This window comes from Oncorhynchus keta, chromosome 2 (assembly GCF_023373465.1).
Source record: "Oncorhynchus keta strain PuntledgeMale-10-30-2019 chromosome 2, Oket_V2, whole genome shotgun sequence".
Lineage (NCBI taxonomy): Eukaryota > Metazoa > Chordata > Actinopteri > Salmoniformes > Salmonidae > Oncorhynchus > Oncorhynchus keta.
This window is the reverse complement of record NC_068422.1, coordinates 11,965,780-12,027,206: the sequence shown is the minus strand read 5'-3', so window position 1 is coordinate 12,027,206 and position 61,427 is coordinate 11,965,780. Positions and strand designations below refer to the sequence as shown.

Genomic DNA, 61,427 nt, shown 5'->3' with positions numbered 1-61,427 from the left:
CAGGACCACAAATACAAATTCCGTCTAGACACCGTTGTCCGAGAGCACACAAAAAACGATACATACCTTGGCCTAAACAACAGGGCCGAATGGCGCAGCGGACTAAGGCACTTGCATCTCAGTGCAAGAGGCGTCACTACAGTCCCTGGTTCGAATCCAGGCTGTATCACATCCGGCTGTGATTGGTCCCATAGGGCGGCGTCGTCCGGGTTTGACCAAGGTTAAGTCGTCATTGTGAATAATAATTTGTTCTTAACTGACTTGCCTAGATAAAGGTTAAATAAAAATATATATAAAAGAAATAGCAGCGTGAACAGACCATGGCTCGGGTGGTTGATGTCCTTGATGATCTTTTTGGCCTTCCTCTGACATCGGGTGCTGTAGGTGTCCTGGAGGGCAGGCAGTGTGTCCCCGGTGATGCGTTGGGCAGAACACACTACCCTCTGGAGAATCCTGCGGTTTCAAGCGATGCAGTTGCCGTACCAGGCGAAGAAACAGCCCAACAGGATGCTCTCAATTGTGAATCTGTAAAAGTTTGTGAGGGTCTTGGGGGCCAAGCCAAATTTCTTCAGTCTCCTATCTGTGTGGGTGGACCATTTCAGTTTGTCTGTGATGTGTACACCAAGGAACTTGAAGTTTTCCCCCTTCTCCACTGCGGTCCTGTTGATGTGGATAGGGGCATGCTCCCTCTGCTGTTTCCTGAAGTTCACAATCAGCTCCTTCATTTTGTTGACATTTCTTGGCACTCTGCCAGGGCCCTCATCTCCTCCCTGTAGGCTGCCTAGTCATTGTTGGTGATTAGGCTTACTACAGTTGTGTCTTCTGCAAACTTGATGATTTGAGTTGAAGGTATGCATGGCCACACAATCATGGGTTAACAGGGAGTACAGGAGGGGGCTAAGCATGCACCCTTGTGGGGCGCCTATGTTGAGGATCAGCGAAGTGGAAGTGTTGTTTCCTACCTTCACCACTGGTGGCGGCCCATCAGGAAGTCCAGGACTCAGTTGCACAGGTCGGGGTTCAGACCCAGGGCCCAAAGCTTAATGGAGAGGTTGGAGGGTACAATGGTGTTGAAGGCTGAGCTATAGTCACTGAACAGTATTCTTACGTAGGGATTCCTCTTGTCCAGATGGGATAGGGCATTGCGATTGCATCGTCTGTGGATCTATTGGTGTGGTTAAGAAATTGAAGTGGGTCTAGGGTGTCAGGTAAGGTAGGGGTGATATAACTAGCCTCTCAACTAGCCTCTCAAAGCACTTTGATGACAGAAGTGAGTGTTACAAGCCGATAGTCATTTAGTTCAGTTCCCTTTGCTTTCTTGGGTACAGGAACAATGGTGGACATCTTGAAGCAAGTGGGGACAACAGACTGGGATAGGGAGAGATTGAATATGTCCATAAACACTCCAGCCAGCTGGTCTGCGCATGCTCTGAGGACACGGCTAGGGATGCCGTCTGGACCGGAAGCCTTGCGAAGGTTAATTAATACGCTTAAATGTCTCACTCACGTCAGCCACAGAGAACGAGAGACCACAGTCCTTGGGAGCGGGTGGTGTCGGTGGCACTGTGTCATCCTCAAAGGGGACAAATAAGATGTTTAGCTTGTTTGGGAGCAATACGTCGGTGTCCGACTTGGCTGGTTTTCCCTTTGTAATCCGTGATTGTCTGTAGACCCTGCCACGTAAGTATCGTGTCTGAGCAGTTGAATTGCAACTCCACTTTGTCTCTGTACTGATGTTTTGCCTGTTTGATTTCCTTACGGAGGGAATAACTACACTGTTTATATTCAACAATATTTCCAGTCCCCTTGCCATGGTTAAATGCTGTGGTTCGCTCTTTCAGTTTTGCGCAAATGCTGCCTTCTATCCACAGTTTCTGGTTTGGGTAGGTTTTAATATTCACAGTGGGAACATCCCCTATACACTTCCTGATGAACTCAATCACAACGTCCGTGTATACGTTAATGTTATTTTCAGAGACTACCCAGTCTGCGTGATCAAACAATCTTGAAGCATGGATTTAATGGGTCGTGATCTAATTTGCCGAAAGGAGGGCGGGGGAGCGCCTTGTAGGCATTTCGAAAGGGGAGGAGCAGTGGTTGAGTGTTTTGCCAGAGCGAATACTACAGTCAATGTGTTGATAGAACTTTGGGAGCGTTTTCTTCCGATTTGCTTTGTTAATATCTCCAGCTACAATAAATGCGGCCTCAGGATATGTGGTTTCCAGTTTGCATAAAGTTCAGTGTAGTTCCTTGAGGGCCGTCGTGGTATCAGCTTGAGGGTGAATATACACGGGAATCCTGGGATATTCTTTTGTATATTATTGCTGTGAGAGCGAGAGCTAGCATGCACTAATTGTAATGGTCACATTAGCTTCCTGCTTATTCACAGTTATTTCCATTCTAACAGACAAATTACCAATCTACAGCCATCAACATCCTGTTGTCCTGCACATCTAATGTGCTTCCTTGTGTCTATCGTCAGAATAAACACCAATCAACTGGGCTCACTGGCTGGGACAGTCCTTTCTTTAAAAACACAACCCAAGATTAACGAAGTACGATCACATCTGTTCCACTGGTGCCCAGAACAGTCTTCTTGTCTTCACTGGACAGCGGTTACACATGCCCATGACTGGCGGCAGACTCAACAACAGCGGTTGAATAGTTGTGAGAATCAGTTCATTGACAGAGAAATCAGATTGAAACCCGTGGCAGTGATTCTCGGCAGGGCGGGGGAATGTTGATACATTTCCAAGGAATGTGGAATGTGATGAGTCACTGAGTCAGCTGAGTTTAGGCCATCCACATCCACACCAGATCAAATCAGTGTCTTTTTACACTGACCACTGGGTCTCTTGTCACAACATTCAGGTAAACTGCTCATAGCTCAGACATGGGAAAAAGCATGCCCATCTACTCTCCAAGAACTACTGCAGTGAAGTGAATGTGTGTGCGTGCAGTTGAACACAGTGAAGTGAATGTGATATGCCTCCTTTCTCACAGAGGGAGGGAGAGGGTGAAGCGGTCAGATGAGGGAGTGGGACACAGAGCTGGAGGGAAAGGGAAATGTGGGGGACATCCTTCCTCACAATGACTGATTTAATATGATGACCATAGACCTGATTATAGAGCAAGGCTGCTGGTCAGGACACCTCCCATCCATCGCCATACAGGAACATTCATTCTACTGTACAATTTAATTCTGATCTGATTTGTATTTGAGATGTGTTGATACGTAGCACAGTGGAGATGTGTTGAGATGCGTAGCACAGTGGAGATGTGTTGATACGTAGCACAGTGGAGATGTGTTGATACGTAGCACAGTGGAGATGTGTTGATACGTAGCACTGTGGAGATGTGTTGAGATGCGTAGCACAGTGGAGATGTGTTGATGCGTAGCACAGTGGAGATGTGTTGATGCGTAGCACAGTGGAGATGTGTTGAGATGCGTAGCACAGTGGAGATGTGTTGATACGTAGCACTGTGGAGATGTGTTGATACGTAGCACAGTGGAGATGTGTTGATACGTAGCACTGTGGAGATGTGTTGAGATGCGTAGCACAGTGGAGATGTGTTGATACGTAGCACAGTGGAGATGTGTTGATACGTAGCACTGTGGAGATGTGTTGATACGTAGCACAGTGGAGATGTGTTGATACGTAGCACTGTGGAGATGTGTTGATACGTAGCACTGTGGAGATGTGTTGATGCGTAGCACAGTGGAGATGTGTTGAGATGCGTAGCACAGTGGAGATGTGTTGAGATGCGTAGCACAGTGGAGATGTGTTGAGATGCGTAGCACAGTGGAGATGTGTTGAGATGCATAGCACAGTGGAGATGTGTTGAGATGCGTAGCACAGTGGAGATGTGTTGATGCGTAGCACAGTGGAGATGTGTTGAGATGCGTAGCACAGTGGAGATGTGTTGATACGTAGCACAGTGGAGATGTGTTGATACGTAGCACAGTGGAGATGTGTTGAGATGCGTAGCACCGTGGAGATGTGTTGAGATGCGTAGCACAGTGGAGATGTGTTGAGATGCGTAGCACAGTGGAGATGTGTTATCGCGTAGCACAGTGGAGATGTGTTGATACGTAGCACAGTGGAGATGTGTTGATACGTAGCACAGTGGAGATGTGTTGAGCACAGTGGACGTAGCACTGTGGAGATGTGTTGATACGTAGCACAGTGGAGATGTGTTGATACGTAGCACTGTGGAGATGTGTTGATACGTAGCACAGTGGAGATGTGTTGATACGTAGCACAGTGGAGATGTGTTGAGATGCGTAGCACAGTGGAGATGTGTTGATACGTAGCACAGTGGAGATGTGTTGATACGTAGCACAGTGGAGATGTGTTGAGATGCGTAAGCACAGTGGAGATGTGTTGAGATGCGTAAGCACAGTGGAGATGTGTTGAGATGCGTAGCACAGTGGAGATGTGTTGATGCGTAGCACAGTGGAGATGTGTTGAGATGCGTAGCACAGTGGAGATGTGTTGAGATGCGTAGCACAGTGGAGATGTGTTGATACGTAGCACAGTGGAGATGTGTTGATACGTAGCACAGTGGAGATGTGTTGAGATGCGTAGCACAGTGGAGATGTGTTGAGATGCGTAGCACAGTGGAGATGTATTGATACGTAGCACAGTGGAGATGTGTTGAGATGCGTAGCACAGTGGAGATGTGTTGATACGTAGCACTGTGGAGATGTGTTGATACGTAGCACAGTGGAGATGTGTTGATACGTAGCACTGTGGAGATGTGTTGAGATGCGTAGCACAGTGGAGATGTGTTGATACGTAGCACAGTGGAGATGTGTTGATACGTAGCACTGTGGAGATGTGTTGATACGTAGCACAGTGGAGATGTGTTGATACGTAGCACTGTGGAGATGTGTTGATACGTAGCACTGTGGAGATGTGTTGATGCGTAGCACAGTGGAGATGTGTTGAGATGCGTAGCACAGTGGAGATGTGTTGAGATGCGTAGCACTGTGGAGATGTGTTGAGATGCGTAGCACAGTGGAGATGTGTTGATGCATAGCACAGTGGAGATGTATTGATACGTAGCACAGTGGAGATGTGTTGAGATGCGTAGCACAGTGGAGATGTGTTGATACGTAGCACTGTGGAGATGTGTTGATACGTAGCACAGTGGAGATGTGTTGATACGTAGCACTGTGGAGATGTGTTGAGATGCGTAGCACAGTGGAGATGTGTTGATACGTAGCACAGTGGAGATGTGTTGATACGTAGCACTGTGGAGATGTGTTGATACGTAGCACAGTGGAGATGTGTTGATACGTAGCACTGTGGAGATGTGTTGATACGTAGCACTGTGGAGATGTGTTGATGCGTAGCACAGTGGAGATGTGTTGAGATGCGTAGCACAGTGGAGATGTGTTGAGATGCGTAGCACTGTGGAGATGTGTTGAGATGCGTAGCACAGTGGAGATGTGTTGATACGTAGCACAGTGGAGAGATGTGTTGATACGTAGCACAGTGGAGATGTGTTGATACGTAGCACTGTGGAGATGTGTTGAGATGCGTAGCACAGTGGAGATGTGTTGATGCGTAGCACAGTGGAGATGTGTTGAGATGCGTAGCACAGTGGAGATGTGTTGATACGTAGCACTGTGGAGATGTGTTGATACGTAGCACAGTGGAGATGTGTTGATACATAGCACTGTGGAGATGTGTTGAGATGCGTAGCACAGTGGAGATGTGTTGATACGTAGCACAGTGGAGATGTGTTGATTCGTAGCACTGTGGAGATGTGTTGATACGTAGCACAGTGGAGATGTGTTGATACGTAGCACTGTGGAGATGTGTTGATATGTAGCACTGTGGAGATGTGTTGATGCGTAGCACAGTGGAGATGTGTTGAGATGCGTAGCACAGTGGAGATGTGTTGAGATGCGTAGCACAGTGGAGATGTGTTGAGATGCGTAGCACAGTGGAGATGTGTTGATACGTAGCACTGTGGAGATGTGTTGAGATGCGTAGCACAGTGGAGATGTGTTGATGCGTAGCACAGTGGAGATGTATTGATACGTAGCACAGTGGAGATGTGTTGAGATGCGTAGCACAGTGGAGATGTGTTGATACGTAGCACTGTGGAGATGTGTTGATACGTAGCACAGTGGAGATGTGTTGATACGTAGCACTGTGGAGATGTGTTGAGATGCGTAGCACAGTGGAGATGTGTTGATACGTAGCACAGTGGAGATGTGTTGATACGTAGCACTGTGGAGATGTGTTGATACGTAGCACAGTGGAGATGTGTTGATACGTAGCACTGTGGAGATGTGTTGATACGTAGCACTGTGGAGATGTGTTGATGCGTAGCACAGTGGAGATGTGTTGAGATGCGTAGCACAGTGGAGATGTGTTGAGATGCGTAGCACAGTGGAGATGTGTTGAGATGCGTAGCACAGTGGAGATGTGTTGAGATGCATAGCACAGTGGAGATGTGTTGAGATGCGTAGCACAGTGGAGATGTGTTGATGCGTAGCACAGTGGAGATGTGTTGATACGTAGCACAGTGGAGATGTGTTGAGATGCGTAGCACAGTGGAGATGTGTTGATACGTAGCACAGTGGAGATGTGTTGATACGTAGCACAGTGGAGATGTGTTGAGATGCGTAGCACCGTGGAGATGTGTTGAGATGCGTAGCACAGTGGAGATGTGTTGAGATGCGTAGCACAGTGGAGATGTGTTATCGCGTAGCACAGTGGAGATGTGTTGATACGTAGCACAGTGGAGATGTGTTGATACGTAGCACAGTGGAGATGTGTTGATACGTAGCACTGTGGAGATGTGTTGATACGTAGCACTGTGGAGATGTGTTGATACGTAGCACAGTGGAGATGTGTTGATACGTAGCACTGTGGAGATGTGTTGATACGTAGCACAGTGGAGATGTGTTGATACGTAGCACAGTGGAGATGTGTTGAGATGCGTAGCACAGTGGAGATGTGTTGATACGTAGCACAGTGGAGATGTGTTGATACGTAGCACTGTGGAGATGTGTTGATACGTAGCACAGTGGAGATGTGTTGATACGTAGCACAGTGGAGATGTGTTGAGATGCGTAGCACAGTGGAGATGTGTTGATACGTAGCACAGTGGAGATGTGTTGATACGTAGCACAGTGGAGATGTGTTGAGATGCGTAAGCACAGTGGAGATGTGTTGAGATGCGTAAGCACAGTGGAGATGTGTTGAGATGCGTAGCACAGTGGAGATGTGTTGATGCGTAGCACAGTGGAGATGTGTTGAGATGCGTAGCACAGTGGAGATGTGTTGAGATGCGTAGCACAGTGGAGATGTGTTGAGATGCGTAGCACAGTGGAGATGTGTTGATACGTAGCACAGTGGAGATGTGTTGATACGTAGCACAGTGGAGATGTGTTGAGATGCGTAGCACAGTGGAGATGTGTTGAGATGCGTAGCACAGTGGAGATGTATTGATACGTAGCACAGTGGAGATGTGTTGAGATGCGTAGCACAGTGGAGATGTGTTGATACGTAGCACTGTGGAGATGTGTTGATACGTAGCACAGTGGAGATGTGTTGATACGTAGCACTGTGGAGATGTGTTGAGATGCGTAGCACAGTGGAGATGTGTTGATACGTAGCACAGTGGAGATGTGTTGATACGTAGCACTGTGGAGATGTGTTGATACGTAGCACAGTGGAGATGTGTTGATACGTAGCACTGTGGAGATGTGTTGATACGTAGCACTGTGGAGATGTGTTGATGCGTAGCACAGTGGAGATGTGTTGAGATGCGTAGCACAGTGGAGATGTGTTGAGATGCGTAGCACTGTGGAGATGTGTTGAGATGCGTAGCACAGTGGAGATGTGTTGATGCATAGCACAGTGGAGATGTATTGATACGTAGCACAGTGGAGATGTGTTGAGATGCGTAGCACAGTGGAGATGTGTTGATACGTAGCACTGTGGAGATGTGTTGATACGTAGCACAGTGGAGATGTGTTGATACGTAGCACTGTGGAGATGTGTTGAGATGCGTAGCACAGTGGAGATGTGTTGATACGTAGCACAGTGGAGATGTGTTGATACGTAGCACTGTGGAGATGTGTTGATACGTAGCACAGTGGAGATGTGTTGATACGTAGCACTGTGGAGATGTGTTGATACGTAGCACTGTGGAGATGTGTTGATGCGTAGCACAGTGGAGATGTGTTGAGATGCGTAGCACAGTGGAGATGTGTTGAGATGCGTAGCACAGTGGAGATGTGTTGAGATGCGTAGCACAGTGGAGATGTGTTGATACGTAGCACTGTGGAGATGTGTTGAGATGCGTAGCACAGTGGAGATGTGTTGATGCGTAGCACAGTGGAGATGTATTGATACGTAGCACAGTGGAGATGTGTTGAGATGCGTAGCACAGTGGAGATGTGTTGATACGTAGCACTGTGGAGATGTGTTGATACGTAGCACAGTGGAGATGTGTTGATACGTAGCACTGTGGAGATGTGTTGAGATGCGTAGCACAGTGGAGATGTGTTGATACGTAGCACAGTGGAGATGTGTTGATACGTAGCACTGTGGAGATGTGTTGATACGTAGCACAGTGGAGATGTGTTGATACGTAGCACTGTGGAGATGTGTTGATACGTAGCACAGTGGAGATGTGTTGAGATGCGTAGCACAGTGGAGATGTGTTGAGATGCGTAGCACAGTGGAGATGTGTTGAGATGCGTAGCACAGTGGAGATGTGTTGAGATGCATAGCACAGTGGAGATGTGTTGAGATGCGTAGCACAGTGGAGATGTGTTGATGCGTAGCACAGTGGAGATGTGTTGATACGTAGCACAGTGGAGATGTGTTGAGATGCGTAGCACAGTGGAGATGTGTTGATACGTAGCACAGTGGAGATGTGTTGATACGTAGCACAGTGGAGATGTGTTGAGATGCGTAGCACAGTGGAGATGTGTTGAGATGCGTAGCACAGTGGAGATGTGTTGAGATGCGTAGCACAGTGGAGATGTGTTATCGCGTAGCACAGTGGAGATGTGTTGATACGTAGCACAGTGGAGATGTGTTGATACGTAGCACTGTGGAGATGTGTTGATACGTAGCACTGTGGAGATGTGTTGATACGTAGCACAGTGGAGATGTGTTGATACGTAGCACTGTGGAGATGTGTTGATACGTAGCACTGTGGAGATGTGTTGATACGTAGCACAGTGGAGATGTGTTGATACGTAGCACAGTGGAGATGTGTTGAGATGCGTAAGCACAGTGGAGATGTGTTGAGATGCGTAAGCACAGTGGAGATGTGTTGAGATGCGTAGCACAGTGGAGATGTGTTGATGCGTAGCACAGTGGAGATGTGTTGAGATGCGTAGCACAGTGGAGATGTGTTGAGATGCGTAAGCACAGTGGAGATGTGTTGAGATGCGTAAGCACAGTGGAGATGTGTTGAGATGCGTAGCACAGTGGAGATGTGTTGATGCGTAGCACAGTGGAGATGTGTTGAGATGCGTAGCACAGTGGAGATGTGTTGATATGCGTAGCACAGTGGAGATGTGTTGATACGTAGCACAGTGGAGATGTGTTGAGATGCGTAGCACAGTGGAGATGTGTTGATACGTAGCACAGTGGAGATGTGTTGATGCGTAGCACTGTGGAGATGTGTTGATACGTAGCACAGTGGAGATGTGTTGAGATGCGTAGCACAGTGGAGATGTGTTGAGATGCGTAGCACAGTGGAGATGTGTTGAGATGCGTAGCACAGTGGAGATGTGTTGATACGTAGCACAGTGGAGATGTGTTGATACGTAGCACAGTGGAGATGTGTTGAGATGCGTAGCACAGTGGAGATGTGTTGAGATGCGTAGCACAGTGGAGATGTATTGATACGTAGCACAGTGGAGATGTGTTGAGATGCGTAGCACAGTGGAGATGTGTTGATACGTAGCACTGTGGAGATGTGTTGATACGTAGCACAGTGGAGATGTGTTGATACGTAGCACTGTGGAGATGTGTTGAGATGCGTAGCACAGTGGAGATGTGTTGATACGTAGCACAGTGGAGATGTGTTGATACGTAGCACTGTGGAGATGTGTTGATACGTAGCACAGTGGAGATGTGTTGATACGTAGCACTGTGGAGATGTGTTGATACGTAGCACTGTGGAGATGTGTTGATGCGTAGCACAGTGGAGATGTGTTGAGATGCGTAGCACAGTGGAGATGTGTTGAGATGCGTAGCACTGTGGAGATGTGTTGAGATGCGTAGCACAGTGGAGATGTGTTGATGCATAGCACAGTGGAGATGTATTGATACGTAGCACAGTGGAGATGTGTTGAGATGCGTAGCACAGTGGAGATGTGTTGATACGTAGCACTGTGGAGATGTGTTGATACGTAGCACAGTGGAGATGTGTTGATACGTAGCACTGTGGAGATGTGTTGAGATGCGTAGCACAGTGGAGATGTGTTGATACGTAGCACAGTGGAGATGTGTTGATACGTAGCACTGTGGAGATGTGTTGATACGTAGCACAGTGGAGATGTGTTGATACGTAGCACTGTGGAGATGTGTTGATACGTAGCACTGTGGAGATGTGTTGATGCGTAGCACAGTGGAGATGTGTTGAGATGCGTAGCACAGTGGAGATGTGTTGAGATGCGTAGCACAGTGGAGATGTGTTGAGATGCGTAGCACAGTGGAGATGTGTTGATACGTAGCACTGTGGAGATGTGTTGAGATGCGTAGCACAGTGGAGATGTGTTGATGCGTAGCACAGTGGAGATGTATTGATACATAGCACAGTGGAGATGTGTTGAGATGCGTAGCACAGTGGAGATGTGTTGATACGTAGCACTGTGGAGATGTGTTGATACGTAGCACAGTGGAGATGTGTTGATACGTAGCACTGTGGAGATGTGTTGAGATGCGTAGCACAGTGGAGATGTGTTGATACGTAGCACTGTGGAGATGTGTTGATACGTAGCACTGTGGAGATGTGTTGATACGTAGCACAGTGGAGATGTGTTGATACGTAGCACTGTGGAGATGTGTTGATACGTAGCACAGTGGAGATGTGTTGAGATGCGTAGCACAGTGGAGATGTGTTGAGATGCGTAGCACAGTGGAGATGTGTTGAGATGCGTAGCACAGTGGAGATGTGTTGAGATGCATAGCACAGTGGAGATGTGTTGAGATGCGTAGCACAGTGGAGATGTGTTGATGCGTAGCACAGTGGAGATGTGTTGATACGTAGCACAGTGGAGATGTGTTGAGATGCGTAGCACAGTGGAGATGTGTTGATACGTAGCACAGTGGAGATGTGTTGATACGTAGCACAGTGGAGATGTGTTGAGATGCGTAGCACAGTGGAGATGTGTTGAGATGCGTAGCACAGTGGAGATGTGTTGAGATGCGTAGCACAGTGGAGATGTGTTATCGCGTAGCACAGTGGAGATGTGTTGATACGTAGCACAGTGGAGATGTGTTGATACGTAGCACTGTGGAGATGTGTTGATACGTAGCACTGTGGAGATGTGTTGATACGTAGCACAGTGGAGATGTGTTGATACGTAGCACTGTGGAGATGTGTTGATACGTAGCACTGTGGAGATGTGTTGATACGTAGCACAGTGGAGATGTGTTGATACGTAGCACAGTGGAGATGTGTTGAGATGCGTAAGCACAGTGGAGATGTGTTGAGATGCGTAAGCACAGTGGAGATGTGTTGAGATGCGTAGCACAGTGGAGATGTGTTGATGCGTAGCACAGTGGAGATGTGTTGAGATGCGTAGCACAGTGGAGATGTGTTGAGATGCGTAAGCACAGTGGAGATGTGTTGAGATGCGTAAGCACAGTGGAGATGTGTTGAGATGCGTAGCACAGTGGAGATGTGTTGATGCGTAGCACAGTGGAGATGTGTTGAGATGCGTAGCACAGTGGAGATGTGTTGAGATGCGTAGCACAGTGGAGATGTGTTGATACGTAGCACAGTGGAGATGTGTTGATGCGTAGCACAGTGGAGATGTGTTGATACGTAGCACAGTGGAGATGTGTTGATGCGTAGCACAGTGGAGATGTGTTGATGCGTAGCACAGTGGAGATGTGTTGATGCGTAGCACAGTGGAGATGTGTTGAGATGCGTAGCACAGTGGAGATGTGTTGAGATGCGTAGCACAGTGGAGATGTGTTGATACGTAGCACAGTGGAGATGTGTTGATACGTAGCACAGTGGAGATGTGTTGATACGTAGCACAGTGGAGATGTGTTGATACGTAGCACAGTGGAGATGTGTTGAGATGCGTAGCACAGTGGAGATGTGTTGATGCGTAGCACAGTGGAGATGTGTTGAGATGCGTAGCACAGTGGAGATGTGTTGATACGTAGCACAGTGGAGATGTGTTGAGATGCGTAGCACAGTGGAGATGTGTTGAGATGCGTAGCACAGTGGAGATGTGTTGATACGTAGCACAGTGGAGATGTGTTGATACGTAGCACAGTGGAGATGTGTTGATACGTAGCACAGTGGAGATGTGTTGATGCGTAGCACAGTGGAGATGTGTTGATACGTAGCACAGTGGAGATGTGTTGAGATGCGTAGCACAGTGGAGATGTGTTGAGATGCGTAGCACAGTGGAGATGTGTTGATACGTAGCACAGTGGAGATGTGTTGATACGTAGCACAGTGGAGATGTGTTGATACGTAGCACAGTGGAGATGTGTTGAGATGCGTAGCACAGTGGAGATGTGTTGAGATGCGTAGCACAGTGGAGATGTGTTGAGATGCGTAGCACAGTGGAGATGTGTTGAGATGCGTAGCACAGTGGAGATGTGTTGAGATGCGTAGCACAGTGGAGATGTGTTGAGATGCGTAGCACAGTGGAGATGTGTTGAGATGCTTAGCACAGTGGAGATGTGTTGAGATGCGTAGCACAGTGGAGATGTGTTGAGATGCGTAGCACAGTGGAGATGTGTGGAGATGCGTAGCACAGTGGAGATGTGTTGATACGTAGCACAGTGGAGATGTGTTGATGCGTAGCACAGTGGAGATGTGTTGAGATGCGTAGCACAGTGGAGATGTGTTGAGATGCGTAGCACAGTGGAGATGTGTTGAGATGCGTAGCACAGTGGAGATGTGTTGAGATGCGTAGCACAGTGGAGATGTGTTGAGATGCGTAGCACAGTGGAGATGTGTTGATGCGTAGCACAGTGGAGATGTGTTGAGATGCGTAGCACAGTGGAGATGTGTTGATGCGTAGCACAGTGGAGATGTGTTGATGCGTAGCACAGTGGAGATGTGTTGAGATGCGTAGCACAGTGGAGATGTGTTGAGATGCGTAGCACAGTGGAGATGTGTTGAGATGCGTAGCACAGTGGAGATGTGTTGATGCGTAGCACAGTGGAGATGTGTTGAGATGCGTAGCACAGTGGAGATGTGTTGATGCGTAGCACAGTGGAGATGTGTTGATACGTAGCACAGTGGAGATGTGTTGAAATGCGTAGCACAGTGGAGATGTGTTGATACGTAGCACAGTGGAGATGTGTTGATACGTAGCACAGTGGAGATGTGTTGATGCGTAGCACAGTGGAGATGTGTTGAGATGCGTAGCACAGTGGAGATGTGTTGATACGTAGCACAGTGGAGATGTGTTGATACGTAGCACAGTGGAGATGTGTTGAGATGCGTAGCACAGTGGAGATGTGTTGAGATGCGTAGCACAGTGGAGATGTGTTGAGATGCGTAGCACAGTGGAGATGTGTTGAGATGCGTAGCACAGTGGAGATGTGTTGAGATGCGTAGCACAGTGGAGATGTGTTGAGATGCGTAGCACAGTGGAGATGTGTTGAGATGCGTAGCACAGTGGAGATGTGTTGAGATGCGTAGCACAGTGGAGATGTGTTGAGATGCGTAGCACAGTGGAGATGTGTTGAGATGCGTAGCACAGTGGAGATGTGTTGATACGTAGCACAGTGGAGATGTGTTGATACGTAGCACAGTGGAGATGTGTTGAGATGCGTAGCACAGTGGAGATGTGTTGAGATGCGTAGCACAGTGGAGATGTGTTGAGATGCGTAGCACAGTGGAGATGTGTTGAGATGCGTAGCACAGTGGAGATGTGTTGAGATGCGTAGCACAGTGGAGATGTGTTGATACGTAGCACAGTGGAGATGTGTTGAGATACGTAGCACAGTGGAGATGTGTTGAGATGCGTAGCACAGTGGAGCAGGATGCATCACTGAACACTATGGTAAATGTTTATGGTTTAATTTCTTCTCACTGAAAGTGTCCTAGTTGCTGATTTTATAATGCAACACCAAAGAATAGTGCTGCTGGTTGATGAATGAATGTCCTTCATTCTTCATACAACTCATTACAAAGGAAGTTTCTCACACAAACAGCCTTATAATCATGTACTTTCATTCGTAGGTCTATTTTCATGCAGGAAGCTTCACAGCAAGAGCATCTGGCTTACATACACATTAGGGAAGCTTTTCTGACACCTTCAGAGAAGAGCCAGATATGGTTTATGACTATAATGGCATGATGAACTAACTAGGGATGGGGATGGATACCTAGAGGGGATTTGTTAGAGGAAGAGAAGTTAATTTACGATTCAAAGACAATATTTCCGGTGCAGATTTACAGCACTGTTGAGCTTCAAAGTGTTGAAACAGATGTATACAACTTTCCAGGGGGCAGCAATGGTATGGAGAATGTGTGTGTGTGTTCTGCTAAGAGGGTGGCTTAGCTTGACAGACTCATGGACTGACCAGTAATAACCTTCGGTTAGGTTATGAATCATACAGTACACCAGTAAATGTACATTTATAATGGATGACTCAAACATACACGTGAATATACATCAGAAATCCTATACGACCTACACGACTGCTTAGTGAGTTCATTGTATAGATGCATAGATACACCATATTTTTCTGTGACCACATGTATTGATCTCTTAGAGACAATGTATGTCAAGTAGAAAACAACACACACACACTCCCGACAAAAAACAGTAAAATAAAACATTCAGTCAGGCAACTGGTATCATATGAACACACACAACCTACAGTAAGTAAGCTGGTATCATATGAACACACACAACCTACAGTAAGTAAGCTGGTATCATATGAACACACACAACCTACAGTAAGTAAGCTGGTATCATATGAACACACACAACCTACAGTAAGTAAGCTGGTATCATATGAACACACACAACCTACAGTAAGTAAGCTGGTATCATATGAACACACACAACCTACAGTAAGTAAGCTGGTATCATATGAACACACACAACCTACAGTAAGTCAGCTGGTATCATATGAACACACACAACCTACAGTAAGTAAGCTGGTATCATATGAACACACACAACCTACAGTAAGTAAGCTGGTATCATATGAACACACACAACCTACAGTAAGTCAGCTGGTATCATATGAACACACACAACCTACAGTAAGTAAGCTGGTATCATATGAACACACACAACCTACAGTAAGTAAGCTGGTATCATATGAACACACACAACCTACAGTAAGTAAGCTGGTATCATATGAACACACACAACCTACAGTAAGTCAGCTGGTATCATATGAACACACACAACCTACAGTAAGTAAGCTGGTATCATATGAACACACACAACCTACAGTAAGTAAGCTGGTATCATATGAACACACACAACCTACAGTAAGTCAGCTGGTATCATATGAACACACACAACCTACAATAAGTAAGCTGGTATCATATGAACACACACAACCTACAGTAAGTAAGCTGGTATCATATGAACACACACAACCTACAGTAAGTAAGCTGGTATCATATGAACACACACAACCTACAGTAAGTAAGCTGGTATCATATGAACACACACAACCTACAGTAAGTAAGCTGGTATCATATGAACACACACAACCTACAGTAAGTAAGCTGGTATCATATGAACACACACAACCTACAGTAAGTAAGCTGGTATCATATGAACACACACAACCTACAGTAAGTAAGCTGGTATCATATGAACACACACAACCTACAGTAAGTAAGCTGGTATCATATGAACACACACAACCTACAGTAAGTAAGCTGGTATCATATGAACACACACAACCTACAGTAAGTAAGCTGGTATCATATGAACACACACAACCTACAGTAAGTAAGCTGGTATCATATGAACACACACAACCTGCAGTAAGTAAGCTGGTATCATATGAACACACACAACCTACAGTAAGTAAGCTGGTATCATATGAACACACACAACCTACAGTAAGTCAGCTGGTATCATATGAACACACACAACCTACAGTAAGTAAGCTGGTATCATATGAACACACACAACCTACAGTAAGTAAGCTGGTATCATATGAACACACACAACCTACAGTAAGTAAGCTGGTATCATATGAACACACACAACCTACAGTAAGTAAGCTGGTATCATATGAACACACACAACCTACAGTAAGTAAGCTGGTATCATATGAACACACACAACCTACAGTAAGTAAGCTGGTATCATATGAACACACACAACCTACAGTAAGTAAGCTGGTATCATATGAACACACACAACCTACAGTAAGTAAGCTGGTATCATATGAACACACACAACCTACAGTAAGTAAGCTGGTATCATATGAACACACACAACCTACAGTAAGCTGGTATCATAGGAACGCACACAACCTACAGTACGCTGGTATCATATTAACGCACATAACCTACGGTAAGCTGGTATCATATGAAAGCACATAACCTACAGTAAGCTGGTATCATATGAACGCACATAACCTACAGTAAGCTGGTATCATATGAAAGCACATAACCTACAGTAAGCTGGTATCATAGGAACGCACATAACCTACAGTAAGCTGGTATCATAGGAACGCACATAACCTACAGTACGCTGGTATCATAGGAACGCACATAACCAACAGTAAGCTGGTATCATAGGAACGCACACAACCTACAGTAAGCTGGTATCATAGGAACGCACACAACCTACAGTAAGCTGGTATCATAGGAACGCACACAACCTACAGTAAGCTGGTATCATAGGAACGCACATAACCTACAGTAAGCTGGTATCATAGGAACGCACATAACCTACAGTAAGTAATGGGAAAATTCGTGAATTTTTAGGAAATTAGCTTTAAAACTGCAAAATGTTCTCTCTGTCAACGAGGGGTGTGAACAGTTTGGGGTCGCATAGGTTGCAAGGTGGGAGTTTGTTACTACGCCAATAAATGATGATATCTATTCCGACCTTTTCCACCTAGGAAATGTTTCTGACTGGGCCTTCTCAAATGGTATGTGAGTAGTCCTGCTCCACAGTGCATTCTGAAAGTATTCACACGCATTCCTCTTTTCCACATTTTAATGTTACAACCTCATTCTAAAATGGATCAAATAAATAAATATTTTATCCATCTACACACAGTTGTCAGTGCATGCCAGAGCAAAAACCAAGCCATAAAGTAGGAGGAAATGTCTGTAGAGATCCGAGACAGGATTGTGTCAAGGCACAGATCTGGGGAAGGGTACCAAAAAAATGTCTGCAGGATTGAAAGTCCCCAAGAACACAGTGGCCTCATCATTCTTAAATGGAAGCAGTTTAGAACCACCAGGACTCTTCCTAGAGCTGGCCGTCCGGCCAAACTGAGCAATCGGTGGAGAAGGGCCTTGGTCAGGGAGGTAACCAAGATCCCAATGATCACCCTGACAGAGCTCCAGAGTTCCTCTGTGGAGATGGGGGAACCTTCCAGAAGGACAACCATCTCTGCAGCACTCCAACAATCAGGCCTTTATGGTAGAGTGGCCAGACAGAAGCAACTCCTCAGTAAAAGGCTTGGAGTTCGCCAAAAGGCACCTAAAGACTGTCAGACCATGAGAAACAGGATTCAATGGTCTGATGAAACCATGATTTAACTATTTTGCCTGAATGCCAAGTGTCATATCTGGAGGAAACCTTCCACCATCCCTACGGTGAAGCATTGTGGTGACAGCATCATGCTGTGGGGATGTTTTTCAGTGGCAGGGACTGGGAATCTAGTCATGATCGAGGGAAAGATGAACGGAGCAAAGTAAAGAAAGATCCTTGACGAAAACCTGCTCCAGAGCGCTCAGGACCTTAAACTGGGGGTGAAGCTTCACCTTCCAACGGGACAATGACCCTAAGCACATAGCCAAGACAACACAGGATTGGCTTCGGGACAAGTCTCCGAATGTCCTTGAGTAGAACAGCCAGAGACACTGATTAATTAACAATGAAGACACTAATAGTTTTGCTGATGAAATGAGAAGGGGGAGTAGGATGAAGGAAGAGAGAAGGGGAAAGAGAGCATCTTAACTGGTTTTATTCTGTTTTTATTCAGATGTTTTGGATCTGCAGTCAACAGACAATCTGTGTCGTGCCGGGGAGCAGGTAGCCTACAAGTAGCCTTGCTGGTTAAGAACATTGGGCCAGTAACCAAAAGGTCAGTGGTTTGAATCCACAAGTGAAATGGGTGAAAAATCTGTCTACCATTGAGCAAGGCACTTAACCCTAAATCACTCTGGATAAGATCATCTGTCAAATGCCAACTTAGATAAGATGCTGTAATGTGGATAAACACATACTTTTTTTAAAGGATAAAACACGGGACAACCATGACAAAGTTCCCGGATGAATGAAATCATTAGACCCTAAGTATTGACTGACTGTCTTGTCTTATGACGCCTGACACTCTGAAATGGTGCACCACCTTGGAGCGACTTTACAATATTCAGCTGATGAGGGAATACTGCCCTCTAATGTTCAGAAACTGAACGTGGCTGTAGAAATGTTCTACTTACCGCTAGGTGGCGTCGATTGACAGCCCTTTGAAAATTCCTTTATCCAATCTACGGTAAACGGAAATGACTTGTAGTATGGAATGGGAGCTACAGCTTCCGTTGTCTGAGGGCGTTTTTCCAAGCTTAGCACCAGAGATTTTTGGGGTGGTGGCTGCTTGGTTTATAAGTTTGGAGCTCCACCAAGTTATTTGAGGACACTGATTTGAAGGAATTCTCCTCATTTCTAACCTATCGCAATTTGGGCTCTCCAATCCAGGCTTCAAACCTTGTTTTTCTCCTTTTTGGGAAAACAAGTTCACGCATCAAAAGAGTGGTTTACCAGCTGACCAATAAGCTACAATTTGAGCTAGCTACTGTAGCTTGATAGCTGAGAGAGGCGTCGATGCAGGCCATCAAGTGTGTTGTAGTGGGGGACGGGTAAGTTAAACCTACATTTATGTAGCTAGTTAGGTATGTTTTTATAAAATGACGTCTTACAATATAAGTTATGATCTAGAATACGTTGTCAAAGTGAATTGTTTCTAGTAGCCCACAGTTTGAGCGTTGGCTTACTAATTGGTGACAACTGTCAGTTTCCAACACTAACGTTAGCTAATTAGCGTCAGCTAAGTTAGCTTGCTAACATCAGACTGCAAACTTGTTGTGGCATACTAATTGTTACTTTACGGTAACTGTTATGCATTCTCGTTTGCTGTTAGGACCACACGTTTCTTGTTAGGTTAAAATGAGTAGTGGCTAGCGAGTGAGACAAAGCCCGCTGTATGTACTGTTATGAGAAAAGATCCATTCCCAGCAACCCTTTAGTGTCCGTCCTATCATTCCACTTGTATTACGATAAGTGACATAATTTGCTACACCATTGGGTTTTAGATAATTTTCTTCCCTTTGCTTTATTGAGAACTTAACACTTGAGAAGATGACCCACTATCTAGCAGATATGTATCAGAACCTCTTAGTTTCTTTAGAAAGCTTCATACACTACTTACTATATCTCTTTAATTTAAATATGTCTGGAAAAGAGTAGTTTAACTGCCTGTTGTTAATGAACTCCACCATCAACATGATTTAGAACATAGGGACATAGTGCCATGCTTTGTCAATGCTGGTACCATGTCCTAAATAAGGTTGATGGTGGAGCTCATTAACAGGCAGTTAACTACTCTTTTCCAGATATATTTCAATTAAAGGGCTATAGTAAGTAGTGTATGAAGCTTTCTAAAGAAACTAAGAGGTTCTGATAAATATCTGCTAGATAGTGGGTCATCTTCTCAAGTCTTCATAATATGTCCCTATTGTAGAGCGAAACCCCAACATTGGATCACTACGGGATAATAGGGATGCACAAATTATCGGTGAACGTATCGGAATCGGACGATATAAGCTAAAAATGGCAACATCGGTATCGGCCGACGTCTAGTTTACCGTTGAGGTGCAAAACCGATGTCAAAGCTGACGTGTATACCAATAACGTAGGTACATGACGTAATGACGCCACATACAATTTTGTGCTACACTTGCAACAAAGTATTCCGAAACTAGCCTACAATGTCTGCTGTGTGGATCGAGCAGTCATTTGAGAGTAACACAATTTGAGACCACTCAAAGGCGAAATCCGTTAAAGCCAAGATAATGGAATTCATTGCCCTTGACAATCAACCGTTCTCTGTCGTGGGTGATGTTGACTTTCGCAGACTGGTTGAGCACCGGTACACACTACCAAGTGTGCTATTTTTCAGATGTTGCCCTACCGGAGTTACACAGTAATGGCGTCACTGCGATTAGCTTCACAACATACATACTATGAAACGCCATTTGGGTCTTTGCGTGTCAAAAAAGACACAGTATCACTGTCAAAAGGTACATTAGTACTGTCAAAGCTGTACAAAAAAAGTCTTCAAACACCGGCCATGAACGATGTGTTTACAATACTGAGTTGGTAGTGTTTACAATACTGAGTTGGTAGTGTTTACAATACTGAGTTGGTAGTGTTTACAATACTGAGTTGGTAGTGTTTACAATACTGAGTTGGTAGTGTTTACAATACTGAGTTGGTAGTGTTTACAATACTGAGTTGGTAGTGTTTACAATACTGAGTTGGTAGTGTTTACAATACTGAGTTGGTAGTGTTTACAATACTGAGTTGGTAGTGTTTACAATACTGAGTTGGTAGTGTTTACAATACTGAGTTGGTAGTGTTTACAATACTGAGTTGGTAGTGTTTACAATACTGAGTTGGTAGTGTTTACAATACTGAGTTGGTAGTGTTTACAATACTGAGTTGGTAGTGTTTACAATACTGAGTTGGTAGTGTTTACAATACTGAGTTGGTAGTGTTTACAATACTGAGTTGGTAGTGTTTACAATACTGAGTTGGTAGTGTTTACAATACTGAGTTGGTAGTGTTTACAATACTGAGTTGGTAGTGTTTACAATACTGAGTTGGTAGTGTTTACAATACTGAGTTGGTAGTGTTTACAATACTGAGTTGGTAGTGTTTACAATACTGAGTTGGTAGTGTTTACAATACTGAGTTGGTAGTGTTTACAATACTGAGTTGGTAGTGTTTACAATACTGAGTTGGTAGTGTTTACAATACTGAGTTGGTAGTGTTTACAATACTGAGTTGGTAGTGTTTACAATACTGAGTTGGTAGTGTTTACAATACTGAGTTGGTAGTGTTTACAATACTGAGTTGGTAGTGTTTACAATACTGAGTTGGTAATAAAGCATCATTTGTTCGACCGCAACTTCTAAGGTAGCTGGCATTCGTTTGGTACCTAGCTAGCACCAATACAACCAGCCTGAAAACAATGACCAGTAGAAACTGCAGTCATTTTCATTTTTAGCAATGATTTAGGAATCCTTGTAAGTATTAGCTCGGTTGCCTCTTGTTGTTCGCCTATTGAAATTGAACTTCAGTTCATGAAAATAAATAGCTAGCCAGCTACTTAACCCTGTTGCCCAAAGCTAATGTTATAAGCAGCCAGCTAGCATCATCTGGCTCGTGATGCTCGACCAGACCACAATAAGGATTAGGCACAATGGTGGAATTTGCAGGTTGCCTTAAATAGAAGTCTGTAATTGACAGTGATGCAAATTAATACAAATCATAGAATTATGCCATACTTTTATTTTTAAGGCTAACCGTGAGGTCCACTATTGTGGCTAGCTTCACATAGATGGGTCAGACCATTAATCAAATAAGAACTGTCTTATAAATTATTGTTATTTTAGATGACACCTAGCTATATAGTTAGCAAACTATAGCTACTGAAACAGATTATGTCGTTTTGCTATGTTTTTGGGGAAGAACATGGTTTGCGTCCATGAGCTAGCCGGCTCTTTTTTTTTTTATAACCAGCACTGTAGGTGTGTGAGACAAATTTACCAGAATCATAGCATACGTATCGATGAATCTTTGTGACATATGAATGAGTGTAATCAATGTGTAAACTTAATGAACGTGTTAAATGTATTATGTGACGTGCAGTCATATTCAAGTCCTGATTGGTCAACAAGCTTATTTCAAATCAAATACAAGTTTATTTGTCACGTGCGCCGAATACAGCAGGTGTAGACCTTACAGTGAAATGCTTACTTACAGGCTCAAACCAATAGTACAAAAAAAAGGTATTAGGTGAACAATAGGTAGGTAAAGAAATAAAACAACAGTAAAAAGACATGCTATATACAGTAGCGAGGCTATAAAAGTAGTGAGGCTACATACAGACACTGGTTAGTCAGGCTGATTGAGGTAGTATGTACATGTAGATATGGTTAAAGTGACTATGCATATATGATGAACAGAGAGTAGCAGTAGCGTTGACACGTTAAATAGTATATTTTTTGACACGCAAAGACCCAAACGACGTTCAGTAGAAATCCTGTTTGAGAATGAAACGACTGAACAAATGAACAACGAAACGGCACAGCAAGTAAGTGAAATAGGTTTTGATTGTTTTACTGGTAATGGGGGACATGTATGCGAGCAAAATAACTTTTTGGTCAGTGTGTGTGTAACCTAAATTAGGCAAGTCAGTTAAGAACAAATCCTTATTTACAATGACAGCCTACCCTGGCCAAACCCAGGCGATGCCTGCCCAATTATGCGCCGCCCAATTATGCGCCGCCCTATGGGACTCCCAATCACGGCCGGATGTGATGCAGCCTGGATTCGACTAGGGACTGTAGTGACACCTCTTGCACTGAAATGCAGTGCCACAGACCACTGCGCGTTTGTGTGATAACTATTCCCTGCTTGTTTTTTTTTGGCAAGGAAAATATCAGTTTCTGCCAAAAATATCATATCGGTGCATCACTACTTGATAATACAGACATTTATTCATAGTTTAACTCATTGTCTCAAGTTGGCCAGTTAAACCCCTCCAAGTTCTCCTTTCAGTTTTGAAATTAACATAAACAAAACTAAAGTTGTTTATTTCTCCTCCTTATCCCTCCATCTCTCGTTTTCTCCTCCAGAGCTGTGGGTAAAACATGCCTGCTCATCAGCTACACCACCAATGCGTTCCCCGGGGAATATATACCCACAGTGTAAGTGCTCACTCTCTCACACTGTCTCTCACTCCGCAGCAGGTCTTACAAATGGCATGGAGTTTTGTCAGCAAAAGAAATGCTGTGCCAGGGTCTAAGTTATAATTCTTAACCCTTCTCCCCTACACTAGAAACATAGTGCTGCATGTTCATGTTAGCATTCTATGTTTACATTTTATAAGAGGTGTGGTTTTAAGTTTTTCCTGTTGAATCAGGAAATTATATATTTAGCCTGTAGAATCATTGACATTTACTGGTTGCCATTATTTCCTGGTTGTGTGCTAATCACTTCCCTGATGTCATTGTGGCGTAACAATATACATCTCTCTGCAGCTTTGACAACTACTCTGCCAATGTGATGGTTGATGGGAAACCAGTGAATCTGGGTCTATGGGATACAGCAGGACAGGAAGACTACGACAGACTCCGACCACTGTCCTATCCACAGACGGTAAAACAACAGGAGAAATGTACTGTTGTCACTAGTGTCATAATTAGTGACTATCAGTGCATTGCTGTCAGCGGGGCGTAAAGCATCAATTCATACAAAGAGTAGGCAACTAGATTCAGCTGTGGGTTGATTTTTGTCGCAGTGGATGGTCGGGGAGTTCATAAACTCTGTCTGTGTGGTTAATTTGTACCATTAACTATAGTAATTTCTACACTGAAAATTGACCAATGCTAAGCCCAAAAATAGTGTGTTTGAAAATAACAATTTCATACCTTGATTTACATTGAGACACAATCACTTCTCTTTTATTTGTGGGAATACTTGGGAACAGACTGCCTAAATTTGTAGTTTTTAGCTGAATTCCTGGTGTTAGCTGAATATCCCCCTCAAAAACATTGTTTGCGTTCCGGTTTTGACAACATTGTGAACAATATAACGCAAGTTATTCAGGGCGTTGGGGAAAGGCATATTGCGTTGTTGCCAACATTGAGCATTTATTATGTCAGTCTGCATGTATGGGGATGAGAGTACAGTCCTCTGCCCATAGTACCTAAACAATGTCTGGAGCAGGCATTAAGTGAAAGAGTGCTCTGTCTGCCCCTTTGTCTGCCCTCATTCTGGGCTCTGACTCCTCCCATCAATTGACAGTGGTTAGTGTTCAGGGAAACTTTGTCCTAGATTGAGGACTGGTTCATAAACTCTGTCTGTGTGGTTAATTTGTACCATTCATCATCTCCATGAATTGCAACTCAGTTTTTCATGGTGGATCTTATATAAATTATGCTGTTTGTTTCCTCTCAACAGGATGTGTTCTTGATTTGCTTCTCCCTCGTGAGTCCTGCCTCCTTTGAAAACGTCCGTGCCAAGGTGAGCCATAGCCTTGGCTTTGTTTATCTAGTTCTGTGATAACTTAATGCTTTATCAAGGTCATTGCTTGAAAGGGTGGATTTTATCCACATACTCAAAACAACTGATGTATAGACCTGATAGGTAGGCCTCTAGTTTACAGTAATATCCTGATCCTATCCTGACTGACTTGTCCATGTCCTCCGTAGTGGTACCCAGAGGTGAGACACCACTGCCCCAACACCCCCATCATCCTGGTGGGCACCAAGCTGGATCTGAGAGACGACAAGGACACCATCGAGAAGCTGAAGGAGAAGAAACTCACCCCCATCACCTACCCCCAGGGCCTGGCCATGGCCAAAGAGATTGGTTAGTTTACTGATGGTACTTAGTCTTGTCCAGGGGGTCTATTGGTACATCAAGGTGCCTCAGTACAGAAACAGGAGATGGGCTAGTGTTCTGTCCGGGGGGGTACTGTACATCAAGGTGCCTCACTACAGAAACAGGAGGGGCTAGTGTCCTGTCCAGGGGGGTACTGTACATCAAGGTGCCTCACTACAGAAACAGGAGAGGGGCTAGTGTCCTGTCCAGGGGGGTACTGTACATCAAGGTGCCTCACTACAGAAACAGGAGAGGGGCTAGTGTCCTGTCCAGGGGGGTACTGTACATCAAGGTGCCTCACTACAGAAACAGGAGAGGGGCTCGTGTCCTGTCCAGGGGGGTACTGTACATCAAGGTGCCTCAGTACAGAAACAGGAGATGGGCTGTTCTGGCTCGGACAAGGCTTACTTAGTTCTTAGTAGTACTTTAGGGGCCAGTTTCCCGGACGTAGAGTAAGCTTATTACTGGACTCTACACAGCAATGTCAATGCAGTTTTTTCATAGCTTAACCTGGCTCCGCTCAGGGTAGTCATAGCTATTAGTCTATTTAGGATTTTAATGAATTAAATCCGTATTTGCTGTTATGTTGACTGCCAGCCTGTCTCTCTACAGGAGCAGTAAAGTACCTGGAATGCTCAGCCTTGACACAGCGTGGCCTTAAGACAGTATTTGACGAAGCCATCCGGGCGGTCCTGTGTCCCCCACCTGTCAAGAAGAGGAAGAGGAAGTGCTCACTACTCTAAATTCCGTAGACAGGAAGTAGGAAGTCACGCTGCAGTCTGAGCTCACCTATTGGTAATGAATAAGAGGGCGGGGGAGTGTCTTAGGAGGAAGGGGGAGGATTCTACAAAAACCATATGTATCCAGATATATTTTTTTTCTCTTTCACATTGTAATTGGTACATACTACTTAAATATGATTGATTTTATTATACGAAGCTTACAATGAACTCTTCTTCAGCTCTAGGAAGAAGGGGGTTGGACAAGCCCTACATGTTTCCCCAACACTAAGAAATTCCTGCTGCCTTCAAAAATTTTCCCTTTTTTTTATGTTCCTGGAAGGTAATACTAATTGCGCTTTTCAATTTCGGTCTCTTTCCACTCCGAGTCCATATTGTTTGTTTACAGACTTCAATGAATTGAGGTGTTGCCAAAATTCCTACTTCATATAACGGTCATCACTTTCTAGGAGCTCCGTGTACACTAAATGTCATGATTTCTTGCTTTTTCTCTTCTGTACAATGTTTGCGACCATAATTTGCTTAATCTTGACAAAACGGTTGATAGCTCAAGAGAAATCTAAATAAACAAATTCTAAGTGTTGTACTAGCTGTTAAGTTCTATAATCATACTCTTATGTAGATTTTGATCAATCATTTCTCCTCAGGTGAATGTTATCCATCTTGGAATACATTGTCAAAACAACTGATGTCAGTCATGGATAATAGCTATCACGTTATACCTAGGTGGATGTAAATGCATATTAGATCAATCTAAATCTCTACTTATTGTACTTGGTGCTCCCCCTTGGTCTGAGAAAAGATCCAGTATTTTGCATTCTTAAGGTGTCTAGACTAAGAATGCACCTGACCAGGTGTATAGGTGAACTTATTGGTCAGAAAGAGGATGGGGAATTGTTCTTTTTATCAGACCAATTTAGATGGATCCCTCTTGTTGGATTAAACAACCGTTTCAAACCATGAGTGTTACTGTACATAAATACATCCATTGTATGAGTGTAGTCCGCCAGCTTTACACTCCAGACACCTGGTGCATCATTACCTTTTTCTTATAGGCCTTGTTTGTTTTTATGGTAGAATCTAGGCCTGTATTTGATGTTATTCCCTTTTAACAGGTTCTGTCAGCAGTTGCCATCTGTCCAGTCCTTTAAAAAACGTATAGTACAAGTGTGAAGAATCTGGAGTTTGTTTGCTACTCGAAAGGATGTCATTGACATGATGCTATGTAAACATTACTATTACTGTATCACTAAACTATTTTAATAGCGTTCAGAAGAAGACTGACCATGTCTTTGGTTTACAGTAGCTACTAATGGCTGTATTTACAATATACAGTAGTTCAGTGGTTCAGTGCTCTTTATTTTTGACTGAGTGAGAGGCTGTTGCTCTGAGGTATTACCAGTGTACTAATGAATGGCACATTGAAAGAACTCAATTTTTGTTCTGCTTTTATTTGGACATGATAGTGGTTACTCTGCTGATTTTTTTTTATTTTTTAAAGCAAATAAATTCATTTAAAATCTCTGCCTGTTGTCAGCTTTAAGTTCTGTTGTGCGGCTGTAGGAATGTAAACATTTCCCACCCACTCCCTTAACAGAACAGAAGGGTATACTACAAAACAAGATCAAGTACTTAGCCAGCTAACTTAACTAAATATTCTGAAATCACTTTTTTTGGTTGAGTTTAAAATGGGCATGGTCTACTTAACTCCATAACTAAAAACATATCTATGTTTAGCTTTCTTTATGAACCAGAAAATAAACTATTTCTGATTGTTTATCAAGGTTAGCTGGCTAACTAATTGATCATGCTTTGTAGTAAACCCCCCCCCCTCAGGTTGTATGTATTCAGATCCCTTGACTTTTTCCACATTTTGTTTTGTTACAGCCTTATTCTAAAATGAATTAAATTAGTTTTTAAATTGTAGCCAATATATAAAGGAAAGTTAATACCATATTTACATAACTAAATGAGACTTAAAATTGAGCTCCGGTGCATCCTGTTTCAATTGATCATCCTTGAGATGTTTCTACAACTTGATTGGAGTTCAACTGATTGGCCAAAGGCATGCAACACAGTTAACAGTGCATGTCAGAGCATAAACCTGAGGTTGAAGGATTTGTCTAGAGCATGAGACAGGAGTGAGTCATGGCACAGATCTGGGGAAGAGTACCAACAAAAATTCTTCAGCATAGAAGGTCCTCAAGAACACAGTGGCCTCATTCTTAAATGGAAGAAGTTTGGAACCACCAAGACTCTTCCTAAGAGCTTTGGTGGATTGCTGCAATCGGGCCTTTATTGTAGAGTGGCCAGATGGAAGCCACTCCTCAGTAAAAGGTACATGACAGCCCGCTTGGAGGACTCTGACAACGAGAGAAAGGATTCTCTTGTCTGATGAAACCAATATTGAACTCCTTGGCCTGAATGCCAAGCGTCACAGGAAACCTGGCACCATCTGTACGGTGAGGCATGGTGGTGGCAGCATCATGCTGTTGGGATGTTATTCAGCGGCAGGGACTGGGAGACTAGTCAGGATCGAGGGAAAGATGTACAGAGATCCTTGATAACCTGCTCCAGGGCGCTCAGGACCTCAGACTGGAGCGAAGGTTCACTTTCCAGCAGGACAATGACCCTAAGTACACAGCCAAGACGATGCAAGAATGGCTTCATGACAAGTCTCAATGTTGAGTGGCCCAGCCCGAGCCTGGACTTGAACAACTCTGGAGCGCTCTGAAAATGCTGTGCAGCGACACTCTCCATCCAAACTGACAAGAGAATAATGGCAGAACCTCCCCAAATACAGGTGTGCCAAACTCGTAGTGTCATTGTCTCTACCTTGCCCTTTGTGCTGTTGTCTGTGCCCAGTAGTGTTTGTAGCGCTGCAGTGTTGTCCTATTTTTAATCCCGTTGCCGCAGAAGGCTTTTTTGCCTTTTGGGAAGCTGTCATTGTAGTAAGAATTTAACGGACTTGCCTTGTTAAATAAAATTACCCAAAATGAGGCTGTAATCGCTGCGAAGGTGCTGCAAAGGACAGAGTAAAGGGTCTGAATACATTTCAATGTTTAGTTTTTGCTTTGACATTATGGTTGCCTATTTTCTGGGATCCTTTATTTCAGCTCATGAAATCAACACTTCACACATTGATATCTGAAGTCATGGCATAGTACTGTTTTCAGTCAGGAGTCTCACCTGCCTTTACCCACTGGTTCACTGGCCTGTCAGAGACCGACATCTGCCCCCCTTCACTAACCCTCAGTGTAACAGGACCTTGGGCGGACTGGGTACTCTTTCCTCCTGCTCCACACACATCTGTTGGAGATGCACAAATCCAATGTGATCCCTCTGGCCTTCCATATTGTCTCGATCCAGATCCCATTATGTCTGGAGGTAGGTACATAGCTACAATACCAGTGGGTCTCTAACCCACCCAACAAACATTCCAACATTAGAACAAAAAGTTGACATAGCAAGTAAGTGTTTGCATGCACTCTGCAGCTGGAACAGGAATGTTATTTTTAACAGGACCTTACTACAAACAGGCTGGATCACTTCCGCACTGTCCCATTTGGAAAACTTCCCATGCTATTTCAAAGCAACGTAACAATTCTTAAACCCCCGTGCTGTACAATGAGTGGCTCAGCCACGGTGGCCAAAACATTTGCTCAACAAGGGTGCAGACAGTTTACATTTAGCTTTTGGATTCTCACGTCAGTGATAATCTCACTGTAAACTGATTCCTGCTTCGAGGCTGCGTTAAAACGCTCTACAGGACTTCAATGGGCACATTTAAATGCTGCCAAGACAGTTTGAGGACCCCCTAAAAACAAAAAATCCTTAATCTCAGGTTCTCAACCATTCTCTTGCATACAGTATTATACTGTACTAGTCTGACAATGGAAGAACACATTAAGCAAAAGAAACTCATGTTTATGTTTTATCACAAAACAAGAATGCACATGGACATTAATAATTTTATTTGCATGTCCCTGACAAAAGTAAAATAGATACATGTACACAAAATGTCTCTTCCAAAGACAAAACATAATCCATCTCCCTGATATAGTCTCTCAGACTATCCAATACAAACAGAGCAGATAAGTAACCAGATCAGACCAGCAGTCTCTCAATGGCCATCTGGGTAGACTGGATCTGGGGCTTCAGCTGAGAACCCTCCTTGATGGTGACAGAGGTGGCGATGACCGGACGGGAGACCCCACAGGCGCGCCCCAGGGCCTGTTTGGATCGCACAAACACATAGGGAACATTCTTGTCCTCGCAGAGCAGTGGCAGGTGGAGGATGATCTCCAGTGGCTCAGCATCAGCAGCCATCACAATGAACTCGGAGATACCACGGTTCAATGTCTTGGTGGCTGGAAGAGGGTAGACAAGATTCAAGGATTAATGACATGTCTTTGATAGATTAATAGTGCAGAATGAGACCCCCATGGATAACGTGTAGTGATTACGGTCGTAATCGGAGCAGGATTTGAACCATCTAATCAGTGGTCTGAGACCAAGCACACAACCTCCATTCAGGGGTAGACGTAACATAGTAAACAAATCTGGGACACTTAAATTAGTTTGATATGTTACATTGGTATCGTATGTATTAATTTGTGGATGTCCATCCATTTCATACGATATATTGAGAATTTGCAATGCATATGTTACAAATTCCAATTAGTTGTGGCTAACATTAGCCAGGCTAAATGTTAAGGCTAAGAGTTAACCCAGTATTGGACTAAAGGAGAGCACGGTAATCCTTAAGACCTTCCCATCTGAAACAGTTCGTGCATATATGACAATATTTCGTAACATTTGTTTGTTTCTTTAGGCTTCCAGCAAGCAGTTTGGAATTCTATACCCAGTCGTCGGTGACTGGTCAACAGTAGGGATTCGTCAATGAAGTGCTGTTATTTAGCGATATAAAATTTGCATATAAACAAGTCTAGCTTGAGAAATACTGCACCAAACACCTTAGTTTGATGTAAAATTACATGACCAAGATGTCTGCAAAAAAAAATCAAAATGAATTAAAGATGTGAGTTCGATTAATTCCATTTTGAGGAAGTGTATACTGGCTAAGACATCTCAAGATGGACAAACAGTACCGTTGTCACTCAGTTTAAGCGAAAGTTGAATAAATGCAAGCACACTCGTTCGGTTCACATAACAGAGTTGGCCTAGGTGCCAGCCGAACCGTAGCATGCGGAAGCTTTTAGTCCAAGGATCTTACATTTTCAGTTTAAAGGGCGAATTGGCTCTGGAAGCCAAAACAGCCAAATACTCCATCTAAACTTTAATCTGTTCTCAATTACTGTACGGTTATAGTAATATACATCCCTCTTTCATATCACACCAAAATAATTTCACAAATGCTAAATACATAATTACTGTACACTGTTTTAACGGTTTCAGCCGACAGTATTTTTCAGTGACAACATGTTTGTGCTGCAACATAGCCTAGTGGCGGCAGGTAGCCTAGTGGTTAGAGCATTGGGCCAGTAACCAAAATGTTGCTAGATCGAATCCCCGAGCTGAACAAGGCAGTTAAACCACTGTTCCTAGGCCGTCAATTTAAATAAGAATTTGTTCTTAACTGACTTGCCTAGTTAAAATAAATACAATTGAAATATGGCAGAGTGAGAACTCTAACCCTATAAAAAGGTGTGCATTAATTTATTTTACCTTTATTTAACCAGGTAGGCAAGTTGAGAACAAGTTCTAATTTACAATTGCGACCTGGTCAAGATAAAGCAAAGCAGTTTGACACATTCAACAACACATGGAGTGGAACAAACAAACATACAGAAAAAGTCTATATACAATGTGAGCAAATGAGGTGAGATAAGGGAGGTAAAGGCAAAAAAGAAAAAGGCCATGGTGGCGAAGTAAATACAATATAGCAAGTAAAACACTGGAATGGTAGATTTGCAGTGGAAGAATGTGCAAGGTAGAGAGGGGAATAATGGGGTGCAAAGGAGCAAAATAAATAAATACAGTAAGGGGAGAGGTAGTTGTTTGGGCTAAATTATAGATGGGCTATGTACAGGTGCAGTAATCTGTGAGCTGCTCTGACAGCTGGTGCTTAAAGCTAGTGAGGGAGATAAGTGTTTCCAGTTTCAGAGATTTTTGTAGTTCGTTCCAGTCATTGGCAGCAGAGAACTGGAAGGAGAGGCGGAAGAATTGGTTTTGTGGGTGACCAGAGAGATATACCTGCTGGAGTGCGTGCTACAGGTGGGTGCTGCTATGGTGACCAGCGAGCTGAGATAAGGGGGGACTTTACCTAGCAGGGTCTTGTAGATGACCTGGAGTATGAAGCGAGGGCCAGCCAACGAGAGTGTACAGGTCGCAGTGGTGGGTAGTATGTGGGGCTTTGGTGACAAAACAGATGGCACTGTGATAGACTGCATCCAATTTATTGAGTAGGGTATTAGAGGCTATTTTGTAAATGTCACCGCCGAAGTCGAGGATCGGTAGGATGGTCAGTTTTACAAGGGTACGTTTGGCAGCATGAGTGAAGGATGCTTTGTTGCAAAATAGGAAGCCAATTCTAGATTTAACTTTGGATTGGTGATGTGAGTCTAGAATGAGCGTTAACAGTCTAACCAGACACCTAGGTATTTGTAGTTGTTCACATATTCTAAGTCAGAACCATCCAGAGTAGTGATGCTGGGCGGGCAGGTGCAGGCAGCGATCGGCTTTAGAGCATGCATTTGGTTTTACTTGTATTTAAGAGCAGTTGGAGGCCATGGAAGGAGTTGTATGGCATTGAAGCTCATCTGGAGGGTTGTTAACACAGTGTCCAAAGAAGGGCCAGAAGTATACAGAATGGTGTCGTCTGTGTATAGGTGGATCAGAGACTCACCAGCAGCAAGAGCGACATCATTGATGTTTACAGAGAAGAGAGTCAACCCAAGAATTGAATCCTGTGGCACACCCATAGAGATTGCCAGAGGCCTGGACAACAGGCCCTCTGATTTGACACACTGAACTCTATCAGAGAAGTAGTTGGTGAACCAGGCGAGGCAATCATTTGAGAAACCAAGACTATCGAGTCTGCCGATGAGGATGTGGTGATTGACAGAGTCAAAAGCCTTGGCCAGGTCAATGAATACGGCTGCACAGTATTGATTCTTATCGATGGCGGTTAAGATATCGTTTAGGACCTTCAGCATGACTGAGGTGCACCCATGACCAGCTCTGAAACCAGATTGCATAGCGGAGAAGGTGCGGTGGGATTCGAAATGGCCGATAATCTGTTTGTTGACTTGGCTTTTGAAGACCTTAGAACGACAGGGTAGGATAGATATAGTTCTGTAGCAGTTTGGGTCAAGAATGTCACCCCTTTGAAGAGTTTGAGTCGCGTTGTACAAAACTGGCGATAGCTTTTTGAGCTAAAGGATAGCTAATGACCACAAACAGTGGTTAGCTGAATACTAAGGTTAGCCAGTAAACTGGCCAACTTCTATTGTGGATTTCAGATTTGAGGTGAATAATACTTTTTTTTTTTTTTAATTGGTGAGGCGGGTTGCAGGAGTGTTTTGAAGTTGAGAGTTTTTGAAAACAAATATCTAAAAAAGATATCAGAAGAAAATATATATATATATATATAAGACGACTACTGACTGCTATGCCAACTTGGGGAAATGTTATCATTTTATTTTTCAGCCAATATGAAAGATAAGGTCCCACAAGCGATGCGTGTTAATGTTCAGACCTGAGTGTCACGGCTATTAACAAAACTCTCCCCTAGAGTCATGATCAAGGGCTGGGTTTGGGGTAGTCATCATGCTAAGTAGTTGCAAAGGTCTAAAATGGTAGTAAGTAGTTGCCAAGCAGCTACAAAGTAGTTACTAAATACCTAAAGTTGTCAGCGATGCTATTCAAACTCACAACCTTTGGGTTGTTTCAAATGTCACAAGTACAGTGGCATGCCTTTCATGCAAGTTCTAAACCCAACAATGCAGTAATCAATAACAATGTAAAACTCCAAATAATGTAAGGTAAAACTGTAATATTTGTGTTGTGGAGAAGTGACCAGGCAGGAGTTAGTTTTCGTTTAGTCAAAAACCCCTCGTGCTCTACAGTTCCCGGCATTCTAGTGCGCATGTGCATTTCCTATTAGGTGTAGTAACGTAACACTGACGTTATGCATTACTGCTTAGTAACAGCACAGTAACTAATATAAACAGATGTAGATCCTAGATACTACACTCCTCCCCCATAGTGTTTAACTCCCAGAGAACAAGGTAAATATGTTAGGTAATTACTAATGCAATATCTGAACAATGCATTCTTAAACATTTTTCAACTACTGGGTTGAAGCAGACTTTTCAGAGCCCAGCACAAATCCAGGGGATTATTCTGCCCCGAAGATGGAGTTTGTGTCCTAATAACTAACCCAGGTAATGTCCTTTTTCTTTCCTTTTATCTAGGACATATTAAAGTGTTTGTTTTACTGTCCGTTACCTCCTTAACCAGCTCAACTCACAAGCTTTTGAGGTGCCCTTCGTTGTCGAATAGGATATCTCCACTCCTCCTGGGCTTCCTGTGGTGGGCCAGGTTCGGGTGGAAGGTCAGGCTCTGTCTCTCCCATACGTCCACAGTCAGGAGAATAGTCCTGGGGGTCGTTATTGTTCTTGTTCCCTCGGCATGTCTCTGCTGGGGCGTTGGACCATAGCAGATGACCTGGCGATGACCAATTTGGACTTGGTAAGTCAAAGGTCCTCTGCGTTGCAAGATCACACCTGAGTTCCACAGGCGCTTGGGGTGTCTGAAATCACGTACCATCACCCTCTCTTCCTCTTTGAATTCTCTAACAGTCTTTGAGTGTCTGTCATGAGCTTTCTTCTGCTGTAGCTGGTGCTTTGCCACAGTGCTTGACAAGTCTGGTTTCAACAATGTCAGGCGGGTACGTGGTTGGCGTTTCAGAAACAGTTCAGCTGGTGTACATTCCGTTACTGTGTGTGGGGTGTTACGGTAAGTAAACAGGAACCGGGGAAGCCTTTGGTGGATGGGCACAGACTGAACCTTGAGTCTAGTCCAGGCCTTCTTAAAAGGTTTGCACGGCTCTTTCCGCTGCTCCGTTTGATGCCGGATGGTAAGGTGGTGACGGGATGTGCCTTACTCCGTTGTTCTTGACAAACATTTCAAAATCGTTTGACGTGAACGGGGGGGCATTGTCCAATACGAGTTCCTTGACTAGTCCAAAGGATGCAAACAGGTGTCTGAGAAGATTGATGGTCTTCTCAGCTGTGGTCAGTTGAGTAGGGAACACTTCCATCCACTTGGAATGGACATCGACGACAACAAGGAAATGTTGCTTGTCAATTTCGGCGTAATCCACATGGATGCGTTCCCAAGGTGTAGCAGCCCAGGACCATGGATGAAGAGGTGTAGCAGCAGGCTTGTTGCGAACAGCTTCACAAGGTGAGCAGTGGCCTACATGCTGTTGAATGTCCTGATCCAGTCCAGACCACCACAGATAACTGCGAGCGAGTGCTTTCATTTGAGTGATCCCTGGATGTCCCTCATGCAGGTCAGATAGCAGTCTCCTCTGGAATTTGTGAGGTACCACCACCCTTGATCCCCACAGAACACACCCTTGATCAGTGGACAACTGGTCTTTTTTGTCGATGAATGGACGAAGGTTATCGTCATTTACGAAGGTTGGCCAACCGCCTAATGTTAAGTCCAAGACTTTGGAAAGCACTGGGTCTTTCCTTGTTTCCTCTGCTATGTCAGAAGCAGATATGGGCAGGTCATCAATGAGAGAGATCTGGAAGACTGCTCTATCATCTTCACTGTCGGAGTCACTATTGCATGGTAGTCTTGATAGTGCATCGGCATTTGCGTGATCACTGGATCGTCTGTACTCAATCTCGTAGTCATAGGCTAACAATGCCCAACGTTGCATTCGAAGTGCAGCAAGGGTTGGTATAGCTGATTTTGGTCCAAGGATGGCCAACAGAGGCTTGTGATCTGTCAGCAGTTGGAACTTCCTTCCGTAGAGGTATTTGTGAAACTTCTTCACTCCGAATATTATGCTCAGGGCTTCCTTCTCAATTTGAGCATAATTTCTCTCACTTGGTGACAGAGTCCGTGATGCAAATGCAATAGGGTGTTCTTCACCTGACGGTAGAACATGTGAGATGACGGCTCTTACTCCGTATGGAGATGCATCACACGCGAGTCTCAGCTTCATCTCTGTGTTGTATTGGGCAAGCCACTTGCTCTTTAGCAGACGCTGTTTGCAAGTCTTGAATGCTTCTTCGCATTGTGGGGACCAATTCCACTTTGTATTGGCCTGCAGCAGTTGGTGAAGCGGATGCAACAATGTGGACAAGTTTGCCACAAACTTTCCGTAATAGTTCAGGAGCCCCAAAAATGACCTCAGCTCTGAGATATTTGTGGGTGCTGGAGCGTTTACGATTGCTTCCACCTTGCTGTTGGTTGGGTGCAGGCCTTGTGCATCAATCTTGTATCCGAGATACTCCACTGAGTCCTGGAGGAACTCACACTTGCTGCGTTTCATTCTCACTCCGTATTTCTCCAGTCTTGACATCACTTTGTCCAGCACTACAAGGTGCTCTCCAATGGTTGGTGCCGACACAAGGATGTCGTCCATGAAGCACACAACATTGTCTATACCGTCCAAGATCTGATCCATTGTGTGTTGGAATATCGCTGGAGCTGTCGAGATTCCATAGGCCAAGTGATTGAATCTGAATAGCCCCTTGTGTGTATTGATGGTCAGATACTGTTCTGACTCCGGATCCAGCTTCAGTTGCTGATAAGCGAATGCCAGGTCCAGCTTACTGAAAACCTTCCCACCAGCTAGAGTGGCAAACAGATCTTCAACATTTGGTAGTGGATATTCCTCTGGTAGTATGCAGAGATTTACTGTGACCGATTACTTTCGTTATTATGTTATTCTTCTGTAGGCGGTCCAGTTCCTTCTCTACTGCTTCCTTAACCTCTTACGTCCACCCGACACGCAGGCGTCCCATCAAGACATCTGGAAATGCAAATGCGCTACGCTAAATGCTAATAGCACTCGTTAAAACTCAAACGTTCATTAAAACACACATGCAGGGTACTGAATTAAAGCTACACTCGTTGTGAATCCAGCCAACAAGTCAGATTTTTAAAATGCTTTTCGGCGAAAGCATGAGAAGCTATTATCTGATAGCATGCAACACCCCAAAAGACCCGCAGGGGACGTAAACAAAATAATTAGCATAGTCGGCGCTACACAAAACGCAGAAATAAAATATAAAACATTCATTACCTTTGACAATCTTCTTTGTTGGCACTCCTAGATGTCCCATAAACATCACTATTGGGTCTTTTTTTCCGATTAAAATCGGTCCATATATAGCCTAGATATCGATCTATGAAGACTGTGTGATCAAGGAAAAAACAGCGTCTTATAACGCAACGGCATTTTTTAAAATTAAAAAAGTCGACGATAAACTTTCACAAAACACTTCGAAATACTTTTCTAATGCAACTTTAGATTATTAACGTTTACTAATACCTATCAAATTGATCACGGGGCGATGTATACTCAATAGCTCATGTCCGGATATTTCAAGGCCAAAACATCCTGTTGGAGACCGGAAGAAATGGGCTGTCTCTTGTTCGTTTGACCAAGAAACAAAGCCCAGGCAAATGACAAGACTGGTGACATCGTGTGGAAGCTGTAGGAATTGCAATCTCAGCTCCAGGTAATTTGGTTTCCATTCAACAATATATGCAAGTGGCGCATTGATATATTTTCGAATTTTCAGTGATCAGATTTTCCTGCGCTTTTCGATGAAACGCACGTTCTGTTATAGTCACAGCCGTGATTTAACCAGTTTTAGAAACGTCAGAGTGGTTTCTATCCACACATAGTAATCATATGCATATACTATATTCCTGGCATGAGTAGGAAGACACTGAAATGTTGCGAGATTTTTAACAGAATGTTCGAAAAAGTAGGGGGTAGGATCAACAGGTTATGAGCATAGGGAACTGGACGTGGTTTGTGAAAGATAGGCTTGGTTCCTTCTTGCACTCTGACTTTTGCTGTGAAGTCTTGTATTTCACCGTAGCCATCTTTGAAAAGTTCTTTGTGCTTCTCCAGCATGTTAGTGAGTGTAGCCTGACTCACTGGTTTGTCATTTCTCAGACTGAAGATTTCTCCCCAGTTCAACTTGATCTTTTGTAGCCAGTTTCTGCCTAACAAGGCTGATTTTTCTCCTTTAACAATGACAAGCGGTAGCGTCCACTCCTTCCCCTCATACTGGACTGGTACCTGGATCTGCCCTAACACAGGAATAGTGTCACCAGTGTATGAAGAAAGGCGGATGGACGCGGGCTGAAGAGGGCTCTCTTTCAGTTTTTCTTTGTAGAGTCTCTCTGGAACCAGGGATACAGACGCTCCAGTGTCCAGCTGCATTTTTACTGGTTTTCCCGCTAACTCCATGTTGAGATAGATTCCATATTTTAGTTGTTGAGCCGTGTACACTGTGAACAGTTCCACTACTGTTTCAGTTGTACCTTCCTCGTCTTGTGCTGCGTCTGACACTTTGTGCGCTCTTGCCGTGCGTTTCGAGGCTTTACACACTCTCTGTAAATGTCCAACCTTTCCACAATTGTGGCACTTTTCCTTTTGGAATCGACATTCACTGTGCTGATGATTATCTCTGTAGCATCTGTAGCAACTTGGCTTAGACCTTTAAGATGTGGGCTGCTTTGTTCTTGTGTAACCTTGAGGACGGGACTGAAAAAAGTGTGACTTTTGTGAGCTTTTTTCACCACGTGCATCACTGACCTTGTGAACACCTTTCTGACGTTCTGCATGTCCCAATAGCTCAATAGTATCCCTGTGGGCAAGCTCGAGTCCAAGTGCTATATCACAGGCTTTCTTAAAGGTCAGGTCCTTCTCTGACAGGAGCCTTCTGTGATATGCTTGTGAGACCACATACCTGTGAGACCACATACAAACTTGTCTCGGAGAGCATCATCAAGAAATCGTGCAAACTCACATGTACTTGCCAGCCTTTTCAAAGCAAGGATGTAGTCAGCCATGGTTTCCCCTTGACTCTGGTGACGTTGGTAAAATCTGAAACGTTCTGCAATGAGAATTGGCTTAGGCTTGAAATACCTTGAAAGAGTTTCAGTCAGTTCTGCATAGTTCAGCTCCACTGCTTTCATTGGTTCAATGAGACCTTTCAGCAATCCATACTCAGTTGGACCCAAAACACTGAGAAATCCGTCTGCTTTCTTTCCATCTTTGATTTCATTTGCAGCCAGCCAGCGCTCAAAACGCTCCAAATAGGAATCAAAATCCTCTTTTGTAGCCTCAAACTCTGGTACTCGACCAATGGTTGCCATTTTCACAGCTAATTGTTCAGTTTCCTTATATTCCTTAATTTTCTGAATATTCATCTACTTCTTCACTTCAGAAGTTTCTGCAATTACTTCATTCACTGCACTCATTTGTATTAATGTACACACCGTGTTACGTCCCTTCTTCCCTTTTTTTCCCCCTTGACAATATTTCTCCACTGAGATCGCATAATTTCAATGGGTTCAATGACAGTTTATTTTATTTAACCACCAGAGGGCAGTGTCGCTATTCTGGACTCCAATAGTCTTGCTACTTGGCAGCTCCTGAATACTGTACGAGCAGTGCTAGCAGTGCTTAGCCTTCTCTACTGGCGAAAGAAAATAAAAAATAACTGACAAATTACATAATTATTTTGAGTTTCATTACTCACGCAACATTCTTCCCTTCAAGCAATGTCCGTTTATGTATTTTTATCCCATCCTCGTCGCCACTGTAATATTTGTGTTGTGGAGAAGTGACCAGGCAGGAGACGGGAGTACAGTTAGTTTCCGTTTCGTCAAAAACCCCTCGTGCTCTACAGTTCCCGGCATTCCAGTGCGCATGTGCATTTCCTATTAGGTGTAGTAACGGAACACTGCCGTAATGCATTACTGCTTAGTAACAGCACAGTAACTAATATAAACAGATGTAGATCCCAGATACTACAAAAACAAGATGGACTTTCACGTTGTGCCCATCCATCCACCCTCCTTTCAAATGTTGCCTTAAGTAACGGGTCTTACATAACCATACTAAACGTAACATATACATATTTTCGTGTACTGTGTTACGTCTAGTCTATGAGACCAGCTTGCCTGTACCATATAGCCAGATGTCTTGGACGCTAGTGTAATGCTTCTCGCAGAAAGGATAGGGTACATCTATTATCGATATATTACCAATTTGCTATTACTCATTGTGTCATATTCCCTTACCCTCATTGGCCCCTTTCCTCAACTGTTTGTAGTTGGAGGCTTGCTGAACGAGGTCCAGGATGGTTTTGGACAGTGTGGCGTCGGCCAGGGGGTAGGCCTTGGGATTCACTTCAGCTTCAGTCTGAAAAGAAACACAAAACAGTTAGATGTGGAAACTGACTGGCAGAGAACGTTAGTTAGCTAGCAAATCTAACCGAAGCAGTTTATTCAAACACTCACCATGATTACTTGTGTTTATTTGTCCTCTCGGCGAACGCTTCACGGAGGACTATATAGCCTGCGATTGAGGTTTCGGTAAATCCAATTATTTCTGTTGATACGACCGTTTGTGTTCTCAAAAGCTCGAGGAACTTCTACATGAAACTACTTTGTAACAATAATAGCACAGCGGTAACATCACGTGTGTGAGATTGAGTGTGGAACGCATTCGTATACGAGGGCTCTGCTCGCTGAACTGGACAGGAAGTGCGTTGTTTGAGCCCAAATTGTCCCGCCCATGTTCTTCTTTTTGCTTTGGTTTTGTTTCCACAGCCAGTAGTCACAGTTATTTTCAATGTAATTAAATTAGCATGTTGTGCATTTTCACGAAATGTGGAAAAAAAATGGTATAACCCTGCAGAACAGATAAAAAGTTGTTTAGTATATTTTAAACGGTGTCCCCTTGGACGGTAGGTGGTGACGTGCATCAACAGCATTCGTTAGTGCACAAAAAAAATGAGGATAAATGTGGCGCGCTGGGAACTCTGGGTAGGACTTCCTAGGTCAGCCATATTTAATCGTCCTGGCTGAAGGATAGAGGGGAGATGAAGGGGATTCGGGGAATAAGTAAACTGTCGGTAAGAACTCCTTTAACATTGTCATAAATCAACTATTCAGGAGACGGATTTTGGTTTGCGATAGTACTAAGAGATTGTATGGCTTGTTTGGCGAGAAAGGTGCCTGCTCTACGAGCTGTGTAATGATGGCACTAGCTAGCATGCTTGCGCGGTCGCCAGCTAACATTTGCACGACCCGTTAGATACATGGCCTGCTGATGTTGGATGAACCCAACCTCAACGCTTGGCAGTGGGTTAAAAGTTGTGACTCTATATTAGAAGAAGAAGACATCTACTCTATCCCCGCTGTCAAAGTGTTGTCAAATTCGTCTATCGGTCTGACCGATCAAAAGCTCAGATCATGCAGAGGATAACGGATGTGTCGACAAGCCTTATGATTCTCCATCTAAAGTCAAATGTAGTGCATAGACGATGGTCATGTGCCCTCTACCTTGCACTATAATGCAAATAGCTGGCACGCACTGTCTTGTTAATTCATCAGGACATAACGTTACAACCGTACAGCCAAGTTTATCCTTGCTCAAGCTTCATCCTGCTCCAACATGGTGCATAATTCTATTCTTTGATTTAGCACTTGCCATGACCCTCCTCCGCAGTCCTCCAAAACCAAAACAAATGAGTGGCAGGGCTGCAGCTTTGAATGGAAACAGAGCCTACGGAATGTGCCTTCTTATTCAACATTACAACATTTGAATATTATTATGCAGGTGTGCCCCCATAAGGTCCATCCACATCTGTCCAGCCAGTATTCAACCATCCTTCTCTGTCTATGATTCTTAATAATCTCATAGGTTCTTTCTATCCAGAGTCCAGACCCACCATAACACCCTAATAGAATATGAAGTCACCTTGTATCTTTTCTGCATTGCAGACAAGGCTTTACGCAGCCCAGGTGGCCCGTAAATTGAATGTCTCCGTGGAGCACGTAAAGTTTCAGCCGCAGGAGGTGCAGGTCAGTGGGTGTTGACATGTCTCTCTCTCTCTCCTCACAAAGATGCTTCTATGCAGCCACCCGAACAGAGCAGCCCTTGACTCAGCCTCTGTCAGGTATCAAGGTCTCCACAGGGGCTGCCCATTCATACCAGGACGTCCATGTACAGTGGGGCAAAAAAGTATTTAGTCAGCCACCAATTGTGCAATTTCTCCCACGTAAAAAGATGAGAGGCCTGTAATTTTCATCATGGGTACACTTCAACTAATGACAGACAAAATAAGAAAAAAAATCCAGAAAATCACACTAGGATTTTTAATGAATTTATTTGCAAATTATGGTGGAAAATAATTATTTGGTCAATAACAAAAGTTTAGCTCAATACTTTGTTATATACCCTTTGTTGGCCATGACAGAGGTCAAATGTTTTCTGTAAGTCTTCACAAGGTTTTCACACACTGTTGCTGGTATTTTGGCCCATTCCTCCATGCAGATCTCCTCTAGAGCAGTGATGTTTTGGGGCTGTTGCTGGGCAACACAGACTTTCAACTCCCTCCAAAGATTTTCTATGGGGTTGAGATCTCGAGACTGGCTAGGCCACTCCAGGACCTTGAAATGCTTCTTATGAAGCCACTCCTTCGTTGCCCGGGCAGTGTGTTTGGGATCATTGTCATGCTGAAAGACCCAGCCACGTTTCATCTTCAATGCCCTTGCTGATGGAAGGAGGTTTTCACTCAGAAGTTCACGATACATGGCCCTATTCATTCTTTCCTTTACACAGATCAGTCGTCCTGGTCCCTTTGCAGAAAAACAGCCCCAAAGCATGATGTTTCCACCCCCATGCTTCACAGTAGGTGTGGGGTTCTTTGGATGCAACTCAGCATTCTTTGTCCTCCAAACACGACGAGTTGAGTTTTTACCAAAATGTTCTATTTTGGTTCCATATGACATTCTCCCAATCTTCTTCTGGATCATCTAAATGCTCTCTAGCAAATTTCAGACGGGCCTGGACATGTACTGGCTTAAGCAGGGGGACACGTCTGGCACTGTAGGATTTGAGTCCCTGGCGGCATAGTGTGTTACTGATGGTAGGCTTTGTTACTTTGGTCCCAGCTCTTTGCAGGTCATTCACTAGGTCCCCCCGTGTGGTTCTGGGATTTTTGCTCACTGTTCTTGTGATCATTTTGACCCCATGGGGTGAGATCTTGCGTGGCGCCCCAGATCGAGGGAGATTATCAGTGGTCTTGTATGTCTTCCATTTCCTAATAATTGCTCCCACAGTTGATTTCTTCCGACCAAGCTGCTTACCTATTGCAGAGTCAGTCTTCCCAGCTTGGTGCAGGTCTACAATTTTGTTTCTGGTGTCCTTTGACAGCTCTTTGGTCTTGGCCATAGTGGAGTTTGGAGTGTGACTGTTTGAGGTTGTGGACAGGTGTCTTTTATACTGATAAAAAGTTAAAACAGGTGCCATTAATACAGGTAACAAGTGGAGGACAGAGGAGCCTCTTAAAGAAGAAGTTACAAGTCTGTGAGAGCCAGAAATCTTGCTTGTTTGTAGGTGACCAAATGCTTATTTTCCACCATAATTTGCAAATAAATTCATAAAAAATAAAATAAAATGTGATTTTCTGGATTTTTTTTCTCATTTTGTCTATGATGATAAATTACAGGCCTCTCATATTTTTAAGTGGGAGAACTTGCACAATTGGTGGCTGACTAAATACTTTTTTGCCCCACTGTATGTGGTGATTTAGGGGGTGGAGATTGTGTCCTCTGCCCAGCTCTATCTCCTGTGTGTTTACATAGACCTTTTGAGATATTATTCCACATAGAATATCTCTAGTGTTACAAACTCCAGGTCAAATTTCATACTGATTACATTTTTAATAGTTGATGTAAAACTAGATAAAAAGGTGTTTGGGATTTGATGCTTTGCTTCTCACCCATTTGTTGCCTTGTTTGGACATGCTATAACAGAAGTTGGAGCTAAAATATGTTATACTACACTGCTCTGTTAACAGTTTCTGACATCTTAAATGCATAAAACAACACCAAGGTGTGATGCTAACTGATATTTCTCTTGCAGGTGACCAAACTGCCCAGCGGTCTGATGATAGCCTCGTTGGACAACTACTCCCCAGGTTCCAGGATCGGTGTGTTTGTGAAGGCTGGCTGTCGCTATGAGTCCCCAGAGAACCAGGGAGTCACCCACCTGCTCCGTCTGGCTGCCAACCTGGTACTTCTGGTTCATCAACATGATGTAGACAGGAGCTTCAATGTACTCAATACTGTGTAGGAACTAGTGATGTGGTTAATCCCAATCTCTGTTTCTCTTTTCTAGACTACCAAAGGTGCTTCAGCCTTCAGGATCTGTCGTGGTGTGGAGGCAGTAGGAGGCAGTCTAGGGTCAGTAGTCTTCAGAGCCTGTGAATGAGTGTTTACATCCTCACGAGCCAAAAGACAACTAGACATATCTTTTTGTTTTCTATTGTTTGGGATACTTACCATATTTTCTGACTGACTGTACCACTGCCATGGATGACATTTGTTTATCTTTGTGTTTTCTATGCAGCGTGACGTCATCCAGAGAGAACATGATCTACTCTGTTGACTGTCTCAGAGACCACATGTAAGTGATGCTTGCTTAAAGCGTACCTCGGTATTATTGCTGGGACCATACTAGAGGTCGACCGATTATGATTTTTCAATACAGAGACCAATTTATTGGATGACCAAAAAGGCCGATGCCGAATAATCTGCCTTTTTAAAAAAATATTTTAAAAAATGTATTTGTAATAATGACAATACTGAATGAACACTTTTAACTTAATATAATACATCAATAAAATCAATTTAGCCTCAAGTAAATAATGCAAAAACAATGCAAAAAGTGTTGGAGAAGAAAGTAAAAGTGCAATATGTGCTATGTAAGAAAGCTAACGTTTCAGTTCCTTGCTCAGAATATGAGAACATATGAAAGCTGGTGGTTTCTTTTAACATGAGTCTTCAATATTCCCAGGTAAGAAGTTTTAGGTTGTAGTTATTATAGGACTATTTCCCTCTATACCATTTGTATTTCATGAACCTTTGACTATTGGATGTTCTTATAGGCACTTTAGTATTGCCAGTGTAACAGTATAGCTTCCGTCCCTCTCCTCGCTCCTCCCTGGGCTCGAACCAGCAACACAACGACAACAGCCACCATCGAAGCAGCGTTACCCATGCAGAGCAAGGGGAATAACTACTAAAGGCTCAGAGCGAGTGACGTTTGAAACACTATTAGCGCGCGCTAACTAGCTAGCCATTTCACTTCGGTTACACCAGCCTCATCTCGGGAGTTGATAGGCTTGAAGTCATAAACAGCGCAATGCTTGGCGCACAACGAAGAGCTGCTGGCAAAACGCACGAAAGTGCTGTTTGAATGAATGTTTACATGCCTGCTTCTGCCTACCACCGCTCAGTCAGATACTTAGATACTTGTATGCTTGTATGCTCAGTCAGATTATATGCAACGCAGGACACGCTAGATAATATCTAGTAATATCATCAATCATGTGTAGTTAACTAGTGATTATGATTGTTTTTTATAAGAAAAGTTTAATGCCAGCTAGCAACTTACCTTTGCTTACTGCATTCGTGTAACAGGCAGCCTCCTTGTAGAGTACAACCAGAGAGAGGCAGGTCTTTATTGCGTTGGACTAGTTAACTGTAAGGTTGCAAGATTGGATCCCGCCCGAGTTGACAAGGTGAAAATCTGTCGTTCTGCCCCTGAACAAGGCAGTTAACCCACCGTTCCTAGGCCATCATTGAAAATAAGAATGTGTTCTTAACTGACTTGCCTAGTTAAATAAAGGTATTTAAAAAATCGGCGCCCAAAAATACAGATTTCCGATTGTTATGAAAACTTGAAATCGGCCCTAATTCATCGACCATTCCGATGAATCGGTCGACCTCGAGACTATACCAGTATCATGATACTCCCTAGTGTCATGGCAGGGAAACAAAACACAAAGTGGATTTAACTTCTTTATTAGAACAGACCTAATGTTGGGAACAAATATCGTTGTTGTCATCCAGTCACATTTATTTTCACAGCTACATCACACACTTTTTTTTTTCTTTTATATTCCGATATTGTCACAGCCCTACTATGCGTACACAAAGAATGACCACCATTTATTCACCATATTCAGATCTATGTTTGTGTACGCATAGTAGGGCTGTGACAATACAGGTATTGCAATATAAAATACCAAATAAATTGCTATCATTGTGATTTCTGTGTTGTCTAATGCAGTGACACGGTGATGGAGTATCTGATCAATGTGACCACAGCCCCAGAGTTCAGGCCGTGGGAGGTGTCGGACCTCACCCCAAGGGTCAAGATGGACAAGGCCCTAGCCGCGCAGACCCCCCAGATGGGTGAGAACACACACACTGGTTGTTTCAGTTTGATTATTTGAATGTACTGTCTGTTAATATCTCTGGATAATAGTATAATGTTACATGTTAAAAGATTGCAAATTGTCACCATCAGCTGAAGTATATTGTGGATCTGTTCCTCAGGTGTGATTGAGGGTCTACATGGAGCTGCTTACAAGAACGCCCTGTCCAACTCCCTCTACTGCCCAGACTACATGGTTAGCCAGGTCGATTCTGACCATGTAAGACACTCAACATCCTGGTCCTAGCATGTTCTACTGTACAGCACTATTCATTTGTTTGGGCTAATGCTATGGGTGTTCATCTTCCTCTCCAGATGAACATGCAGGGTTGTACTACTTCAGGAAGTACAGCACTACGGTTGAATGTTTCATTAACCCTCTGTTTCTCTCCAGATGCACAATTTTATCCAGAACAATTTCACAAGTGCAAGAATGGCTCTGGTTGGGCTTGGTAAGTTTTTAATGTGTATTTCTAATAAAACATATTTTTAATCAAATTACTTGATGGCCATGTGTGTTAAGATCATTTTGAACAGGATATTGTGTTTTCATATACATTCTATCTGTTCAGGTGTGGACCACAATGTTCTGACGCAGGTGGGAGAGCAGTTCCTCAACATCCGCAGTGGGATGGGCACCGCTGGGACAAAGGCTCAGTACCGCGGTGGTAAGACCCTTATTCCAGAGGGGCTGAGATGACCACTATCTGCAAGAAGAGGGTTGGCTCCCCATGCATTAAATGTCATTTTCCTGGGAAATTTCCTGAATTCTAATGAGGTTTCTCCCTGCTCTCCCTTTCTTTTTTCTCTCTAGGCGAGGTGCGGGTGCAGAACGGGTCCAGCCTGGTGCACTCTGTGGCGGTGTCTGAGGGGGCAGCGGTGGGCACAGACGAGGCTATGGCCTTCTCTGTACTACAGCATGTCCTGGGGGCTGGGCCACACATCAAGAGAGGCTCCAACCCCACCTCCAAACTCTTCCATGGCGTCGCTAAGGCTACTGCAGACCCCTTCGATGTGAGTGACATAATCAGCAGATCAGATTGTGTTTTTATAGCTGGGCATTCTACAAGAGGGGAATGCAGTATGTGGAGAAGTCTTTGGGTAGAAGAGTTTTGTGTAGAAAAGATTTCTGTCATGCAGTCATTCTCTTTTGGTGTCTCCTCCTTTTAGGCCTCTGCTTTCAATTCCAACTACTCTGACTCTGGCCTGTTTGGAGTCTACACCATCTCCCAGTCTGCAGCAGCTGGTGACGTGAGTATGATGTCTCTTACATTTCCACTGATAACTTACATTGTATAAGAATTGATAAAGATGAATTGATCCTCTTCACAACAGCTTTTTGAAGCCGTTACTAGTTAGTCCTATGAGGGATAGTTGCTTTTACATAGACTGGAATGTAAGATCATTAATTTAGGATGAGGAAAGATCATAATGAAGATTCACTTTGACCTCTCATTGATTAATCGATTGACCTATCCCTGTCCTCCTATCCAGGTGATCAAGGCAGCTATTAGCCAGGTGAAGGCTGTTACAGGAGGAGTCTCAGAAGCTGACCTGACCCGCGCCAAGTAAGCTAACACACAGATTTAGAAACTTGAATATAGAATTTGAGTAGATAAAATCAAGAAAAGTATTGCAATGGAAAGGACTTTGAAGATGTTGACTTAAGGTGTATCTGTTTTTGTAGGACCCAGCTGAAGGCTGAGTACCTGATGTCGTTGGAGAGCTCAGAGGGTTTGTTAGACGCCATGGGTTCACAGGCTCTGTCCGGGGGCGTCTACCACTCTCCCGAGGCCATCGCACAGAAGATCGACTCCGTCTCCGCAACTGATGTCGCCAACGTAAGTTTATTCACTTTGGGGCGAATATTATCTTCTGCTGAAGTTGAATTTTCACTTAGTCTTCAATTGACATCAAAGTGAAAATTCAAGTGGAGGTTCATATACACTGCTCGAAAAAATAAAGGGAACACTAAAATAACACATCCTAGATCTGAATGAATGAAATATTCTTATTAAATACTTTTTTCTTCACATAGTTGAATGTGCTGGCAACAATCACACAAATTATCAATGGAAATCAAATTTATCAACCCATGGCGGTCTGGATTTGGAGTCACACTCAAAATTAGTGGAAAACCACACTACAGGCTGATCCAACTTTGATGTAATGTCCTTAAAACAAGTCAAAATGAGGCTCAGTTGTGTGTTTGTGTAGCCTCCACGTGCCTGTATGACCTCCCTACAACGCCTGGGCATGCTCCTGATGAGGTGGCGGCTGGTCTCCTGAGGGATCTCCTCCCAGACCTGGACCAAAGCATCCGCTAACTCCTGGACAGTCTGTGGTGCAACGTGGCGTTGGTGGATGGAGCGAGACATGATATCCCAGATGTGCTCAATTGGATTCAGGTCTGGGGAACAGGCGGGCCAGTCCATAGCATCAATGCCTTCCTCTTGCATGAACTTCTGACACACTCCAGCCACATGAGGTCTAGCATTGTCTTGCATTAGGAGGAACCCAGGGCCAACCGCACCAGCATATGGTCTCACAAGGGGTCTGAGGATCTCATCTCTGTACCTAATGGCATTCAGGCTACCTCTGGTGAGCACATGGAGGGCTGTGCGCCCCCCCAAAAAAATGCCACCCCACACCATGACTGACCCACCGCCAAACCAGTCATGCTGGAGGATGTTGCAGGCAGCAGAACGTTCTCCAAGGCTTCTCCAGACTCTGTCACGTCTGTCACATGTGCTCAGTGTGAACCTGCTTTCATCTGTGAAGAGCACAGGGCGCCAGTGGCAAATTTGCCAATCTTGGTGTTCTCTGGCAAATGCCAAACGTCCTTCACGGTGTTGGGCTGTAAGCACAACCCCCACCTGTGGACGTCGGGCCCTCATACCACCCTCATGGAGTCTGTTTCTGACCGTTTGAGCAGACACATGCACATTTGTGGCCTGCTGGAGGTCATTTTGCAGTGCTCCTCCTGCTCCTCCTTGCACAAAGGCGGAGGTAGCGGTCCTGCTGCTGGGTTGTTGCCCTCCTACGGCCTCCTTGTCTCCTGGTAGCGCCTCCATGCTCTGGACACTATGCTGACAGACACAGCAAACCTTCTTGCCACAGCTCTCATTGATGTGCCATCCTGGATGAGCTGCACTACCTGAGCCACTTGTGTGGGTTGTAGACTCCGTCTCATGCTACCACTAGAGTGAAAGCACCGCCAGCATTCAAAAGTGACCAAAACATCAGCCAGGAAGCATAGGAACTGAGAAGTGGTCTGTGGTCACCCCTTGCAGAACCACAACTTTATTGCCTTAATTATTATTGCCTATAATTTCCACCTGTTGTCTATTCCATTTGCACAACAGCATGTGAAATGTATTGTCAATCAGTGTTGCTTCCTAAGTGGACAGTTTGATTTCACAGAAGTGTGATTGACTTGGAGATACATTGTTGTTTAAGTGTTCCCTTTATTTTTTTGAGCAGTGTATTTCTATATTAGTCTTTGCTGCAGCTCGTTCTCGACTTCTACAGCACATTAGGAGTGTTTTCCTTGTTTGTTAGTTTTTCTGTTTAGATGGTCCCGTGTGGCTCAGTTGATAGAGCATGGTGCTTGCAACACCAAGGTTCTTGGTTCAATTTCCACGGGGGACCAGTACAGAAAGTATGAAAAATGTATAAGTCGCTGTGGATAAGAATGTCTACTAAATGTAACGTGTTTTCCTTGTTCTCTCAGGCTGCAAATAAGTTTGTTTCAGGCAAGAAGTCCATGGCTTCCAGTGGAAACCTCATCAAGACGCCCTTCGTTGACGAGATCTAAAGCCTTTCAACTGTATTTCACGTGATATTAAGTCACAACCAAGCCCTCTGTCCATTCAAAACAAACAAACTGAAACAGTCATTATCCTAATTGCGTCATTGTTCTTTTGAGGAAGTTATGTTGTAATCACATCAACTGCCAATATTTATAGTTGTTGCTATTTTTACGTGGATCTTGAACTGTATAGCTCATGTAAATGAATGAATAAAGAATCTCTACCGTAAAGGTGGAATAAGTAGTTTTTTACTCTTGTAAATAGACCTAATGTCTTACCAGGTGATAATAAATGAAACCTTTTGATCCATGAAAAAGTTTTTATGCATTGTCCAATAGTGTGAAATTCTATTTCTCCTAATCATGTCACTTTCATGAAAAAGTGTTTGATTACGTCTGACCATGTTGAACAAAATAACATAGTTGATACGTAATTTGTTACCGGAAATACAAGTGAATTGTAGCCAGGTGGCTAATGTATATTTTCAAATGAGAAAAGATTCTTTTAGTCATGTTGTGGATGTGGACACCTGCTCGTCAAACATCTCATTCTGAAACCATGGGCAATAATATGGAGTTGCCCCCCCCATAACAACCTCCACTCTTCTGGGAAAGCTTTCCATTAGATGTTGGAACATTGCTGTGGTGATTTTCTTCCATTCAGCCACACTGATGTTGGGCATTTAGGCCTGGCTTGAAGTTGGCGTTCCAATTCATCCCAAAGGTATAAAATGGGGTTGAGGTCAGGGCTCTGCATGCTAGCCAGGTTCTTCCACACCGATCTCAACAAACCATTTCTGTATGGATCTTGCTTTGTGCACAGGGCCTTTGTCATGCTGAAACAGGAAAGTGCCTTCTTTGAACTCATGGTGAAGCATGATTAATCTCTCCAGAAAACGTGTTTCCACTGCTCCAAAGTCCAATGGCGGCAAGCTTTATACCACTCCAGGTATGCTTGTGCGGTTGCTCGGCCATGGAAACCCATTTCAAGAATCTCCCAACGAACAGTTATTGTGCCAACGTTGCTTCCAGAGGCAGTTTTTAACTCTAGTGAGTGTTGCAACCGAGGACAGCCAGTTTTTACATGCTATGTGGTCCTGTTCTTTGAGCTTGTGTGGATTACCACTGCGGCTGAGCCATTGTTGCTCCTAGACGTTTCCACTTCACAATAACAGCAGTTGACCGGGACAGCTCTAGCAGAGCAGGGCAGACATTTGAAGAACTGGTTTGTTAGCAAGGTGGCATCCTATGATGGTGCCATGTTGAAAATCACTGAGCTCCTCAGTATGGCCATTCTACTGCCAATGTTTGTCTATGGTGACTAGATGGCTGTGTGCTCTATTTTATACACCTGTCAGCAACGGGTGTGGCAGGAATAGCCAAATCCACTCATTTGAAGGGGTGTCCACATATTTTTGGAGGACAATACAGTGGCTCTATGTTAATGTATATATTTAATCATACCAGATTATTTTTTCAGTAGATTGAAGTTAATTTGGGTTATGGGTATACTTTATCAAGATGATCTTACAGATTATTTTACCATGACCATTAGCCTTTGCATATGCTTAAATCAGTGATTTTGACAAATTTTAATTTTGTTATTTCAGGGGGAATTGGGAATGTATAGACCTTTAAACTCAATTAGTATAACGTATATAATTAATGTCAGTAGTTTTGTTCAGTGTCTCTTGCACAAGTGTAGCCCTGGTTTATGTGAGTTTTACTAAATAGTTGCAGAGCAGAGCTGTGTTTATCAACGTATTGTACATAGCCACTGGTGTAAACCAGGTTCGCATGGGTATATTACGGCAGAAGTGCAGATTTGTAGGCCTGGTTTGTATGAATGTTGCGACTTGGACACAAGGGTAAACCTGTTTTATGAGTATTAAGCTTTATACCCATGAATTTACCTGGTTTATTTGAGTAATAAGATGTACCAGGCAAATACAGGTAATGGGTCTGAATGGATGTAATTATCCCTTCAAATCCTTTCTGGTAGTGATGTAGTAAATGCACTAAACCTCAGGTCCAGGTTGAGTCCCAAGTCACTTGGCAGTGCTAAAAGCTGTGGGCCAATAATTTTTGAAGCTATATTTAGTAAGGTAGAAAGCTAAGTAAGGCTAGACTGCTAATACAGTAGCTATGTAACATTTGCTCTTGTAGCTAGTATATTGAATCATGCAAGAGAGAAAGTCTGTTGAGTCAGAGTCGAGTCACAAAAAACGTAACTTGAATCAAAGTTGTTACGAACCGGCTCATAGCCCGTAACAAAGAGGTAGACAACGCAAAGATAAAGAAATCAAACATATTTATTAAAGTAAACTATATCCAAGTAGAAATGTTGTGTAGTCAGCAGTGTAAGTGAGTGGATGCGTGCATAGATGGTGATAATGAGGGGTGTTGAGAGGTGCCAAAACAAACACAAAGAAGCCCCAAAATGCCACAACCAAAAACAGGAGTGTGTCTGCGTGGAGAGAGTCTCCTCAATGTATGGGGGAAAGGTGTATTTATCCCCGGGACACACCCAAGCCCAGGTTTGTCACACTTCACTGACCCTCCCAGCTACGGCTACCGACATCCTATTAAGGAAAACAAGAGCAAAGATAAATATTTCGGCAGACAGAGTGGGAGGGTCATCACAGTGAAGTCCGAGTCCCTGACTCGAGTACTACAACACCGCTTTCTGGTAACAAGTTTGTGGTAGAAAAAAAGTGAATGAGCCTGAGGCAAATGAGTGATACCACTGTTCCATGATTTTATCTGTGAATTGGTTAAGGTACACAGGTCAGATGTTACAGGACTAAGACATGCAACTAACAAGGTTGGGTGTGCAAGGGATAGTTGGATATGGGTAAATGTTGATGGCTTGGCAGAATACAGGCTTTGAAAAACTGGGTAATGGCTGAGATAGAACTGGAGTCTATGGGTAACAAATAGAGCTTTATAGGGCTAGGGTATGGGTGTAGTGGGACATTAGGGCTAGGATGTGGGTGTATTGGGACATTAGGGCTTGGATATGGGTGTATCAGGACTTGATTGTATCAATATTAGGGTATTGGAATGTGGGTGTTGGGGGCTAGGGCATTGGACTGGGGTGTGTGGGTAATTGGGTTTAGGTGTGTTGGTAAGTGGGCTGAGGTACATACACTACCTGTCAAAAGTTTTAGAGCACCTACTCATTCAAAGGTTGTTCTTTATTTTTACTATTTTCTACATTGTAGAATAATAGTAAAGACATCAAAACTTTGAAATAACACTTGGAATCATGTAGTAACCAAAAAAGTGTTAATCAAATCAAAATATATTTTATATTTGAGATTCTTCAAATAGCCACCTTTTGCCTTGATGACAGCTTTGCACACTCTTGGCATTCTTTCAACCAGCTTCACCTGAAATGCTTTTCCAACAGTCTCGAAGGAGTTCCCACATTTGATGAGCACTTGTTGACTGCTTTTCCTTCACTCTGCGGTCCGACTCATCCCAAAACATCTCAATTTTGTTGAGGTCGGGGGATTGTGGAGGCCATGTCATCTGACGCAGCACTCCATCACTCTCCTTCTTTGTAAAATAGCCCTTGCACTGCCTGGATGTGTGTTAGGTCATTGTCCTAAATGATAGTCCCACTAAGCGTAAACAAGATGGGATGGTGTATCGCTGCAGAATGCTGGGGTAGCCATGCTGGTTAAGCGTGCTTTGAATTCTAAATCAATCACAGACAGTGTCACCAGCAAAGCACCCTGACACCATAACACCTCCTCCATGCTTTACGGTGGGCAAAACACATGCGGAGATCATCTGTTCATCACACCCACTTCTCACAAAGACACGGCGGTTGGAACCAAAAATCTCCAATCAGGACTCTAGACCAAAGGTCTAATTTCCATTGCTCATGTTTCTTGGCCCAAGCAAGTCTCTTCGTCTTATTGGTGTCCTTTAGTAGTGGTTTCTTTGCAGCAATTCGACCATGAAGGCCTGATTCACGTAGTCTCCTCTGAACAGTAGATGTAGAGATGTGTCTGTTACTTGAACTCTGTGAAGCATTTATTTGGGCTGCAATTTCTGTGGCTGGAAACTCTAATGAACTTATCCTTTGCAGCAGAGGTAACTCTGGGTCTTCGATTCCTGTGGCGGTCCTCATGAGAGCCAGTTTCATCATAGCGCTTGATGGTTTTTGTGACTGCACTTGAAGAAACTGTCAAAGTTGTTCACATTTTCTGTATTGACTGACCTTCATGTCTTAAAGTAATGATGGACTGTCATTTCTCTTTGCTTATTTGAGGACTTGGTCTGTATACCCCCTACCAGAAACAACTGATTGGCTCAAACACATTAAGAAGGAAAGAAAATCCATTAATTAACTTTTAAGTAGGCACACCTGTAAATTGAAATGCATTCCAGGTGACTACCTCATGGAAGCTGGTTGAGAGAATGCCAAGAGTGTGCAAAGCTGTCATCAAGGCAAAGGGTGGCTATTTGAAGAATCTCAAATATAAAATATATTTTGATTTGTTTAACACTTTTTTGGTTACTACATGATCCCATATTTGTTATTTCATAGGTCTTATTTCAATGTAGAAAATAGTACAAATAAAGAAAAACCCTTGAATGAGTAGTGTTCTAAAACTTTTGACCGGTAGTGTACACTACATGATGTGGACACCTGCTCATTCCAAAATCATTAACATTAATATGGAGTTGGTACCCCCTTTGCTGCTATAACAGCCTCCACTCTCCTGGGAAGGCTTTCCACTAGATGTTGGAACATTAATGAGGGGACTTACTCCCATTCAGCCACAAGAGCATTAGTGAGGTCGGACACTGATGTTGGGCGATAAGGTCTGGCTCGCAGTCTGTATTCCAATTCATCCCAAACGTGTTCAATGGGGTTGAGGTCAGGGCTGTGTGCAGGCCAGTCATGTTATTTCGCACCGATCTCCACAAACCATTTCTGTTTGGACCTCGCTTCGTGGACAAGGGCATTGTCATGCTGAAACAGTAAAGGGCCTTCCCTAAACTGTTGCCAGAAAGTTGGAACAGTGTCACAATACCAGTGCTTACAGTTGACCGAGGCAGCACTAGCAGGGCAGAAATTTGACGAACTGACTTGTTTGAAAGGTGGAATCCTATGACGGTGCCACGTTGAAAGTCACTGAGCTTTTCAGTAAGGCCATTCTATTGCCAATGTTTGTCTATGAAGATTGCATGGCTGTGTGCTCAATTTTATAAACCTGTCAGCAACGGGTGTGGCTGAAATAGCCAAATCCACTCATTTTAAAGAGTGTCCACATACTTTTTTATATACAGTTGAAGTCAGAAGTTTTACATACCCCTTAGTCAGTTAGGATCACCAGTTTATTTTAAGAATGCAAAATGTCAGAGTAATAGTAGAGAGAATGATTTATTTCACCTTTAATTTCTTTCATCACATTCCCAGTGGGTCAAACGTTTACATACACTCAATTAGTATTTGGTAGCATTGCTTTTAAATTGTTTAACTTGGGTCAAATGTTTCAAATAGACTTCCACAAGCTTCCCACAATAAATTGGGTGAATTTAGGCCCATTCCTCCTGACAGAGCTGGTGTAACTGAGTCAGGTGTGTAGGCCTCCTTGCTCACACACGCATTTTCAGTTCTGCCCACAAATTTTCGAATGGTATTGAGGTTAGAGATTTGTGATGGCCACTTCAATACCTTGACTTTGTTGTCCTTAAGCCATTTTGCCACAAATTTGGAAGTATGCTTGGGGTCATTGTCCATTTGGAATATCCATTTGCGACCCAGCTTTAACTTCCTGACTGATGTCTTGAGATGTTGCTTCAATAAATCCACATAATTTTCCTTCCTCATGAAGCCATCTATTTTGTGAAGTGCACCAGTCCCTCCTGCAGCAAAGCACCCCTACAACATGATGCTGCCATCCCTGTGCTTCACGGTTGGGATGGTGTTCTTCAGCTTGCAAGTCTCCCCCTTTTTCCTCCAAACATATCAATGGTCATTATGGTCAAACAGTTCTATTTTTGTTTCATCAGACCAGAGGACATTTCTCCAAAAAGTACAATCTTTGTCCCCATGTGCAGTTGCAAACTGTAGTCTGGCTTTTTTATGGCGGTTTTGGAGTAGTGGCTTCTTCCTTGCTGAGCGGCCTTTCAGATTATGTCGATATAGGACTGGTTTTACTGTTTGAAATAGATACTTTCGTACCTGTTTCCTCCAGTGTCTGCACAAGGTCCTTTGCTGTTGTTCTGGGATTGATTTGCACTTTTCCCACCAAAGTACGCTCATCTCTAGAAGTCAGAACACATCTCCTTCCTGAGCGGAATGCCGGCTGCGTGGTCCCAAGGTGTTTATACTTGCGTACTATTGTTTGTACAGATGAACGTGGTAACTTCAGGCGTCTGGAAATTGCTCCCAAGGATGAACCAGACTTGTGGAGGTCTACAAATTATTTTCTGAGGTCTTGTCTGATGTCTTTTTATTTTCCCATGATGTCAAGCAAAGAGGCACTGAGTTTGAAGGTAGGCATTGAAATACATCCACAGGTACACCTCCAATTGACTCAAATGATGTCAATTAGCCAATCAGAAGCTTCTAAAGCCATGACATCCTTTTCTTGAATTTTCCAAGCTGTTGAAAGTCACAGTCAACTTAGTGTATGTACAATTCAGACTCACTGGAATTGTGATACAGTGAATTACAAGTGAAATAATCTGTCTGTGAACAATTGTTGGAAAATTACTTGTGTCATGCACAAAGTAGATGTACTAACCGACTTCCCAAAACTATAGTTTGTTAACAAGACATTTGTGGAGTGGTTGGAAAACGAGTTTTAATGACTCCAACCTAAGTGTATGTTCACTTCCCACTTCAACTGTATAGTGTACATACTGAGCCTGGGGAATAGGGGTAAATGATTGTTAATTGTATTACAGGCAGAGCAATGCTTGTTCCCATATGCCACAATTGTGACTGAAAATAAAACATACTTTTTTACATTCTGCTCACTCAAAAGGTTTGTTTCTTTAAATTAATATGGATTACATGTAAGAGTCACTAATTGCAAATTATTTGCATAGCGGCATGTCTGGGAAATGTTTTGGAGCAAAAGTCCATGGAGAATAAGAACACCTCCTCCCAGCTGCCTACTGCACTGAGGCTAGGAAACACTGTCGCCATCGATAAATCCATGATAATCGAGAATTTCAATAAGCATTTCTCTAAGGCTGGCCATGCTTTCATCCTGGCTACCCCAACCCCGTTCAACAGCTCTGCACTCCCCGCAGCTACTTCCCCAAGCCTCCCCAGCTTCTGCTTCACCCAAATCCAGATAGCAGATGTTCTGAAAGAACAACTAGCATCACTACAACTACAAATGCCTAGGTGTCTTAAGCATCTCCAATCCAAAAATAAATCTAGAATTGGCTTCCTATTTCACAACAATGCCTCCTTCACTCAAGCTGCTCAAACATGCCCTCGTAAAACTGACTATGCTACCGATTCTCGACTTCGGCGATGTAATTTACAAAATAGCCTCCAACACTCTACTCAGCAAACTGGATGTAGTCTATCACAGTGTCATCTGTTTTGTCACCAAAGTCCAATATACCACCCTCGCTATATATTCGTCGCCAGACCCGCTGGCTCCAGGTCATCTATAAGTCTTTGCTAGGTAAAGCTCCGTCTTTTCTCAGCTCACTGGTCACCATAACAACACTCACCAGTAGCACGCGGTCCAGCAGGTGCATCTCAATGAACATCCCCAAAGCTAACACCTACTTTGGCCGCCTTTCCTTCCAGTTCTCTGCTGCCAATCACTGGCAAATTGCAAAAATCGCTGAAGTTTGAGACTTATTTCTCCCTCACTAACTTTAAGCATCAGCTATCTAAGCAGCTTACCGATAACTGCAGCTGTACACAGCCCATCTGTAAATAGCCCATCCAACTACCTACCTCATCCCCATATTGTTTTTATTTACTTTTTTTGCACACCAGTATTTCTACTTGCACATCATCATCTGCACATCTATTCCTCCAGTGTTAATTTGCTAAATTGTAATTACTTCGCTACTATGGCCTAACCTCCTTACTCCATTAGCACACATTGCACAACATACACATGGGCTACACACACGCCCCGAATGAGGTTAGAAGAGCGTGTCATTGTGATCTGCCCTTTCCGACCAGTGCTTAAAAGGACTCACTAAGAGTTAACATTCAGACCAGCAGACGTGAAGCCGTGGCTACACGTTGAGTTGTTGGAAACTCTGAAACTCAACACGATGTGAAAAATGTGTGATGTGAAAAACTCACGAGAGCAAAACATTGACAGTCTGCAGCTGTGCATGTAAACGGATCTAGAACATTGACTAAAGACACAAGGTGGGGAGGAAGGAAATCCCATCTCAGACAATCACTGAGTATCTGTTAAATTTGACCAAAACTACGAAGAAGGACATTGTGAACTCTGGTGGACAACCAGAACCTTACACCCATCGAGCCATTCCCCATAGAAAGTTTGATTGGTTTCAACAGAGAGAGAACAGATAAAAACATCTACACATAAATACATTGCATTTCTTACCAAAATGGGCGGCGGCATGTGTGCAAGGTATATGGTTACTGTGAGCGTAGTTACCAAATGAACGATAAATGTGTTATTATTTAGTTAGTTAGTAAATAAATAATTAAATACATTTGTGCAGAACTGAATAATCAGAAAAGGCTGGGGTTCTTGCAGATTCAAGAAGTCTGTGACGTTCAGTATAAGACTGATATGAGGTAATGATTAATAAATTACTGTTATCAATATTCTTTTACACATCATCTTGAGTTTAGTTCGGGGGATGGTAACTCGTTAAACAACTTCTTCCGTGTTGCCACAAATTCATAATGAGTTAATTGTTAAATGATTAATTCAATCGAGTCACATCACGACACACTCATTGTTGAATTTACGATTTCCAACTTGTGTAATGTTTATGTCCAATGGCCGATGAGCACCGATATGTTTTTCATTATTTCTCCTCATATGACACAGATTAAAAAGGATTTGCCAGTGGATGATGACTGCTAGCTAAGATTTTGAAAGTGTGATGTTGGCATGATCAGTTCAATCAAAGCTACTGTACATATAACATGATTCAACATAATTTTATCTGTGGCCAATGACCTTGAGCCTTCGTGGATGGGCACCTCTAATGTAACTCTATGGCAGCACCTAAGGGCGCTAGAATTTTCTAGCTCTCCCCTTAGACTTGGCGGTGACGTAGTGTCCCCATGAGTTGCGGAACACTGAACCAATCACTGTGCAACACTCGTATTTTCTGTTAGCTTGCCCCACCACAGAAAGCACTGAGCTAGGCTGAAACACCTGCATTTTGGCGCTGCCTTATTCAAGAAAACAAAAAAGAGACCATGTTTTTATGCAGCTTTATTAACTCTGTCATGTCTTTTGGCTATGCCGGATTAAGTGATATGACATGCTATTGTAAAAAATAATTAACCTGATTAAGCTAATCATGTAAATGTAATTACCTAGAAAGTCAGGGCACCACGAAATAATGTTTATAGAGCTGTTATCTTCCGAATAAACTCTTAAAGACCTGGTAATCTTTTACCTCAATAGCAGTCAATATTTAATCGTAACCTTATACAATCTCATCTAAAAGTTGTAAATTCTTGATTATCTTCACGAACCCTGGCTAACAAGTTGAATCAGCAATACAACATTTGGTTTAACGATTTATTTACTAAATACCTACATAAATCACATCTACACAGAATGGATCATACATTGATTACAAATTATGTCATAAAGGAAAACGTTCCTAGCGGAGAGATATGTCGGCTGGAAGGGAAAGGGGGTTGGGTTTTGAATGAAAGAGCCAGAAGACTGAGAAATGAAGAGATTTTGTATCTCTATCGGGCCGTAGGCAGCTATGCTATCGCAAATACAGTATCTTATGCATTCTAAATAACCGCCCATTTGGAAAAGGAAAATGCAATAAATATTTACTCTGAGCTGCGCTTCGGTAGATTGGTCGTAGATAGAAGGCCGGGTTGTCCAGCATGGATCTCTTATCCTCTGAAGAATGTCTACTGGTGAACTGGAGCGTGGTAGAATGGATCTTTTGTCCATTCTCTCCTAGCCCACGTTTACAGTTGCTGCGGCTAAGTCAATCGGCTAGGAAGTATCACTTCTTTAGTGAATAAGAGTTCAAAGTTCATACCACGTTGCCATGCTATATTCTGGCTGGTATAGTCGAAATTCATCCTTCCGGCATGTAGATCGTCACCTTCACATTGAGATTCGATGCTAATTCCGTTAGGTTCTTGCTCAAGCTGAGGTTGGCTTAGTTCTGTAGGTGATCTTGTCCTTTTAACGCAGGGACCACAAGTCCTCACGTCCTTGGAACAGGAAGTATGATTTTCTTCAACGGGTTTATATAGTGGTGAAGAGGAGTGCGTGTTTCATAGTATACAACCAATGTCTGTTCACTTGGGCGGGCCTCTGAGTGAGCAGAGTTTACTCTATGACAACCAATTCTCTCCTTTAGATGCTAAAATTACGTTTAATCTTTTCACAAATAGTTTCACATTTAAACATTTACATTTGCACAACAATTCCATGTGAATCTGATAACTAGAATGTGTAGACTTTCCAAGATACAGTTTATGTCGTCCTATCATCAGTAATAATGTCTCAGACGCCAACTGATCTGACATCATATTCATTAAGTACCCACGCATATATTCAACTGGTTGGATTACCGAAATATGGTTCTGTTTCCCACCTTTTGATGTTACCAGACTCTCTATGTTAACAAAGGAATTTTCAAAAGTCACATCAGTAGAGTAGAGAGAGGAAAAAGGGGAAAGGTATTTATGGGGGTCATAAACCTCCCCCAACAGGCCAACGTCATGACAACTCAATGATATACACTACCGTTCAAAGGTTTGGGGTCACTTAGAAATGTCCTTGTTTTTTAAAGAAAAGCAAATATTTTTTTTCCCATTAAAATAACATCAAATTAATCAGAAATACAGTGTAGACATTGTTAATGTTGTAAATAACTATTTTGGCTGGAAACGGCTGATTTTTATGGAATATCGACATAGGCGTACAGAGGCCCATTATTGGCAACCATCACTCCTGTGTACCAACGGCACGTTGTGTTAGCTGAAGTTTATCATTTTAAAAGGCTAATTGATCATTAGAAAACCCCTTTGCAATTATGCTAGCACAGCTGAAAACTGTTGTCCTGATT

At 43.4% G+C, this 61,427-nt stretch overlaps 3 protein-coding genes across 5 annotated transcripts; 2 read left to right on the top strand and 1 right to left on the bottom strand.

Annotated features, from left to right (window-relative positions):
* The first annotated feature begins 18,935 nt into the window (after nucleotides 1–18,935).
* Nucleotides 18,936–27,345, top strand: LOC118372953 (ras-related C3 botulinum toxin substrate 1). 2 transcript variants are annotated; one of them, XR_004823321.2, is made up of 7 exons: nucleotides 18,936–19,269; nucleotides 23,332–23,403; nucleotides 23,737–23,854; nucleotides 24,659–24,721; nucleotides 24,910–25,069; nucleotides 25,694–25,876; nucleotides 26,043–27,345. XR_004823321.2 is itself a non-coding variant. In XM_035759003.2 (6 exons), the coding sequence occupies exons 1-6, from the start codon at nucleotides 19,235–19,237 to the stop codon at nucleotides 25,822–25,824; spliced, it is 579 nt and encodes a 192-aa protein (XP_035614896.1). In that variant the 5' UTR covers nucleotides 18,936–19,234; the 3' UTR covers nucleotides 25,825–27,345. The 2 variants fall into 2 exon arrangements, 1 of the variants encoding a protein (XP_035614896.1); XM_035759003.2 differs by having other exon boundaries at nucleotides 25,694–27,345.
* Nucleotides 27,346–29,774: 2,429 nt separating this feature from the next.
* Nucleotides 29,775–40,678, bottom strand: LOC118372951 (NHP2-like protein 1). The gene is made up of 3 exons (XM_035759002.2): nucleotides 40,357–40,678; nucleotides 40,138–40,258; nucleotides 29,775–30,191 (listed from the first exon to the last, which is right to left on the bottom strand). Exons 1-3 carry the CDS (start codon nucleotides 40,357–40,359, stop codon nucleotides 29,929–29,931), a joined length of 387 nt encoding a protein of 128 aa, XP_035614895.1. The 5' UTR covers nucleotides 40,360–40,678; the 3' UTR covers nucleotides 29,775–29,928.
* A 149-nt stretch (nucleotides 40,679–40,827) lies between these two features.
* On the top strand, nucleotides 40,828–50,390 carry LOC118372950 (cytochrome b-c1 complex subunit 2, mitochondrial-like). 2 transcript variants are annotated; one of them, XM_035759001.2, is made up of 14 exons: nucleotides 40,828–40,973; nucleotides 41,845–41,925; nucleotides 43,991–44,140; nucleotides 44,246–44,310; nucleotides 44,477–44,533; nucleotides 46,202–46,326; nucleotides 46,471–46,568; nucleotides 46,743–46,800; nucleotides 46,921–47,016; nucleotides 47,163–47,362; nucleotides 47,519–47,599; nucleotides 47,843–47,916; nucleotides 48,036–48,189; nucleotides 50,082–50,390. In XM_035759001.2, exons 1-14 carry the CDS (start codon nucleotides 40,941–40,943, stop codon nucleotides 50,163–50,165), a joined length of 1,356 nt encoding a protein of 451 aa, XP_035614894.1. In that variant the 5' UTR covers nucleotides 40,828–40,940; the 3' UTR covers nucleotides 50,166–50,390. The 2 variants fall into 2 exon arrangements, with proteins under 2 accessions (XP_035614894.1, XP_052327832.1); XM_052471872.1 differs by lacking the exon at nucleotides 41,845–41,925 and having other exon boundaries at nucleotides 40,877–40,973.
* Nucleotides 50,391–61,427: the final 11,037 nt, after the last annotated feature.

Coding starts and splice junctions, on each gene's coding strand:
- LOC118372953 (XM_035759003.2), top strand. CDS start 19,235: ATGCAGGCCATCAAGTGTGTTGTAGTGGGGGACGG. Junction 23,855..24,658: donor CACTGTCCTATCCACAGACG/GTAAAACAACAG, acceptor TCCTCTCAACAG/GATGTGTTCTTGATTTGCTT. Junction 25,070..25,693: donor GGCCATGGCCAAAGAGATTG/GTTAGTTTACTG, acceptor GTCTCTCTACAG/GAGCAGTAAAGTACCTGGAA.
- LOC118372951 (XM_035759002.2), bottom strand. Junction 30,192..40,137: donor GAGGAAAGGGGCCAATGAGG/GTAAGGGAATAT, acceptor ACCCTCTTCCAG/CCACCAAGACATTGAACCGT.
- LOC118372950 (XM_035759001.2), top strand. CDS start 40,941: ATGAAGGGGATTCGGGGAATAAGTAAACTGTCG. Junction 46,569..46,742: donor GCCAGGTCGATTCTGACCAT/GTAAGACACTCA, acceptor GTTTCTCTCCAG/ATGCACAATTTTATCCAGAA. Junction 47,017..47,162: donor AAAGGCTCAGTACCGCGGTG/GTAAGACCCTTA, acceptor TTTTCTCTCTAG/GCGAGGTGCGGGTGCAGAAC.